The sequence below is a fragment of the Salvelinus namaycush genome, chromosome 28 (genome assembly GCF_016432855.1).
Source record: "Salvelinus namaycush isolate Seneca chromosome 28, SaNama_1.0, whole genome shotgun sequence".
Lineage (NCBI taxonomy): Eukaryota > Metazoa > Chordata > Actinopteri > Salmoniformes > Salmonidae > Salvelinus > Salvelinus namaycush.
This window is the reverse complement of record NC_052334.1, coordinates 24,813,614-24,885,702: the sequence shown is the minus strand read 5'-3', so window position 1 is coordinate 24,885,702 and position 72,089 is coordinate 24,813,614. Positions and strand designations below refer to the sequence as shown.

Here is a 72,089-nt window from a genome sequence, read left to right as displayed (position 1 = left end):
GAAATACCTAAATGTACAAAATGGTCCCGATAAATTGACTGCATTGTTAGCTACTTTTCGCCAAGGGGGGTTTGTTATCTGTCGGGTCTACGGTGTCTTTGTCTCGGCCCCCATCAATTCCCTTATTATTTGACACAATTAGTTGGGTTCTATGTAAATTGTGGTCCTAGCTGATTCCCAGTGTGTGTGCATTTGAGCGACTGTGTTTTGTTCTTTGAGAGGACTTGTTGCAATTATAGGATGTTGCTTTTTTGGCCGGGGGGTTAGGGGGGGCAACGTTTGTCAAGATGAGCCAAGCTCAAGAGGACAGCTGGGGGTCTGGGACTGTTTTAAGAACACACTGGATAATATTGTTTCCCAAGAAATCACAACGCTGCGTCCATCAAATGCTATTTAACTGGCTGCAACTTGCTTTACTAAATGTCTTATCTTATTGTGATTTCTGGAACAGGTATCCAGCGGCAAAATCGAGACAGTGAGAAAAAGAACAGATAAACAACCAAGGACATCTACGGGCCTTACCCAATTTTCAAAATTTTCTCCAACTTTACCCCCCAGTCCAACATTAGCATGATGTCGTATCTGAAGCAACCACCTTACACAGTCAATGGACTGAGCTTAACGACCTCTGGAATGGACCTTCTGCATCCATCCGTAGGCTATCCAGGTGGGTTTCAGCACTTTTTACGCGTGCGCATGGATGCTTTAATAATTTATGTCAACTCTTCATTGGATTAAATAGTCCAATTAGGATCAAATCACGTAGGCTAAAGCTTTAATGCATCTAATTACAAAAACATGCCAATGGATTCTTGCTACTAATGCGTCATTATATTGCTGCAATGGGGGAAGACGTCAACTAACTGTTGCATTCTGTAGTACTGACTTTAAAAATCTTCTTTCATTAAATGTTTGTAACGTGTCATTATTGGTCCTGAACTCGTCTTAGCTCTGGATAGCAAATACATGTGAAACAACGTTTTTATAAGTTATACTTAATATGGAAAATAATTCATTCACAGTTGTCTCAATAACCCTGCTTTATATTCTGATAAAATGTTAATTCTACCCACATGAAATTAAGTTATGCATCTGTTTATTTTCAACAGCGACACCCCGCAAGCAGAGACGAGAAAGGACGACTTTCACACGCGCCCAACTTGACATTTTGGAGGCGCTGTTCGGCAAAACTCGCTATCCTGATATATTCATGCGCGAGGAAGTAGCACTAAAAATCAACCTACCAGAGTCTCGTGTACAGGTGAATGTTGACCAACGCAAAAAATTCTCTATCTATATATCCCTGTGAATAATAAATATCCTCTGTTTGTGGCAACTCAAACGAGGAGACAGATGGTCATAACAAATATTGGCATAGCATTCATAAAGAGAACCTTTGAAAAAGTTAATGGATTAATCAGTCTACTTAAAAAAAAAAAAAATGTTAAGTGTTAACCAGTGCTTTTCAGCATCAGTATAATAATGCATATCCAAAGCCTATGATCAACACAACACATATTTTCAGCATTATTTGATTCACACGTGCATAAAGAAATGTTTGGTTTATACGTCAAATTCCTATTTTCGTCACATTTTGGAAACTGTATATAATAGATGGCTTGCTTTAACCTGTTTGGGTGATTAACTGTGTTTGCTATTTTGTCTATTTTTAGGTTTGGTTTAAGAACCGAAGGGCAAAGTGTCGCCAGCAGCAACAGCAGCAGCAGAACGGGGGCCAGAACAAGGTGCGACCAGCCAAAAAGAAGAGTTCTCCAGCCAGGGAAGCGAGCTCTGAGAGCGGGGCGAGTGGCCAGTTCACACCGCCCTCAAGTACTTCAGTCCCGACCATCTCAACCAGTACCGCGCCGGTATCTATCTGGAGTCCAGCCTCTATCTCTCCGATGGCTGACCCTCTCTCTACCTCCTCTTCCTGCATGCAAAGATCATACCCAATGACCTACACACAGGCCTCGGGATACAGCCAAGGCTATGGCGGATCAACGTCATATTTCGGCGGAATGGACTGTGGTTCTTACCTTACTCCCATGCATCACCAGCTGTCTGGCCCCGGGACGACACTCAGTCCTATGAGCACCAACGCTGTCACAAGCCATCTGAGCCAGTCCCCTGCGTCCCTCTCCACTCAGAGCTACGGAGCCTCGGGGCTAGGCTTCAACTCCACGGCGGACTGCTTGGATTATAAGGACCAAGCGGCATCCTGGAAACTGAACTTCAATGCAGATTGCTTGGATTATAAAGATCAGACTTCATCTTGGAAATTCCAAGTCCTGTGAAAAAAACAATGTGTAAACTATTCAAACAAAGACAATGATAATTCAAACATATAGCTCTGACATCCTTCAATAAGATATATGCTTAAAATACTGAATATTCGTGTCGTCGGTAAGGAACTGCGAGAGAGGGGGCTATCGGTGGCGCCTCGCGTTGTTGGCATGATGTTTGGCCCCAGCCTGTAGAGGAGAATTTAGAATTTATTTTAGCGTTGGCTAAGAGACTTTATTTTCATTAACCTCACAGGTTGTAGCCCTCTCACATGTATGTCTGTCAATGTGTGCCTCTATTCTTACAACACCTGTTGGTTAATTTAAGGAAAACTCGGAGTGGACCCTTAGTAATTTATGGTACATCACAGCCACGGAACAAATCCTTATCCCAGAACAACATTGCTAGAGGAGCGGATCTTTTGGTTAAGAGCTTTGGATGGACAGGTTTAAGCCTTATAACTTGCCGACCTATTGGCAGAGAGACTGATCGGGATGGTGTGTGGACTGCGCGCACCCGAGGCGACATGGATGCACTACTTTATTTAAGAAAAAGTGTTTATAAGGAATCAATATGTAGTTTCTAAGAGACAATCAGTGTGTGTCTTATATAAATGGTACATATGTGTTTTAAAAAATCTGTGCTAGCCTTCGAAACTGTGATCTGTTGTATTGTATGCAATTTGTGAGCTCCCTCGCATCAGCGATGACTCTCTGCTGTGATTTTAATAGCTTTGTAACTTTTTGAACAACAAAAAAATAATGGATAATGATAAAATAATTATTATTGCAAGAGACAACCTGACTGTCCAAACCCATGGTTGAACATCTGAGGTGATACTGGAAAAGAAACTTGATTGCTGAGAGCTCTCTAGATTTGCGCGTTGTTCTCCGTTGATCACACGCTGATTGTGGATACCTAACATGGCTCCAAAGATGGTGTGACCCCACGGCTGAGCAGACATGAATAAAGGTCCTGTGATCTGACCCCCCTCCCCCCATTTATCAATTAACTTAATATGGATTCACTATTGACTGTGTGTGAGTGAGTGTGTGTGTGTGTTGATTATCATATTTATGTATTTTACAAGGTCATCTTTGGACCGATATGGATTAAACGTTGTGTAAGTAGGTTTTATATGTACTGTATGTCCCCTCACCTTGAATCAGGGGCGGAATGGGACCAAAAATCTGCCCTAGCATTTCTAACAGGAGAACTCCAAACAGCCCATTTTTTTTGCCCCCATTATTAGCCAGATAATGATACAAAATGATCCTCATAGAAGGAGTCGTAATTCTATTTATTGGAATAATAGAGAGAGAACACCTGTCTCATGTGGTTTAAGGATATGTTTATTGCAAAACTTACAGGACTTCAGCCATTCAAGCAAAAAGTCTAACAAAATCTTGGTAGGCAAGATAAATGGCAGTAGCCTAGGCCAATGCAATGTTATTTCCTCAGAATAAGATATTTTCTAAATAAATTAATGAACGAATGTCAGTCATATAAAAGACTCACTTAAGAACAGCAATAACAACCTCGATCATATTAATATTCAAATGACATAGAAAAAACCCTGTTGACTAGTTGTGATTACCTTTTGAGAGCAAGAGGGCGGGCTGTTTTATCATTTCCAGAGAGATTTTTCCCCTACTTCAGGTTTTAAGAGGTGTGTTAATTAGGTCTGTAATTACCATTTTAGTAAGCAATCATTAGCCACACTTGGCCGTTCAATATCCTCCAATCCGCCTCAAACGGTAAACAGGCAGCCTGCTGTCTACAATGACCATTGCTATAATAAAGAAAACATACTGTGTAAACCTAGCTGTGTTTCAATCGTAATAAATAATGGATAAATAATACCAGAGTTGGCCTATTTCAAGCCATAAAATGGCTGTTGCTTTTTTCTTTGTCAAGCCCAGTGATACAAAACGTGGATTTGACTTATTCACGTTGAATCCAAAATAAATAGGATACGATGACAGTGAACAGCTCTGCGTCGTGTAATTGCGCTATTACAAAATAAGAGTTTATAATTTCAGAATCAGCCAGGGTAGGCTATAGCACATTTTAATTAGCCTGCTTCTTTGTTCGTTTCCGGTCCCTCGTTTTAGATAGTCTCGGCGACAGGAATGTGCTTCTTGGGAAAATTGTGTTAATCCTGGCCTCAAAGAGAAGCTAATCCCAATATTTTACTAGCGGGTTTCTTTAGGCACAGGGCAACCGCGGTTTAATTCAAGCACCACTGCATGCTTCTACCCAACTCTGCATTCCATAGGCTGGCCTACTGCACCAGTTCGTTTTAAGCAGCCTCTCTACAAACAAACTTTGATTGAGTTCTTTGTTCAACACATGGATTGACTCGATCTCAAAAAAAATAATGAGGTTATAGCTATTCAAATTCATGCAACTTGGTAATACTATGGACATATTTTTAAGAACCTTTAATTGCATATTGCTAAACTGAAGCTGCCCATATTCTGCAAACTGGAATTGTTCAAATCAATTAAAAGGGAACAAAAGACGTCTAATTAGTTAAGTTAATCAAAGATATTGAAGCACAACTCTCTGCAAAGTTCCACTATGACTATGACGTGTAATTGCACAAAGTTTCAAGCTTGCATTCATAGTTGTTTTTGGACCAAATCCGATTTTGTTAAGGGGTGCAATGTTTATGAGAACAATTGGCACCCCGGAGTCATCTGGAGCTCAATGGAGAACTTCTACAAAGCTAAATCTGGAGAAGGCAAAGAAAGGCGGAGGGGGAAGGGTTTTAACGTCGGCTCTGGGTTCTTTCGGAAAGTCTGACTCTAGGCATGCAACGTTATTGTGAGTTGACTGAGAGGCAAAGTCAGGAAAGCAATCGAATCTTTAATGCCTCTGCGGTAATTGTTAGAAGTCGAACATTCAATTAGCATCCTTGACATTGCAAATAATCCTTCTTTCATTCGAGTCCTCACACACTAATTAAAACCCGGGCTTGAAATAATCGAACCATTAAAAAGAATGATAAAGATTTAGATGTTATTCCTTTGCAGAAAAGGGTAGGCGAATGAACATTGTGTGTGTGTAATATGAATTATAATAATGATCAGCTAAAATAGATAGAAAGTTCAGATGTAAGTAAAAAGTTCAGTCGTATTAACATACTAAAAGGCCTACTTGAGTGCAAGTACAAAACTGTACAACAAAAATTACGTACATATACTGTATGTAACAAACAATGAAACAATAATAATAATTAACATTTAAACAATAGCTCCAATTATCTGTTGCATACTTATTCATGAGCTGGCGTCTCCTCGTGCTGTGTCAACAACAACTGGCCTCTGCCCTGCAGACTGTACAATATGTTTCCATAGTGTTTGGTATTGAAGGTCACCTGCATGAAGAACAAATTTAGATATCAACTGACACCTTTTGGTAGGCTATAAGTATTTGATTTGAGCTTTTGACCATAAATGATCAGTGTTCTTAAATGGGAAATCCTAACGATAAGCGCGCGTAATATGGATTTGTGCATAAAGAGATTAGCTCATAAATTCGATTTACTTGCGGGAATTAAGGATTCTGATTGGACCCTAGCGCACAGAGCCATTCACACCACATATTCATGAGGGATTCTAATGGTAATATTTTTTTTAAATCAACTAACAATAAAATCCCTTTGCAATTAGGCCAAACTGATAATGATGAGAGCGTTAACATCAGGTAAATAGCTAAATATCTTCTATTTAGCTAAATAGCTAAATATCTTCTATCAATGCTTAAACATTTTTAGAAGTCAAATGGCCTGCTAAATAACTGTCAGACAGTGTAGCACAGTGGGGTTGGCACATTCATCTGAGGAGCAACTCTACGCGGCCAACTTGACGTAGGCCTACAACTTCACACACATGCACAAAATGGCAACCACTAATTATAACAATAACAACAATAGACCTAACCAGAATAATAATAGTAATGCTACAAATAATAACAATAATAATACCAAGAAGTCGAGTCATCATAATCATAACCATCACAATAGTCACCAAACTGTCGCCTATAAGGGCCCTGTGTTTAGCGCAATCATGTAACATGCCTGAATGCCTACCTGAAAACCTTATTTAAAGCTTTTTATTCAAACTGTCCACTTTTCATTTATGTCAGATGGTCCAGCATCATCCTCCGACAATTTCATTTAATTTTTGGTGTAATTCTCATTTCTGGATAAGGCTTAAAATGAAGGATACAATCTTGCTATGTCACGATTGTGCGAAACCCCCATTGCGTTTGTATTATTAAAATACATTGGTAACTAGCTATTCATATGCGTTCCTCCATATGAAGGATGTTACTTATTTGACTTCCTGATGTGTTTAATCATCGAGATCAAACGAAGACGCAGGACAAATCATTCATCACGTCATGATCTCTTTTGCAGCGTCCTCGAGCCGGACTAAACAATGCACTAATTTTAACGTTTTAAATGTAACCTTTATTTAACTAAGCAAGTCAGTTAAGAACAAATTCTTATTTACAATCACGGCCTACTAATAAGCAGGCCTGATTGATAAGTGCAGTGACATTCTGAGGGACACAATAGGCTCACTCTGAGGGTTATACCTTTTGAATGTGATGTTGTTTTAAGAGTGCACAAGTCACTGTGAGATTAGACATCAGGCACGCATATCCGTCTTGAAGACCCCATTCCTGCAGTCAGACTGAGTTTTAATCAAGCGCATGCGTCGCTGAAGAGCATGTGGGACCGACAGACGCTGCATTGATCCCTCCTAGCTTTTGTCAGTGTTACAACAAGCACTCCTTGTCCTGCCCAGCAATGCACCGCACAACCACGGTCGTGACGGCCCTCTCCAAGCCCTCACTGGAGACGCCCCGATGCAACGCATACCCAAATTAATACCCCAGAGTAACTGATCATGATCTGTGAATATAGGCTACATAGGCCTACGAGGCCATCGTCGACAGACGCTTCAACAGAGAAACAGGTGATGCGCACCGCTTACTAGACAGGATGAACTATCATATTAGTGTCCACATTCTGATTGTGCCCACATTTCTAGTCAGGTGTAGACGATTTACAAGAGGCGTTGTGAACTGATTTTGATCAGATCTTATATGTGTAAACGGGCAAGATCAGGATGAAGGACGCATGTCAGTGTATGATAGGACTATACACCGGGCTACAGATTAGCCTATAGCCTTTAGGTAGTTTATAGTTTGTGCGAAGTCAACTGTTATCAATTTATAACGATTTAGGAATTACTTTACGTGTCGGCCTATGACAACCACGTCCTCTATTTTGCTGATAATGACTGATAATCCTAGTCTTATATTTTTGGGGTAAATTCTTTTCATATATCAGACGTTATAATTTCCTTCTTAAATGGTATATTTCACTGATTTAGGCCAGAATAGGCCTATGGTCTGGAAAGTGGGTGTATAGGGTAATGTGTGCATCATGATAATTCATACCCTGTCACTAATTCCAAAAGGTTGGCGACCACCAGCTTAAAACCATCCTGCAAAAATAGTACGCAAAAGCCTCTATCGTTATCAGTCCCAAAAGCTGAATTTGTTACCCCATTTCCATTGTCCTTTCCTGCAGTCTCGGGTGACGATACAAATCCTCTATGGCTCTGAAAATATATTGTTGTGAAATACTGTAGCCTACATCTAAACAAAACAAACCCATTATTGACTTTGAACAATGAAAAACTGGCAAACTATCCGTAGGCTACACATGCTGCTCTCTCAAATGACTGATTTAAAATAGATGTGTGCAGATTTCGACTTAAGCCATCATTTAGAGATCTACCTTTTGGCAAATGTTTAATGACTTACGGTAAACGGGAAGAACGATAAATGGTGTTAGGGAGAGTCATTGATTACTGTTACATTTTTTTTTCATCACAAAATGCAGTTGCGACCGACTGGTTGGTTTGCTTATGCACAATTAATAACATTGAGCTATAATACAACTACTACTACAGTACAAAAATACATTATAATAATAAATAACAATTCTAATAATAATAATAATTATATCAAACATTAATCCAGCACTATCCCTTTGCTTCTGCATATTCAGGCTCGGCACACATATAGGCCTATATTTTCTGCATTACTTATTTAAGTTTAATCTTGTCAAAGATTCAATTAAAATGGTTTTGTACCCATAATAACAGATTCATATATTTTAAAAATGAAGTGTAAAGGGATTGGAGTAAGCACACTAAAAAGCATGTGATTTTAATTTATTCCAACTGCTCACACAAATCCTTGGATTTACAGAGATCTGAAACTAATAACAGTAACTAGTTGGAGGTGTGATAAACTAGAAGACCACACACTCTTTCCACATACTGTAGCATATTGCTTAAGCTCGGTTAAAAGCTACAATCAACATTTTTGACGAAGCAAACCATGTTTTTGACATGTTTATTTGCTTGATTATCCCAACATGTAACATACATCAACAATCTGATATTCTTTGAATTATCGAAATAGTTTCAGTCATGAAAAGTGCATAGTTCTTCTAACTAACTCATAGCCTATTCGATTCAGGTCAAAAAGTGCAAAATAATAATGCTATCTACTAAACTTCAAAACGGATAATATTTCTACAGCCTCGGTTACATGTACGGGATTACAACAAAAAAACGGTAACTGTAAACATTACTTTACCAGACATTTTTTTTGGTAATCAGATTACAGATACTTTTGAAAAACTATATGATTACTTCGAGGATTAATTTTAAATTCAGAAAATATGTTTGCGACAAAAAAATCGTTGACACTTCTCTGTTATGTCAATGACATTCAAATCAGCATTGAAAAAATGTGCAAGTTTAAGTTTGTTCCACCTGAGCGAGTCTGACCACAAATTAGAGACCACTATGATGACACACCAAATGTGTTTGATAGATTGCGGGAAAAGAGCAGGAAAGGCTTTTGTAGGCTACAGTCCAAGCTATCTCTTCCAATGGTGCGACTGGTGTCGGCATCCAAAGATTATACAATTTGAATAAATGCTTGGTGGTAAGGATGACAGCAGTGGTGTAGTCTATGGCAACACGGATATCACGTATTATTGATATATACGTAGCGCATTGATGTGAATCACACTGCTGCTCTCTCATTTAGCTATTTGCGCCTTACGGATTGTGGTAGTTGTGGATGGCTGTTCACAAATCTAAATGTGTATTTGAACCCAATAATGGTGGAATTCAAGAAGTTTAAAAACCTCTTGAGCCTATGGGGGGTGCTATTTCGACTTTGGAAAAATGTGTTCCCAAATTAAACTGCCTCGTACTCAATTCTTGCTCGTACAATATGCATATTATTATTACTATTGGATAGAAAACACTCTCTAGTTTCTAAAACCGTTTGAATTATTTCTCTGAGTGAAACAGAACTCATTCTGCAGCACTTTTCCTGTCAGGGAGTGAGATTTCAGAAATCGAGGTCCCTGTTCTGAGGTCAGTTTATAAGTCCCCATGTAAGCCATCGGGCTACATGCACTGCATACGTCTTCCTCTAGATGTCAGTAAGCGGGGAGAATTTGAATGGAGTGGATTGCGCAATCTGGGACCTTATATAAGACCCTGGAGCGGAAGTACCGTCCTTTTCAACGTTGCGCCTGGCGCAGTAGGGACATCAGAGTGGCCTCCTGCCAAGCTTTCGTTTTGCCAGTTCTATATCTCCGGTCATGTTTTTATTCGTTATAGTTGTTAAAGACATCATAAGGTAGTTAATTTAAACCGACTTATAGCAATTTATATCAGTTTATTGCGATTTTCTGGCATTTCTTTGTGACGCGCTTTCAAGAGTTGGACACCTTTCCGGCACATGCCGAACGTTAGCGGCTATTTCGACAGGACAAGAGGACAGCTTTCAACCAAAAGACGATTGTTCTGGACAAAGGACACCTTTCCCAAGATTCTGATGAGAGTTCATCGAAAAGTAAGAACTATTTATGCTGATAATTCATTGTTCTGTTGAAAAATGTCAAATGCATAAGACGCCATTTCTTGCAGTGTAGCCTTGCGTTATCGCACCCTGTATTGCGCAGTAACGTTAATTTTAAAAATGTAATTCAGCGATTGCATTAAGAACTAATTTGTCTTTCAATTGCTGTCCAACCTGTATTTTTTTAGTCAAGTTTATGAATAGTTTTCGATAAGAATAGGTGTCTTTCCAAGATGGCGCCGGACAGATTGCTTGAGTATTTGGACACTATTTTCATTGTATAAGCACGATTTGTGCCGCTAAATATGCACATTTTCGAACAAACTCTATATGCATTGTGTAATATGATGTTACAGGACTGTCATCTGAAGAATTCTGAGAAGGTTAGTGAAAATTAATATATTTTGGTGGTGAATACGTTATCGCTATGTTTGGCTGGAATCAATGCTGTTGTGTGGTTTGCTACTGTGCTAAGCTAATATAACGCTATATTGTGTTTTCGCTGTAAAACACTTAGAAAATCTGAAATATTGTCTGGATTCACAAGATCTGTGTCTTTCAATTGCTGTACGCTGTGTATTTTTAAGAAATGTTTTATGATGAGTAATTAGGTAATACACGTTGCTCTCTGTAGTTATTCTAGTCGAGTTGTGATGGTGGCTGCAATGGTAAACTATGATTTATACCTGAAATATGCACATTTTTCTAACAAAACATATGCTATACAATAAATATGTTATCAGACTGTCATCTGATGAATTTGTTTCTTGGTTAGTGGCTATTTATATCTTTATTTGGTCGAATTTGTGATAGCTACTGATGGAGTAAAAAAACTGGTGGAGTAAAAAAAATGGTGTCTTTTGCTAACGTGGTTAGCTAATAGATTTACATATCGTGTCTTCCCTGTAAAACATTTTTAAAATCAGAAATGATGTCTGGATTCACAAGATGTGTATCTTTCATCTGGTGTCTTGGACTTGTGATTGAATGTTATTTAGATGCTAGTATTTACTTGTGACGCTATGCTAGGCTATGCTAGTCAGCTTTTTTACTGGTGGGGGTGCTCCCGGATCCGGGTTTGGGAGGAACTAGAAGTTAAACTGACTGTTTTTGGAACCAGTGGACAGCCAGTGAAAAATGCAGGCTTCCAACAGCTGCATAGTGCGGATCCAAGCCCATGGAATAAAAGTGGGGCTTTTATTGCTCAATCTAATTCATGCTGATAAAAAAAAATATGATTCCATAGGCCTAATGGACACATGCTCAAACTTTGATAGACTTAAAGCGTCAATCTGTAGTTACTACAGTTGAAGTCTGAAGTTTACATACATACATTATTTCAACTTTTATTTCTTTCATCACATTCCCAGTGGGTCAGAAGTTTACATACACTCAATTAGTATTTGTTACCATTGCCTTTAAAAATGGTTTATCTTGGGTCAAACGTTTCGAGTAGCCTTCCACAAGCTTCCCACAATAAGTTAGGTGAATTTTGGCCCATTCCTCCTGACAGCGCTGGTGTAACTGAGTCAGGTTTGTAAGCCTCCTTGCTCGCACACGCTTTTTCAGTTCTGCCCACAAATTTTCTATAGGATTGAGGTTAGGGCTTTGTGATGGCCACTCCAATACATTGACTTTGTTGTCCTTAAGCCATTTTGCCACAACTTTGGAAGTATGCTTGGGGTCATTGTCCATTTGGAAGACCCATTTGCGACCAAGCTTTAACTTCCTGACTGATGTCTTGAGATGTTGCTTCAATATATCCACATAATTTTTCTTCCTCATCATGCCATTTATTTTGTGAAGTGCATCAGTCCCTCCTGCAACAAAGCACCCACACAACATGATGCAGCCACCCCCGTGCTTCACGGTTGGGATGGTGTTCTTCAGCTTGCAAGCCTCCCCCTTTTTGGCCAAACAGTTCTATTTTTGTTTCATCAGACCAGAGGACATTTCTCAGTTAAGAACAAATTATTATTTACAATGATGGCCTACCCCGGCCAAACCCTCCCCTAACCCGAACGACGCTGGGCCAATTGTGCACCGCACTATAAGACTCCCAATTATGACCACTGTACCACTCGGGAGCCCAACAGTACCAGTCAAAAGTTTGGATACACCTACTCATTCAAGTTTTTTGTATTTAAAAAAAACAACTACTTTCTACATTGTAGAATAATAGTGAAGACATCGAAACTATGAAATAACACACATGGAATCATGTAGTAACCAAAAAAGTGTTAAACAAATCAAAATATATTTATATTTGAGATTCTTCAAAGTAGCCACCCTTGCCTTGATAACAGCTTTGCACACTCTTGGCATCCTCTCAACCAGCTTCACCTGGAATGCCTTTCCAACAGTATTGAAGGAGTTCCCACACATGCAGAGCACTTGTTGGCTGCTTTTAATTCACTCTGCGGTCCAACTCATCCCAAACCATCTCCATTGGGTTGAGGTCGGGGGATTGTGGAGGCCAGGTCATCTGATGCAGCACTCCATCACTCTCCTTCTTGGTCAGATAGCCTGGAGGTGAGTTGGGTCATTGTCCTGTTGAAAAACAAATGATAGTCCCACTAAGCGCAAACCAGATGGAATGGCGTATTGCTGCAGAAAATCTTCCTGTCTGGGTTGGCGCCCCCCCTTGGGTTGTGCCGAGGTGGAGATCTTTGTGGGCTATACTCGGCCTTGTCTCAGGATGGTAAGTTGGTGGTTGAAGATATCCCTCTAGTGGTGTGGGGGCTGTGCCTTGGCAAAGTGGGTGGGGTTATATCCTTCGTGTTTGGCCCTGTCCGGGGGTAGCATCGGATGGGGCCACAGTGTCTCCTGACCCTCCTGTCTTAGCCTCTAGTATTTATGCTGCATTAGTTTACGTGTCGGGGGGCTAGGGTCAGTTTGTTATATCTGGAGTACTTCTCCTGTCTTATCCGGTGTCCTGTGTGAATTTAAGTATGCTCTCTCTAATTCTTTCTTTCTCTCTCTCTCTCGGAGGACCTGAGCCCTAGGACCATGCCTCAGGACGACCTGACATGATGACTCCTTGCTGTCCCCAGTCCACCTGGCCGTGCTGCTGCTCCAGTTTCAACTGTTCTGCCTGCGGCTATGGAACCCTGACCTGTTCACCGGACATGCTACCTGTCCCAGACCTGCTGTTTTCAACTCTCTAGAGACCGCAGGAGCGGTAGAGATACTCTCAATGATCGGCTATGAAAAGCCAACTGACATTTACTCCTGAGGTGCTGCACCCTCGACAACTACTGTGATTATTATTATTTGACCATGCTGGTCATTTATGAACATTTGAACATCTTGGCCATGTTCTGTTATAATCTCCACCCGGCATAGCCAGAAGAGGACTGGCCACCCCTCATAGCCTGGTTCCTCTCTAAGTTTCTTCCTAGGTTTTGGCCTTTCTAGGGAGTTTTTCCTAGCCACCGTGTAGAAGCTACACCTGCTTTGTTTGCTGTTTGGGGTTTTAAACTGGGTTTCTGTACAGCACTTTGAGATATCAGCTGATGTACGAAGGGCTATAGAAATACATTTGATAGGATTACAGGATGTCAGCATATGTTATAATAAAACCACATTTTATTGTCAAATTCATACCTTGTGAGTTAATGCCTGCTTAGTTAGCACTAAACACACTTTAACAACTCTTGGATTAACAGAGTATTCCACGATAGGAAACATCTAACGACTCCCCCTTTGTCTCACAAACCATTCATAAAAAATATCTTTAAGAGACAAAATGAAATGCGTTTATGGTGGATTGCGTGTCTCTAATGGTAATGTCCTACACGCGGAGGCTTGATGGGGACTAAAGTGCTTCCAAATGAGTGGAATGCGAAATGATAATCGCTTGATGAACAAATATACCCAGAACAGACAACCCTAATGGTCGTTGATGTGGCCACAAGCCATATAATTTGTGATGGAACACAAAGTGTGGCTGTAGACAGCAGCGGAGTTTTGAAAGGTCATGCGAAATTCAAATTATTCTCGACAAACGCTCTAGTCTCTAAAACTAGAATTCTAGAGTCACATTTCTAAACATTTTGAGTTTAACATCACTTAGGCCTACATAAAAGTGTGTCATAGATAAGGCCTATAAACATTATCCATTAACTCGACAGGGAAACTTGAAGGGGGAAAGGGGAGGCAGACTATAACCATCACCAACGTATGAAGGCGACGTAAACAAAAATAACTACATTCATGATTCGATGTTGGATGACTCTCCTAAACACTCTCACCCAAAGCACGTTCCAGTGAGCTGTAGCTACTTCTCTCTCCCACACTAGCCAAATGAGACACCTCATTATGGCAATTAGGCAGGTGCATGCGATGAGGCCTCTGATCGTTTACAACTTTTGAAAGAACTCTCGCCAACTCTTTCTGGGATCCTGAGTGGCACAGCGGTCTAAGGCACTGTTCGAACCCGGGCTGTATCATAATCGACCGTGATCGGGAGTTCCATAGGGCGGCGCACAATTGGCCCTGCGTCGTCCGGGTTATGGGAGGGTTTGGCCGGGGTAGGCCGTCATTGTAATAATAATTTGTTCTTAACGGACTTGCCTAATTAAATAAAGGTAAAATAAAATAAATAAAAAGCTCTTAATCTCCCACAAACAAGATACTCTTGTGTGAAAGTGTACTAGGAAACAAACATGTATTAGTTGAAACCAACAGATTAGAGTTTACCGAGTCCCCTAGACGGACAGCTGCTACATGTTGGGAGGTTGTAAAACACAGAACTATTGTTCCTTCTTATTTCATTAAGTGATATATACACATCAATTAACTGTTGCGAGTTGTCATCCAGACAGAAGCCTTTTGAAGTCATGGCTCATCTATAGGCCTACAACCAACATGCTTTGAATATCTGTCAAGGGAAGCAAACGCAGAACTTTCTTCACTGAAGTTCGAGAATCACTTCAGGGTTTAGAGACACTGCATTTCTGGTCCCCAATACTTATCCACTTTTCCACTCAAACCAAAGCTTTTTCACATATTCTTTGCCTCAAGATGAAAATCTGAAACACTCCTGAGAGGTTATTGTTATCAATTTGGGCACATAAGGGAAAGGAAAGGAATTGCTGTCCTCCAAGCCCCTCTCTCTTTTATTCAACTCTAGTTCTGTACTTCAAAGATTAGATTAGATTAGACATGCACAGAGGGTACAGTGAAATTCTTATGCTCCGAGCTCCAACAGTACAGCTAAAAAAAGAGAAATGAATGAGACTATAATAAAAAAAAAAAATATACACACATTTACAATTGTAGAAATGATAAATGTCCATTGGGGTGTGGGGGCAGAGTAAATGGTCGCTATTGGCCAGTCTGACAGTTTTTTCCATGATACTCCTATATTGCCCACATCTGAGCGATAATACCTCCTCAAAAGGTTCAGACAGCATCTAATTGTTAGGAGAAAAGGTGACTGAGCCCTCACAGGACCACCTCATTATCTTGATATAAAGGCAGGAGATATCTAATCCCTCATTCAAGATTGCATTGTGTTCTTCGCGGTGTAGGGGGTAAGTTACCCGAAGCACTGTTCCAAGGTCAGTTTCACTGTTTACTTCTCAATTGTTGAGAATAGGGTTGGATTAAGGAGGCTGAATCTCGAACAGTGCGTTTTTGTAACCAGTGCCTTGATCCCCCTCTACCACAGTGACTGGGTAATCTGACATTTGACCTTCATGTCCCTGTGGGATATATGGGGAACACCGCTGCACAAAACTAATTTTTTGGAATTCAAAAAGATATGAAATGTACATAGTGCTACATGTCATTTAGGCTATGTAAAGCATATTAGTCACATGTAGAAGTGTAAGCGCAGTGGGACGAAGGAAACTGGAGGAAACACAGAGAGACCATCTCCATCAAGGTTGTCCCTCACATCCCTCCCTTCAGACCCTGTCCTCACCTCCGAGGGACCTTGACTCATTTAATTACATTTTGTATTATTATTTTACTATGCAGGGTCAGGGGAAGATGCTACAGCTGTCATAACACTGTCAGCTGTCACCCAGACAGGCCCAGTGCTGCTGAGCTAAAACAGGATTAAACAGAATGAGGAGAGCCCAGTCTGCATGCCCTGCTCCACTCTGCTCTGCTCCCAATCATCTTACTGCTCTGCCCTCCTCTCCTCTTACCCTCCTTGACCCATCCAACACTACTACTGGAACCAGACCCCATCTCCTGCTGAGCCTGCCTACTGCACTGCCCACACCACAGCAGACCATAACCAGCCACTGGCATAATGCTTGCAGAGGCTCAGCCAGGTCTAGTTATGGTAGGCTAAACCAGGCCTAGTTATGGTAGGCTAAACCAGGCCTAGTTATGTTTGACTAAACCAGGCCTAGTTATGTTTGACTAAACCAGGCCTAGTTATGTTTGACTAAACCAGGCCTAGTTATGTTTGACTAAACCAGGCATAGATATTCATATAACTAACTGATGGACATATTGTTGATAAAGGCACCTACAAAAATATGACTATATGGATTTTATTACACAGAAAGAACACAATCAATAAGTAATAGGTCAAATAAAAATGTAATAATCATCCAAAAAGCTGAGTCCCATTCCACTTCACATCACTTCATAAATTAAATATGTACTCATCAGCTCATCAAGCTCCTGCCCTATTTGGCTTTTGTTTTCTCAATTAGTTCTCCATTCCAGCCGACCCTATTCCCATTATATAAATATGCCAGTGTTTTGGCTTGGAAGTGTAGCCAACAAACACATTGACATGTCGTGCATAGTATCTGTCTTATGTTGGAGGGGTGATGTTCTCTGGGTCTAGTATGGCAGGCCACTGAGCCCAGACAAGACAACAGGGCATCTCTTACTGAAGGCCAAGCATTTAATATGGCTTAGGGGTAGGGGTCTGATCCAAGTGAAATCTTACTTAAAGCTTATTTGATTTTTTTTTCTCCCCAATGTCTTCTATCCCTCTGATGTCTACCTCTTCTAATCTCCCTACCCCCCTCCACCTGTTTGTCCCTGGTTTGCCTCCCTCTCTCCTGAGACCATATGGGGTGGTAGCTGGGGCTGGTCGGGGTCTGGGCTGAAAAACGTAAGGGAGTTGTTGGGTATAGGGACAGATGCAGCCCTCCCCTCTCATTATTTCCCCCCTCCCCTACTCTCCTACCCACCTGTTTGGGCCACAGACGAGAGCTGAGCGGCCGCACGCGTGCCATATCAGCGGCTTGGAAACCGATTATTATCACACTCCAGACAAAGGGGTATTTAGGGTGGCCGGGGGCAGCCTGCCTGCCCGGGGGAACACAATGCCATGAGGCTGGCAGGCCTGTGGCCACAGGCTCCTGAATCACGTGCCCGCTTGTGTGTGTGTGTGTCAGGGGGCATCTGTTATGTGTGTGTCACCCGAGGTATTATGCCAAGGAGGAGGGGCACGGGGGTTGTTGTTTATTGAATTTTTTAAACAATTGTATTCATTATGATTAAATGAGATCTAGACAGAAATGCATTGTGGGCTCTAGCGTTACCCACTCATAACCGGTCAGTATCCACTGCTGTTGACATACACACTGCTGTCAATTACTGCTGTTTACTAGTGCAGTCACAATATTTTTTCCCCCTTGTATTTTCCTTACTGATTGTTATTCATTAAAGTATAGAGTAGTAGGCAACTATGGTAATCCATTTACTGATACAGCATCAGTATGAGGTGCCATCTATGCTGAAAGACAACCAATCAATGAAGTTAAAAAAATAGGCATTTGGGAACCCTCACACAGTCCTCCAGCACCACCTAGTTGAACCTGTTTACAGTCTGTTCCCCTCAGTCAGTTGCCTGGGGTATTCAGATCGGTTGGAACTGGGCCTCTATACCCTACTGATGGCTGATCCCCCAGAGGTTTTAACCAAACCATGGAGTCTCTGTGTACTTCAGCCATTGGCTGCTGCTGCAGGGCAGTAGGGATAATGCTTTAATCACCCATAGAAAAATACTTGTTGTTTCACAGAAGAATACAACTTATTGAAATGGAAAATTGATTAGCTACTCACTTCAGATTGGGCAGATCCACCAGAGGCTGTGTTGGTCTTTGATTTAATAACTCCTTGGTGAGTGGAGCAAACTAGCTTTGACAGGTTATTGGGGTCATGCCAGAAGCATCTAGGGGTCACTGAGGTCAAGTCTCTCTTGGTTGTGATGATGAGGATCCTAACCTCCAGGTCAACTGAAAAATTAAACAGACAACATGTCAGATACTGAGCCATGGAACATGCCAATTATCAACACAACCTTTAAAAATAAATTGTAACTTGGTTAAGTAGAAACCGTTAGTATAGCTTTGAGCTTAACATGGTGTTTCTTGTCATGGCCAGTCCCAACCACCATAAAGGGGTTACAACGTTTTTTGGGGTTTGGAACTTTAGCTCCATCACCATTCCTCTCTCCTCAAGGGTGGTCCCCGTAGGTTGGTGTGGAGTCGAGGCCTTCCGCCTACTGAAGGGACGTTTCACCTTCGCCCCATTGCTCAAACACCCAGATCCCACGACACCCTCGGTAGTGGAGGTGGACGCTTCAGCGGTGGGTGTGGGGGCAGTTCTGTCTCAACGACAGGGTAATCCACAAATTGTATCCGTGTGTGTATTACTCTAAGAAACTGTCCCCTGCAGAGAGGAATTACGACATAGGTGATCGAGAGCTCCTGGCGGTGAAGTTGGCATTAGAGGAGTGGAGACACTGGCTGGAGGGTGCCAAGGACTGCGTCAACTCCTGTTCCGTATGTGCTCAAACCAAATCCCCTCGGCATGCTCCAGCAGGGAAACTCCTTCCCCTTCCCGTGCCTCAGCGTCCGTGGTCTCATCTGTCCATTGACTTTGTCACTGATCTCCCCTCCTCTGACGGTTACACCACCATTTTGGTGGTTGTGGATAGATTTTCAAAATCCTGTCGTCTCATCCCTCTCTCTCGTCTCCCTACTGCTCTCGAGGTCGCTATTCCAGCAGGTCTTCCGGTATTATGGCCTTCTGGAGGACATCGTCTCCGACCGTGGCCCCCAATTCACATCACGGGTATGGATAGCCTTTATGGAGAAACTCAGGGTCACGGTCAGCCTCACTTCCGGGTATAGGCCCCAGTCTAACGGGCAGGTGGAGAGGATGAACCAGGAGCTGGGGAGGTTCCTGAGGAGTCACTGCCAGGACCGGCAGGGAGATTCCTTCCATGGGTGGAGTTCGCCCAGAATTCGTTACGTCACTCTTCCACCGGGCTGACTCCCTTCCATTGTGTTCTGGGTTCTCAGCCGGCCCTGGCTCCGTGGACCCCGGGCCAGACCGAAGCTCCTGCGGTGGATGAGTGGTACAGCCGCGCAGAAGAGGCGTGGAGTGAGGCTCACGTGAGACTCCAACACGCCGTCCACCGCCAGAATGAGCAGGCAGACCCCTGTGTTCCATCCTGGGAATCGTGTCTGGCTCTCTACCAGGAACCTCCCACTCCGCCTGCCCTGCAAGAAGCTGAGCCCCCGGATTGTGAGGCTGTTCAAGGTTCTCCAGAGGGTCAACGAGATGACGTATAGGTTACAGCTTCCCAGTGACTACCGTATCTCACCTTCTTTTCATGTCTCCCATCTCAGGCCGGTGGTTCCTGGTCCCCTGGCTGATGCTGTCCCCCAAGACACCACTCCGTCCCCCCTGGATGTCGAGGGAGGTCCCGCCTATGCTGTCAGATCCCTACTGGACTCCAGACGTCGTGGGGGTCGGCTCCAGTACCTGGTGGACTGGGAGGGGTACGACTCAGAGGAGCGGTGTTGGGTTCCACTGGAGGACATTCTGGATCCCAACATCATCCGTGATTTCCATCTTCGCCGCCCAGACCGGCCCTCTCCTCGTCCTCGGGGCCGTCCCTCTGGCCGGCGTCGTCCTGCGGCTGAAGCCGCAGGTCCATAAAGGCTCTCCATACCCGTGATGTGAATTGGGGGCCACGGTCGGAGACGATGTCACGTCTACTCCCGCTCCTCCCCTCCGGCGTTCGACGTCGCCGGTTTACTAACCACCGGTCCTGGCAACCATTACGAGCACCTGGCATCAATCATTACACGCCCCTGTGCTTCATCATGAGGCACACCCGGACTCCATTACCTCACTCATTACCTCCCCTTTATCTGGCACTCCCTTAGGTTCATTCCCCAGGCAGTATTGTTTCTGTGTTTCATGTCAAGACGCTACTCCTATGTTGTATCGTTCCATGTTCTTGGTTCTTTATTGTTCCATTCAATCTGCCATAATATAATCTAAAGTAGTCAGTATGGGTGTTTTTTTACAAGGTATATTTGTGGATTCGGAGTGGTTGCAATCCCTGGTATTCTGAGTTATGTTTGGACTTTGTGATAATAATTATGTTGATGATTATGTGTGCTGTTATGTGTGCTGTAGCACCCAGTCTAGACTGTGCTACATCATCTCAGAGGGGGTGCATGTATGTTGTTCTCGTGTTATTGTGGACGACCGACGACAGTCTGTCCTCTCTGACACAGTAACGTATGGCTTGTCCCGTCCTGACCTACAACTACCCCTCTTGTTTGTCAGCAGTTGTTTGACCTACTTTCATAAACAACACCGCCTTTTTGTTTTTCATTTCCATGAAAAAGGAAGAAAAAAATAGGAGGGTCAGCTGAAGCGTTGGGGGGAGGGGGAAGTCGTGATGGAGTTTAACAACAAAAACAAAAGCGACAACAATGGCCACACCTAAAAGAGAGGACAAACAGTACTCACATGAATCAAACAACAAAATGCTATTCTAACGCTGACTTAGTCAATTGTAAAGTATACTAATAGCCAGTGAATACTGAACAAAAGATAACAGGACAATGAAATAAAACAGAGCTCAACAAATTGCTCCAGTATTGGTACAGTATTTCCTTTGAAGAGAACAGTTCATATCAGCAACATCAATGATAGTACATGCTACTAATATGGATGGAAGAAGACCATAACAATAACAGTGAAAAACTGAATGACAAAAATATATATATATATATATATATATTCACACATTGTATATTTAACCCAATAGTTGTTCTTCGTGACCTTACGGACACCAACAGAAGTGTTTTCCACAGGAGACAGCAGGTCCTCAAACTGAATAAGATGTAAAGCTTGGGCCCTTCCTCCCCCTTCTCTCCCTGGACAGTAAGGATGCTACAGTTTACTAATGAGAGCAGGCCATAGAGTCCTTAATTAGTGGCACACTGACACAGAGCAGACCAGCAAGGAGGGGCACACTGACACAGAGCAGACCAGCAAGGAGGGGCACACTGACACAGAGCAGACCAGCAAGGAGGGGCACACTGACACAGAGCAGACCAGCAAGGAGGGGCACACTGACACAGCGCAGGCCAGCAAGGAGGGGCACACTGACACAGCGCAGGCCAGCAAGGAGGGGCACACTGACACAGAGCAGACCAGCAAGGAGGGGCACACTGACACAGAGCAGACCAGCAAGGAGGGGCACACGGACACAGCGCAGGCCAGCAAGGAGGGGCACACTGACACAGCGCAGGCCAGCAAGGAGGGGCACACTGACACAGCGCAGGCCAGCAAGGGGGGGGCACACTGACACAGCGCAGGCCAGCAAGGGGGGGGCACACTGACACAGCGCAGGCCAGCAAGGGGTGGGGAGGTGGGACACACTGACACAGTGCAGGCCAGCTAGGGGGGAGGGGGCACAAAGATACAGTGCAGGCCAGCTGGGGGGGGGGGGGGGGGGGGGGGGGGGGGCACACTGGAGAGAAGGGAGAAGGAGAGGCAGAAGAAGTAAACAAGAAGACTACTGTTCCACCTCCCTTACCTATTTTATACCCTAACACTCCATCAAATCGATCTAGTACACCCCCAATACTCAACCAAATAGGAGTCCATCATACTTACTTGGATACACTAAATTCATTCCCTTTTTCTTTATCTCTGTCAAATATTTGTATAATGACAGGGGGAACTCCTTCAAAGTAAATTGATTATCCTATAAACATGGTGTGACATTGATATTGTGTCAAGGTTAGGACTCTGCCCACCCTGACTGAATGAAACACTTTGGCACACTTAAACAAGCAGAGGCATCATATTTGACTTGAATTATCAGCGGTCCCATAGGGGTTCAGATGGACCGGTCCCCAGAGTCAGACGTGTGTGGACTATTAACAGGGGATCATCAGTGACCAGTAGGTCAGGGGGCAGGGCTGGTAGAGGGGTGGGGAGGTAGTTCCTGAGGGGCTGGGGGAGTTGGGGACATTCCTCCAGCAGGTCTTTAATATGATCTGTCTGGACAGCCTCCCAACAGGTGCTCTGTGGACAGCCAGGCACACTTCTAGCACACAACCACCACAGCCCTGGTGAGTGTGTGTTTGTGTTGTAGGGGTGGGACTGGGATGGGGGTCCCAGATGGGTTAATGAGGAGTTTAGCATCAGGATTACAATGCAACAGTGCCGGCTTTGGATTGAGTGGCGATTAGCCCAAGCTCACACTGTCTACACCCACTCCCCCTCCTCTCCAAGTTCAACAACACCCCCCCCCCCTCCCCGGGGATGGGTGTGGCCAGGCCACTGGTCACTGAGAGTCCAGGCACACAGTCAGTCAACCACCCATCCTCTACAACAGGAAAAACAACACTTGTATCTCTCCATCACGTTCCTCCATCAGAGACACTCAGGGCTGGGGGACTAATCTGTTTGTGAAACGTGTGTCCTGCCTCTGACCGCCTGCCCCTCCAGCCCCATCCAACGGCGCCTGGCCGCCATAGGCCAAGCCCCAGCCAGCCAGGCAGGCAGGGAGAGAGAGGGAGATTGAAATGTTAAGGGCAGGGACGACAGCTCCACTAATTACATTTCCCAGGTTAATCCCTGCCAATCCCTTCATCACACTTTCCGGCCAGTCCCTGCAAGGAGAGAGGGAGAGAGGGAGGCCAGGGGAACACAAACAAAATGGAAACCAAAAGGAGGGGGAAAAGCAGAGTGAAATAAGGAAACAATAGATGGGAGGATGAGTGTGGTTGGAACAATTGAAACAGCGCAGGCCTATTGTATTGCACGCATGTTTCATGAAAAGCCTTTTTATAAACAAGAACTTAAACAAAACATGTAAAACAGAACACAGAAACAAACATTTGCCACTATTGACAGATATGTTAATGTGACCAAACTGTTAACCTGCGCATGCTAAATATCCTGAACAATAGCCATCACCCCTCATTGCATCCTATGTAATGAAATGCACAGAGCTATACATTCAATACAGACATAATCTAAAGGATGTCCTTTATACATCCCAAAAAAGATACTCTCCCAGCGAAGTAAATAATTCATTTTACCAACCACTGCCTTTGGTCCAACACATTTTACTGTATATTATAGCTATGTGGAATAACTGTTATAATTGTTATTCCTAACCTGCCATCTCTGTCTGACCTGGTCCCAGCCAGGAGTGTGAGGCCCTGCACCCTGCCCACTGAGATGGGCCTTGGCCCTCTCATTCTCCCAGTTGAGAACAAGTTCTCATTTACAACTGCGACCTGGCCAAGATAAAGCAAAGCAGTGCAACACAAACAACAACACAGAGTTACACATGGAATAAACAAGCGTACAGTCAATAACACAATAGAAAAAAAGAAAGTCTATATACAGTGTGTGCAAATGGCATGAGGAGGTAAGGCAATAGATAGGCCATAGTAGCAAAGTAATTACAATTTAGCAGATTAACACTGGAGTGATAGATGAGCAGATGATGATGAGCAGATGATGGTGTGTAAAATAGTGATACTGGTGTGCAAAAGAGCAGCAAAGTAAATAAAAACAATATGGGGATGAGGTAGGTAGATTGGGTGGGCTATTTACAGATGGACTATGTACAGCTGCAGCGATCGGTTAGCTGCTCAGATAGCTGATGTTTAAAGTTAGTGAGGGAAATGTAAGTCTCCAGCTTCAGCGATTTTTGCAATTCGTTCCAGTCACTGGCAGCAGAGAACTTGAAGGAAAGGCGGAGGTGTTTTTTTTTTTTTTTTTTTTTTTGGGGTGTTGGAGGTGTTGGCTTTGGGGATGACCAGTGAGATATACCTGCTGGAGCGCGTGCTACGGGTGGGTGTTGTTATCATGACCAGTGAGCTGAGATAAGGCGGAGCTTTACCTAGCATAGACTTATAGATGACCTGGAGCCAGTGCGTCTGACGACGAATATGTAGCGAGGGCCAGCCGACTAGAGCATACAGGTCGCAGTGGTGGGTGGTATAAGGCGCTTTGGTAACAAAACGGATGGCACTGTGATAGACTGCATCCAATTTGCTGAGTAGAGTATTGGAAGCTATTTTGTAGATGACATCGCCGAAGTCGAGGATCGGTAGGATAGTCAGTTTTACTAGGGTAAGTTTGGTGGCGTGAGTGAAGGAGGCTTTATTGCGAAATAGAAAGCCGATTCTAGATTTGATTTTGGATTGGAGATGTTTGATATGAGTCTGGAAGGAGAGTTTACAGTCTAGCCAGACACCTAGGTATTTGTAGTTGTCCACGTATTCTAGGTCAGAACCGTCCAGAGTAGTGATGCTAGTCGGGCGGGCGGGTGTGCGCAGCGAACGGTTGAAAAGCATGCATTTGGTTTTACTAGCGTTTAAGAGCAGCTGGAGGCCACAGAAGGAGTGTTGTATGGCATTGAAGCTCGTTTGGAGGTTTGTTAGCACAGTGTCCAAAGAAGGGCCAGATGTATACAGAATGGTGTCGTCTGCGTAGAGGTGGATCAGGGAATCACCCGCAGCAAGAGCGACATCATTGATATATACAGAGAAAAGAGTCAGCCCGAGAATTGAACCCTGTGACTGCCAGAGGTCCGAACAACAGGCCCTCCGATTTGACACACTGAACTCTGTCTGCGAAGTAGTTGGTGAACCAGGCGAGGCAGTCATTTGAGAAACCAAGGCTATTGAGTCTGCCGATAAGAATACGGTGATTGACAGAGTCGAAAGCCTTGGCCAGGTCGATGAAGACGGCTGCACAGTACTGTCTTTTATCGATGGCGGTTATGATATCATTTAGTACCTTGAGCGTGGCTGAGGTGCACCCGTGACCAGCTCGGAAACCGGATTGCACAGCGGAGAAGGTACGGTGGGATTCGAAATGGTCAGTGATCTGTTTATTAACGTGGCTTTCAAAGACTTTAGAAAGGCAGGGCAGGATGGATATAGGTCTGTAACAGTTTGGGTCTAGAGTGTCACCCAATTTGAAGAGGGGGATAACCGCGGCAGCTTTCCAATCTTTAGGGATCTCGGACGAAACGAAAGAGAGGTTGAACAGACTGGTAATAGGGGTTGCAACAATGGCGGCGGATAATTTTAGAAAGAGAGGGTCCAGATTGTCTAGCCCAGCTGATTTGTACGGGTCCAGGTTTTGCAGCTCTTTCAGAACATCTGCGATCTGGATTTGGGTGAAGGAGAAGCTGGGGAGGCTCGGGCAAGTAGCTGCGAGGGGTGCGGAACTGTTGGCCGGGGTTTGGGTAGCTAGGAGGAAAGCTTGGCCAGCCGTAGATAAATGCTTATTGAAATTTTCGATTATCATGGATTTATCGGTGGTGACCGTGTCGCCTAGCCTCAGTGCAGTGGGCAGCTGGGAGGAGGTGCTCTTGTTCTCCATGGACTTTACAGTGTCCCAAAACTTTTTGGAGTTAGAGCTAAAGGATGCAAATATCTGTTTGAAAAAGCTAGCCTTTGCTTTCCTGACTGACTGTGTGTATTGGTTCCTGACTTCCCTGAACAGTTGCATATCGCGGGGACTATTCGATGCTATTGCAGTCCGCCACAGGATGTTTTTGTGCTGGTCAAGGGCAGTCAGGTCTGGAGTGAACCAAGGGCTATATCTGTTCTTAGTTCTAAATTTTTTGAAAGGGGCATGCTTATTTAAGATGGTAAGGAAATTACTTTTAAAGAACGACCAGACATCCTCGACTGATGGGATGAGGTCAATATCCTTCCAGGATACCTGGGCCAGGTCGATTAGAAAGGCCTGCTCGCAGAAGTGTTTTAGGGAGCTTTTGACAGTGATGAGTGGTGGTTTGACCGCGGACCCATAGCGGATGCAGGCAATGAGGCAGTGATCGCTGAGCTCCTGATTGAAAACAGCAGAGGTGTATTTGGAGGGCAAGTTGGTCAGGATAATATCTATGAGGATGCCCATGTTTACGGATTTAGGGTTGTACCTGGTGGTTTCCTTGATAATTTGAGTGAGATTGAGGGCATCTAGCTTAGATTGTTTGACTGCTGGTGTGTTAAGCATATCCCAGTTTAGGTCACCTAACAGAACAAACTCTGAAGATAGATGGGGGGGGGGCAATCAATTCACATATGGTGTCCAGGGCACAGCTGGGAGCTGAGGGGGTCTATAACAGGCGGCAACAGTGAGAGACTTATTTCTGGATAGATACATTTTTTAAATTAGAAGCTCGAACTGTTTGGGAATAGACCTGGCAAGTATGACAGAACTTTGCATGCTATCTCTGCAGTAGATTGCAACTTCTCCCCCTTTGGCAGTTCTATCTTGATGGAAAATGTTGTAGTTGGGTATGGAAATCTCCGCATTTTTGGTGGCCTTCCTAAGCCAGGATTCAGACACGGCAAGGACATCAGGGTTGGCGGAGTGTGCTAAAGCAGTGAGCAAAACAAACTTAGGGAGGAGGCTTCTGATGTTAACATGCATGAAACCAAGGCTTTTTCGATTACAGAAGTCAACAAATGAGAGTGCCTGGGGACATGCAGGGCCTGGGTTAGCCTCCACATCACCCGATGAACAGAGGAGGAGTAGGATGAGGGTACGGCTAAAGGCTAGCAAAACTGGTCGTCTAGTGCGTTGGGGACAGAGAATAAAAGGAGCAGATTTCTGGGCGTGGTAGAATAGATTTAGGGCATAATGTGCAGACAGGGGTATGGTGGGGTGCGGGTACAGTGGAGGTAAGCCCAGGCACTGAGTGATGATAGGAGAGGTTGCATCTCTGGACATGCTGGTTATACTGGGTAAGGTGGGACTAGGGGCTCCGCAGTAAACTAAAACAATGATAATTATCCTAAACAACAGTATACAAGGCATATTGACATTTGAGAGAGACATAAAGCGAGGCATAAAGCAATCACAGGTGTTGATTGGGAGAGCTAGCTAAGTCAACAACAGGTAAGACAACAACAGCTAATCAGCTAAGTCAACAACAGGTAAAATGGCGATGAATGGGCAGAGAGGGTCGGTTAACTACATACAGGGCCTGAGTTCGGGGCTAGGGCCGACAGATAAACAAAGTGGAGTACCGTGATAAATGAGCAGTCCAGCAGGCATCAGCTATGTAGCCAAGTGATCATAGGGTCCAGTGAACAGCAATAGATGAAACAGGGAAGCCTGTAGGTAGTCGTTACTACGCTAGCACGCAGGAGACACAGTGTTTAAAGTTAGCAGTCCGTGGTAAGTAGAAGCGTCTGCTCCGTCGTCCGGAAAAGGCCGGTTGAAGGCACAGCTGATGGAATTACGTCTGCGGACCAGTCGTGGTGGTACGGCGGGGCGCCGCGTCGACGAAGGGACCGAGCCAGATGGCGAAAGAGGTGTTGTAGTTGTGGAAATCTCGTTTGCTAGCCGGGGCTGACCCTATGCCTCCCAACACAGAGGGGAATAGACATACTGAGGAAGGTGTTTTTGGTAACCCCATCACCTCTTATAAGAGGTGTAAAATTAGCATTTTGTTTCAAATATGATAAAATAAAATGCTTTTGTCGCATACACATGTTTAGCAGATGTTATTGCGGGTGTAACGAAATGCTTGTGTTCCTAGCTCCAACAGTGCAGTAATATCTGACAATTCAAACAATACACACAAGACAAAAAATAAACTAATGGAATTAAGAAATATTGAAATATTAGGATGAGCAATGTCGCAGTCCAGAATTAATATATATATGATGGGATGGGATGTATAGACATTATGGACAGTATGTGTATAGAATAAGTAAACTCAGCAAAAAAAGAAACGTCCCTTTTTCAGAATCCTGTCTTTCAAAGATAATTCGTAAAAATCCAAATAACTTCACAGATCTTCATTGTAAAGTGTTTACACACTGTTTCCCATGCTTGGTCAATGAACCATAAACAATTAATGAACACGCAACTGTGGAACTGTCGTTAAGACACTAACAGCTTACAGATGGTAGGCAATTAAGGTAACAGTTATGAAAACTTAGGACACTAAAGAGGCCTTTCTACTGACTCTGAAAAACACCAAAAGAAAGATGCCCAGGATCCCTGCTCATCTGCGTGAATGTGCCTTAGGCATGCTGCAAGGAATCATGAGGACTGCAGATGTGGCCATGGCATTCAATTGCAATGTCCGTACTGTGAGACGCCTAAGACAGCGCTACAGGGAGACAGGACGGACAGCTGATCGTCCTCGCAGTGGCAAACCATGTGTAACAACACCTGCACAGGATCGGTACAGGATGGCAACAACAACTGCCCGAGTTACACCAGGAACACACAGTCCCTCCATCAGTGCTCAGACTGTCCGCAATAGGCTGAGAGAGGCTGGACTGAGGGCTTGTAGGCCTGTTGTAAGGCAGGTCCTCACCAGACAACACCGGCAACAACGTCACCTATGGGCCCAAACCCACCGTTGCTGGACCAGACAGGACTGGCAAAAAGTGCTCTTCACTGGCGAGTAGCGGTTTTGTCTCACCAGGGGTGATGGTCGGATTTGCGTTTATCGTCGAAGGAATGAGCGTTACACCGAGGCCTGTACTCTGGAGCGGGATCGATTTGGAGGTGGAGGGTCCGTCATGGTCTGGGGCGGTGTGTCACAGCATCATCGGACTGAGCTTGTTGTCATTGCAGGCAATCTCAACGCTGTGCGTTACAGGGAAGACATCCTCCTCCCTCATGTGGTACCCTTCCTGCAGGATCATCCTGACATGACCCTCCAGCATGACAATGCCACCAGCCATACTGCTCATTCTGTGTGTGATTTCCTGCAAGACAGGAATGTCAGTGGTCTGCCATGGCCAAGGAAGAGCCCTGATCTCAATCCCATTGAGCAAGTCTGGGACCTGTTGGATCGGAGGGTGAGGGCTAGGCCCATTCCCCCCAGAAATGTCCGGGAACTTGCAGATGCCTTGGTGGAAGAGTGGGGTAACATCTCACAGCAAGAACTGGCAAATTTGGTGCAGTCCATGAGGAGGAGATGCACTGCAGTATTTAATGCAGCTGGCGGCCACACCAGATACTGACTGTTACTTTTGATTTTGACCCTCCCTTTGTTCAGGGACACATTATTCAATTTCTGTTAGTCACATGTCTGTGGAACTTGTTTAGTTTATGTCTCAGTTGTTGAATCTTGTTATGTTCATACACATATTTACACATGTTAAGTTTGCTGAAAATAAATGCAGTTGACAGTGAGAGGACGTTTCCTTTTTTGCTGAGTTTAGTATATCTGAAGAATACGTAGGATAGAACAGTACATGTACAGCAATAGTTGAATAGGATGGCCTTCACTAGAATACAGTATATACACATATGAAATGGGTAAAACAGTATGTAAACATTATTAAGAAGTGACCAGTGTTCCATGTCTATATACATTACCGTTCATAAGTTTGGGGTCACTTAGAAATGTCCTTGTTTTTGAAAGAAAAGCACATTTTTTGTCCATTAAAATAACATCAACTTGATCAGAAATACAGTGTAGACATTGTTAATGTTGTAAATGACTATTGTAGCTGGAAACATCTGATTTTTATTGGAATATCTACATAGGCGTACAGAGGCCCATTATCAGCAACCATCACTCCTGTGTTCCAATGGCACGTTGTGTTAGCTAATCCACTATTTTCCCAGAAACCCTAGACCGACTCCATTTTGCATACCGCCCTAACAGATTCACAGATGATGCTATCTCTTTTGTACTCAACACTGCCCTTTCACACCTGGACATAAGGAACACATATGTGAGAATGCTAATCATTGACTACAGCTCAGCGTTCAACACCATAGTGCCCTCAAAGCTCATCACTATGCTAAGGACCCTGGGACTAAACACCTCCCTCTGCAACTGGATCCTGGACTTCCTGACGGGCCGCCCCCAGGTGGTAACGGAAGGGAACAACCCATCCGCCACGCTGATCCTCAAAACAGGGGCCCCTCATGGGTGAGTGCTCAGTCCCCTCTCGTACTCCCTGTTTACTCATGACTGCATGGCCAGGCACGACTCCAACACCATCATCAAGTTTGCCGATGACACAACATTGGTACATCTGATCACCAACAACGATGAGACAGCCTATAGGGAGGAGGTCAGAGACCTGGCTGTGTGGTGCCAGGACAACAACCTCTCCCTCAACGTGATCAAGACAAAGGAGAGGATTGTGGACTACAGGAAAAGGAGGACCGAGCACGCCCCCATTCTCATCGACGGGGCTGTAGTGGAACAGGTTGAGAGCTTCAAGTTCCTTGGTGTCCACATCACCAACAAACTATCATGGTCCAAACACACTAAGGCAGTTGTGAAGAGGGCACGACAAAGCCTATTCCCCCTCAGGAGAATTTGGCATGGGTCCTCAGATCCTCAAAAGGTTATACAGCTGCACCCTCGAGAGCATCCTGACTGGTTGCATCAATGCCTGGTATGGCAACTGCTCGGCCTCCGACCGCAAGGTACTACAGAGGGTAGTGCGTATGGCCCAGCACATCACTGGGGCCAAGCTTCCTGCCATCCAGGACCTCTTTACCAAGCGGTGTCAGAGGAAGGCTCTAAAAATTATCAAAGACTCCAGCCACCCTAGTCATAGACTGTTCTCTCTGCTACCGCACGGTAAGCAGTACCGGAGCTCCAAGTCGAGGTCCAAATGGCTTCTTAACAGCTTCTACCCCCAAGCCATTAGACTCCTGAACAGCTAATCAAAGGGCTACCCAGACTCCTCTTTTACGCTGCTGCTACTCTCTGTTTATAATCTATGCATAGTCACTCTAACTCTACCTACATGTACATATTACCTCAATTACCTCGACTAAAAGGTGTCCCTGCACATTGACTCTGTATTGGTACCTCCTTTATATAGCCTCGCTTGTTATTTTACTTCTGCTGTTTAATTAATGGTTACTGTAATTTTCTGTTTTCTACATTTTTTTTTTTTAAACTTCTTAAAGCATTGTTGGTTAAGGACTTGTAAGTAAGCATTTCACTGTAAGGTCTACTCGGCGCATGTGACAAATAACATTTGATTTGATTTGTTAAGGACCGAACTATCAAGTGTCAGTCAATCAGAGCAATAATCTCCAGTCCCAGAGCAGAGGGCCTGACCTCTGTGGTTACTTACTGTAGACCACCCTCTGACGACCAGGAGCTGGGCTGTCAGAACAGCCAGTCTACAGACAGACCACCCCGCTCTGGCCTCTTCATGTCAGCATGTCTACGGGATGTCCTGCACTATGAGGCAATAACACTTGTCTAACACCCATGTCTTACTCCTGTGACCAATAGCGTGGCAGCAGGGCGATGGAATGAGTACTCAGTAAGTCTATCACTTTCACCACACCCATCAAGATGCACAAAATCCTATTCTCAGTATATTGTACTAAAGATGACATTCACATGTTGTACTGTTTAACCCTCCTGCTGTGTTCCAGTCGAATTGGACCAATTTACACATTTTCTCTCTGAAAAATGTAGTTAATTTAATCTGATTGTCATAAGGTTCCATGACTTTGTCCACACAGGGCATCTGAACACACAAAACACATTTTGATGATTTTCATTACATTTTGGGTGTTTTATTTAACTTGTGTACATCTGTGGTGTTCCCGGTCAAAAATGACCAGTCATTAGAAATTAATGGGTGACACACACACACACACACACACACACACACACACACACACACACACACACACACACACACACACACACACACACACACACACACACACACACACACACACACACACACACACACACACACACACACACACACACACACACACACACACACACACACACAACTCCCCTTCTTGGCTTCCATGGCAACTTCTAGTTTTCTGTGGATGTGATGGGTTAGAGAAAAGGTGGTGTTTTATACAGTGTGGGTGTGATGTGGTGTTTTATACAGTGTGGGTGTGTTGTGGTGTTTTATACAGTGTGGGTGTGATGTGGTGTTTTATACAGTGTGGGTGTGATGTGGTGTTTTATACAGTGTGGGTGTGATGTGGTGTTTTATACAGTGTGGGTGTGTTGTGGTGTTTTATACAGTGTGGGTGTGTTGTGGTGTTTTATACAGCGTGGGTGTGATGTGGTGTTTTATACAGCGCGGGTGTGATGTGGTGTTTTATACAGCGCGGGTGTGATGTGGTGTTTTATACAGCGCGGGTGTGATGTGGTGTTTTATACAGCGCGGGTGTGATGTGGTGTTTTATACAGCGCGGGTGTGATGTGGTGTTTTATACAGCGCGGGTGTGATGTGGTGTTTTATACAGCGCGGGTGTGATGTGGTGTTTTATACAGCGCGGGTGTGATGTGGTGTTTTATACAGCGCGGGTGTGATGTGGTGTTTTATACAGCGCGGGTGTGATGTGGTGTTTTATACAGCGTGGGTGTGATGTGGTGTTTTATACAGCGTGGGTGTGATGTGGTGTTTTATACAGTGTGGGTGTGATGTGGTGTTTTATACAGTGTGGGTGTGATGTGGTGTTTTATACAGTGTGGGTGTGATGTGGTGTTTTATACAGTGTGGGTGTGATGTGGTGTTTTATACAGTGTGGGTGTGTTGTGGTGTTTTATACAGTGTGGGTGTGTTGTGGTGTTTTATACAGTGTGGGTGTGATGTGGTGTTTTATACAGTGTGGGTGTGTTGTGGTGTTTTATACAGTGTGGGTGTGATGTGGTGTTTTATACAGTGTGGGTGTGTTGTGGTGTTTTATACAGTGTGGGTGTGATGTGGTGTTTTATACAGTGTGGGTGTGATGTGGTGTTTTATACAGTGTGGGTGTGCTGTGGTGTTTTATACAGTGTGGGTGTGATGTGGTGTTTTATACAGTGTGGGTGTGATGTGGTGTTTTATACAGTGTGGGTGTGATGTGGTGTTTTATACAGTGTGGGTGTGATGTGGTGTTTTATACAGTGTGGGTGTGATGTGGTGTTTTATACAGTGTGGGTGTGATGTGGTGTTTTATACAGTGTGGGTGTGATGTGGTGTTTTATACAGTGTGGGTGTGATGTGGTGTTTTATACAGTGTGGGTGTGATGTGGTGTTTTATACAGTGTGGGTGTGATGTGGTGTTTTATACAGTGTGATGTGGTGTTTTATACAGTGTGGGTGTAATGTGGTGTTTTATACAGTGTGGGTGTGATGTGGTGTTTTATACAGTGTGGGTGTGATGTGGTGTTTTATACAGTGTGGGTGTGATGTGGTGTTTTATACAGTGTGGGTGTGATGTGGTGTTTTATACAGTGTGGGTGTGATGTGGTGTTTTATACAGTGTGGGTGTGATGTGGTGTTTTATACAGTGTGGGTGTGCTGCGTCACAGCCAGCATGCGCCTGCGTTGTGGCTTCGCTCAGAGGTGTAATGCCTGATTAGGGGATTACAGGAAAGTACTTCTTTGCAGTTCTGTGAGAAACAATTATTAACATGTTGCTGTCTCTAATCCTGGATAAACACAGCTTTTCAAGAACAACAGCCAGACTCTCTTTCTTCCCTTTTTGAAAATCTGCATCTAAACCCTGTAGCCACTTGAACTCCAAAGCCTAACTAATACCAGTTAAGGAGACAGGGCAGTGGCATGGAGCACTGTCATTACCTAGGTGCTGCTGATTCACTGCTCACAGCTCCTGGAGGAGAACATGGCTGACCAGCAGGGGATAGTATTTAGGGAGAAATCCACATTTAGCTTGGGGAGAGAAAGGCATTGTGTGGTGCATTGCTTGTTGAAAAGGCATTAGACTGAACATGTTCACAGCCTGTAATCTTTTATTTGTCTGTACACTTCTTTCATGTAATTTGCTTTCTAGTAATTCAGAGAATATTTTGTAAGTGATGCTGCTGGAGAGGCTGTGGATAACTGATCCAGGTAGGGAAATACTACAATGTAGATATTTTAGAGCTGTCTGCTTGTCAGGGATGACTAATAATATTAGTTAATAATTAATATTTCCTATTGTACCTTAATATTACTTCCAATTAGTCTGATTTAACACCAGTTTAATAATACATTATTTTTTTTGCTACTTTCAAGCAGGTGCAGAGGGCACTCGACATACACACCTTAGCCAGAATGTTCAAACAACACACTCACGCACACAAACTTAACAGATTTCCTTCCAAAGTTATTTGCAAGTACAGTAGGAGTATTGTAAGCTAGCAGTGTAGGACAGTTCCAGGGCTTAAGGAAACAGTTATTGGGGGAAAATACATATTTGAAATATGATTTAATCATTTATTATTAACATTACCTGCATGTGTTGAGGAGAACCATACCCTCTGAGCTCCCGAAGGGGTTCCATCTCCCTATTGTCCGGTCCACAGAGCCCAGTGCAGGCCAGGGGGAGCAGGGCTCAGCCTGGCCCTGAGGTCTAAGGTTGGTGGTGGTAGTGGGTGGGATTGATGTGGTGCTGGTGCCCATCTGGCAGGGCAGGGTTTAGCCCTAATCCCAGAGCTCCTCGGCAGGGGAGCCCCAGGCTGCTGATCAGAACCCCCCATTGGTCCCTATTCATTCCTCTCCTACTCCTCAGCACACACATAGCCTGCTGTAGAAACCAGAGAAAAGCAAGAAGTCTTCAACTGCTGGACATTGACAAGAACACATAAGAGACATTACAATTGATATTGTACACTGTGGGAAATGTTCATATTTTAATTGACACAGGAAACTTCATCTTAGCCTACACACATCATACACTGAGTGTGCAAAACATTAGGAACACCTTCCTAATATTGAGTTGCACCCCCTTTTGCCCTCAGAACAGCCTCAATTCATCGGGGCTTGGATTCTACAAGGTGTCAAAAGCATTCCATAGGGATGCTGGCCCATGTTCACTCCAATGCTTCCCACAGTTGTGTCAAGTTTGCTGCATGTCTTTTGGGCGTTGAACCATTCTTGATACACAAGGGAAACTGTTGAGTGTGAAAAACCCGGTAGCGTTTTAGTTCTTGACACACAAACTGCTGCGCTTGGCACCTACTACCATACCCCATTCAAAGGCACTTAAATCTTTTTGTCTTGCCCATTTACCCTCTGAATGGCACACACACACACACACACGTCTCAATTGTCTCAAGGCTTAAAAATCCTTCTTTAACCTGTCTCCTCCCCTTCATCTACACTAATTGAAGTGGATTTAACAAGTGACATCAATAAGGGATCATAGCTTTCGCCTGGATTCACCTGGTCGGTCTATGTCATGGAAAGAACAGGTGTTCTTAAAGTTTTGTACACACAGGGTATATCCAGTAGACTAAACCAGTCCTGTCTGTCTGGGATTAACAGCTGTACACAGACGTAATGTGATAAACAAAAATAAAATATGATCCCAACAAACGCCGACAGGAAGAGGAGAGACATACACATCGTCACAAGCAGAGGACACAGACTGATATTTGAGAGGCAAGTTGTCGTAACACATTTGTCACATACACAGTAAAGACTGAGTAAATATATACACACCTAATTACAAAAACAGACGGAGAGGCAAATACACAAAGACACCCAGAAGCAGTCACAAAGCCATACACACCTAACCAGATATAATCCCCTAGACACTGGCACACACACACACACACACACACACACACACACACACACACACACACACACACACACACACACACACACACACACACACACACCATCATGTTTATCACTCCAAAACCAGCCCACCGACACCCATCACTCTAATTCCATTTGTCTGTTTAGATTCGTTTTGCTTTAATCCTCCCTTGTTTGTGCACATCTGCAAGCACTGCAGCAGCATTGAGAGAGAGAGGAAGAGAGAGAGAGAGAAACAGAGTGAGTGAGTGAGAAAGAAAGAACTGAGAGCACAGGGAGTATTTTCACTCCTGCACCTCTGGTCCCGGTACCGAGGGCTCCACCACTAGGGGTAGACAGGCATGTCTGCTAGCCCAGAGAGGAGCACCCTTTCCCAGCCACGGAGCCGCCGTCAGCCCCGCAGGCCTCGTTAATCACTGTACACAGTCAAACACCCAGTCACGCAGTCTCAAACACCAACACAACATTACAGGCTTTTTACACAGTATTACGCCACATCTTATTACCCCATTCAAGTCCCTCTATTAGCTCAATTGCATAGTGGAATTTCCATTTGTAAATTGGGTGATTTTAGATTAGCTTGTCTGTATGTCAGCTGTGAAATGCACCAATGAGACAGTGAATGATGTGACCAATCACGTGAATAAATGCTTACGCATGCTGGTGCTGTGCATGAATGAGTGGTGGTGTCGAGCAAAACATATACAAAATAAACTTTACCAGGCAAAAGACGTGTGTTTAGGAACAATGTGAGCTGATTTCTAATAGGGTCACGTTGTTTTACTCTTTTCATATTTAATTACTATGAGTTGTAAATGATACACACCTGTAGTGATGTACTCCTGACATGAAACATGTTTTAACAGGTAATTCAGGTCTAAACAGAGATTGTTTTATACTTTTACTGTATCCTCACCTACTACCAACTGCCTTATGCAGGAACATAGTCAGCCGACAGAAACCAAGGGTGTGAATCACTCTTCATCCCCAGGCCTCTCATTCAGATACGGAGTGAGACTGAAGAGAGAGAGAGATAGAGAAAGAGAGGCACCCCAAGCGAGCTGAGACGCGGCAAATTATGAAAAAGCCTCTGTGTCCTAAATGGAGGCCGAGCTCTTTAATGTCGCACAAAATTAGAACCTGGGGGAGGAAGTGTGGCCTGCTTCTCGTTCTGGCCAACCCCCCTCCCTCAGCCCCTCTCAAAGCAAACAGAGATATTATCTCATGGCCAGTGGCGCTCTGTTGTATAGGGGAAACGGGGAGACCCCTGAGAGGGTCCAGGGGCGTCCATAAAGGTGCTTAATTTGTCAGTTTACTCCTCAATTATTTAAATAGGTCTAAGAAGGGAGCGGAGAAAGGGGCTTTTTCTGCCTTTCCGTAGTAATGCGGAGAGAGACCTTTCTCCACAGTAGCCATTTTCAATTATGCTCTGCACTGCTGTCTTTGATATACGAAAGTGCAGTGGTGCTGTATCAAATAAACAAATGTATGTACACAAGATAACAATGGGAACTTAGGATAAAATTCAGTTAGCCAAGTATAACTCCAAGAGGTTATTTCATATTTACTATACCGTAATACTAAAATACATATTGAAAAAACACAGACACAAAGCTGTCAGTCGAGATGTAGGGCGGAGGTGTACTATGGAGACAGCGTTAAAACTGTCTCCATAGTGCATGTGGTCCTTCATGCACCTGTGTGCCTGGGTAAAGCCCTTATCCCTCAACTACCTCTCCAACCTGGACAGAGGAACATGGCTCCTTTCCTATCAGCCAGGCACCACCAGCCCTCCATGTCCTGCTAAAGGAGCAACACAGCCAGGCAGGGCCAGGCATCTCCCAGGCTAGGGCCAGGCAACCCATTGGAGGTATGTAGGGGCTGGGGACAGATATTAGCAAGGGTTCAAGATAGATCCTGAAAACGTAGATGGCCAAATCCCCCAACCCCCTGATCCCTAATCCCTCCCATATCTGTCCCTATTGTTGAGGGCTTTATTAAAGAGACGATGAGGATGCTGTGGATGTGTGGTAGGGGGTCGTGAGGTGACCGTCACCCCCAGGCGTCTGGTGGAGGCAGGTAACACGCCCTTCCTCACACTGTCTACATGCTTTGTTGTAGGTCCCTGTTGTGAAGGATACTCATCTGTTCAACAACAAGCACTTTCAATAAGCTCAGCAGCAGCAACAAAACAAGGTCCTATGACAGCACTATAAACCTAGTATTCCTACACAAAGACCTGGACAAAGTTCTCATCAACACAATGACTTAGTCCATTTAAAAACAGACAGGGACACTTACAGGCGGAGAATACACATTTAGACTTTCTGCACAACAGGAGACAAACAAACCAACATAAAGACATATAGAGTAAAGACAATGAAGAGAGCTGCTAGCACCTGTACAAACAGACTCTCTATAAACCCACAAACACACGGTACCTGCAGGGTCTTAAACAATGGCTGTCACACACTGAGACACACACGCATTAAAGGCAATAACAAACTCAACCTGCAAGCATGCCAATTCACACGTTACAACATGTCAACAAAGTCATTCTCCAAGAGGAAAATAACCTATAGCGCATAACACAAAGGAACGCTTTGGTCCCATACATGTTCTATTAGACTTTTGGCTTGTTGCGCATATACACTAGAAAACAACCATTGGAAACCCCTTGGATATCCCAGCCAGTCTGCCGGTGCTGAGGCACTCTGGAGCCCCAGCACTACTATGGGGACACTCCACACTGTCATCTATATTTTGTCTTTTTTTAACCTTTATTTAACTAGGCAAGTCAGTTAAGAAGAAATTCTTATTTACAATGACGGCCTACCCCGACCAAACCTGGAATCCCAATCACGGCCGGATGTGATACAGCCTGGATTCGAACCATGGACTGCAGTGCCTTAGACCGCTGTGCCACTCGAGAGCCCATCTATAAGACCTACGGTGCAAAACCAACCATCACCAGCCGCTGCATTAGACAAACCTACAAGTATGGATGGATAACAAGAACAATCCTGTGCTAAAAATATGTCAAGTTCAGTCGCAGCCATTGGCCATGATCACAGAAATGGGTGGCGTAGAGTAAACTCCCTTGAAACAGGTTTCCCTGCTTAGGAAACTGATCTGCAGGGAAGTTTTTCCAGAGTGTAAGATGATGCAAAATCTGTGGCCAGCTCAGTACATTATGCCTATTCCACCCCCTACCCCAACCTTCTCCATCCAGCCAGAGAGGAGTAGGGCCAGCCTCTAAAGCTGTCTTTTCATCCCCTACTCCCGTTCGGTCTATCTGAGATGCACAGCAAGCGGAGGTGTCGCTTTTCCGCTGGCATTTCGGACAGTATCTACTTATAGATGGAGAAAAAGAGAAAAGAAAAACAGAAGGGGTATTATCAGGGAGGGATGAGAGCAGCAAAGGCATTTTGTCTTTTATTTCGCTCCTAAGCCCTGGGCTTTGCTCCCAATCCGATTGGTCGATACGGCCAGGGATGTAAATGAAATGCAAAGAGGAATAAGGCTGGCTTCCCATCTCCAGTGTGTGTCTCCATGTCCCCCCCCCCCCCCTCCCTCTCTTTTCTGCTCTGTCGCTATTCTCTTTCTCCGGCTGTTTATAGTGTTGTCTCTCTGTCTCCCATTCACAGGCTTGCCTCTCTCTCACCCTCTCTCTGTCTCTTTCCCCCTCCATCCCTTCCCTCTCCCTCTCTCCCTGGCTGGGCTCACAGCTCTTATCTCCTCAGACGCCCCACATTCCAGCGTTGCCGTGGCTGCCTGCCTGCATCCGTGGTCACGGCGATTCCATGGGTTCTTACAATCCTTCGGCAGCTTGCTGATTTGGGGTGGGCAACTGACTCTCAGAGACAGGGGGCGGGAGGGAGACAGTGGGAGAGAGGGACGTAAGAGAGGGATGAGAGAGAGCGAGGGAGACAGGAGAGGGAGACAGAGGGAGATTCACACAGAAGAGAGGACACGAGAAAAGACAAATTATAAAGTAAGGTGACAGAGCGAAAAACACAAAATATATGAAACAGCTGTACATTGTACATTGTACTATAGATTCATATATTTTTTTGCATCTCCTTTTAATACTAATTTGTCATATTTGTATACATCAGTAAATACTTACACCAGAAATAAAATGTCTCATAGAAAGAATAAACACAGTAGAAAAAAAAGTAAAGCTCTGAGAACATTTTAAGTGGAAAAATGAATCTTTATTAGAGTATTTTAATCTGTGGACAGCAGAAAAAAATAGCATGTTCACAGTCAGAATGTGTAAGGTGAGCGAGGTAGAAGGTCTCTGAGAACAGAGGAACGAGTCCCTGCTGAGGACCCTTGCATGTCTGTGTGCAACGTCGCTGAGTGTCTGTGTTAGCGTAGTTGTGACTCTCAATGTCTGCGCGACGGAATGTCTCTGTGGAGATGAAAGCGCTCCACTGTTCAGTGTGTGTGTGTGTGTGTGGTGTGTTTCTGTCCTCGTGTCTGTGTATCACAGGAGGAGCACACACACACCTCTAAATGCGTCCCTGGCTCATTTAAATCCGTGAGGGATTATAGCTCTGCTGTCAAAAGGAGAAAAAAAGCTCCTTGAATCCATTTGTTTTTTAAAGGACCATCTCAGCCGGATGGATAGTCGGTGGGCAGCGGTGGTGATTTGGAGCCGGGGTCATGCTAAGAGTCCAGAGGACAGCGTGGCACGGCACAAGTCTGTCCTAGATTAAGAGCCTGCTCTAATCCTCAATTTCTGCGCACAAATTGGGTTTCCCTCAATCTCAGCCTGACCGTCCTAATGGGAGAACTAAAGAACTAAAGCAGGAGGCCACATAATCACAACGTTAAAATCCACGAGAGAGGCAGAGAAAGAGATATAGAGAGAGACAGGGAAATAGTAAATAAAAGAGTGTGTGTGTGGGAGAGATGAACAGCTTGATTGGGTTCAGACAAGGTTGCAAAAGTCATGTAACGTCCCCAGTGGAAAACATTCCCGCAGTATGAGGTGCAGTCAGGGTCCTGTTTGTCTGGACAACACCACCACGGGGGCCTGGGAGTCCGTGGGCTCCTTGTCCAGGTACAGGCTGAAGTGCTGGATGCTGCAGGAGCCTCTCGCTGGCCAGGGCCAGGTTCTTATCCCGGTTGGGAGGGTAGCCCGTGCGTCTCTCCACAATTTCCTTACACAGCTGTCAATCACAAAGAACACAACTTGTATACAATGACCATAACAAGCACCACTGTACAAATCTTGACCATATACTGTACTTCTAAGCTATGTGATTATGGTTAATGCTCATACTCCTAGTTGTTTGCTATGGGAGGACTGACTCTCTGTGTAGGAGAGCTCAAACAGGCGAGTTTTCTCCTCTCCCTGGATCCTCTCAGCCAGGTCAAACAGAAAGAAAGCCGTCTTCATCCTGAAACAAAGAGAACATATCAAAGGCTCAGAGCTAAGTTCTGGATGGATGAACCGTGGAGATTTATCCGCAGAGATGCACTAGAAGAATAGAGTGATTTATGTAGATGCTAGCTACACAACAGCATTTCATGTAGAATAGATGGTGCTCTACCACACCAGAGTGGGTTACGTAGATGTTTTAGCTAGCAGACTAGGGTGACCTGTCAGAGAGTATCTATCTGTAAACTATACATATATACAGTGACTGCAAGAGAAAAGAGAGTCAGTGTCTTCAATGTTTACTTTACCTGGCCTGCCACATCTTCTCGTTAGACCCCCTCACCCAGGACCCTGGGTGGTAAATGGAACAAGACACAAACACAGCTCTTTATCTCAACCCCTCCGGGGCTTTTCTTATGCATCATTCCTTCCACACAATCATATTCATTCTGTATCATTATGGATGTTAATACACATTGTTCAAAGTGTGCCGGTTTAGGTTTTCACAAGCCCAATGTGGATATACAGTACAGTACTGTAGAGCAACAGTACCAGCACATTAGACATGGAAGGAACCACATATCCTTTTTCATGTTGTTGCGTATAAACACTTGACCTCTTCTTCAAAATAATATTTTAGGAGGGTTCCGAGCTAATATTTGGCTTGTGGGCATCGACGGACATGCTTGTAGTGAGGGCAGAGGAAATAATGTCACAGTATTCAGCCATGATTATCGCAGTGAATGAGGGGCTGCTGGCAACAGCAACAGAAAATGGAGCTTTGCCTAATTCCACTTTTGACACACTTATTGACAAAACGCAATAAGAAACTAATTATGTTTCATCTTTAGCCTCATTTCAAATGGCTGGAGGCCTAATGTCTTGCTTTGGTATAACGCAAAAAGAGCTGCTGGATCAGAGCACGGAGAACAGAGGAAACCTTGCTGTAGGAACATCCGTTAAGTCTCTGCCAGTATTGTGAAAGACCACAGAGAAGAAATAGTCAACACCAAAGAGTATCACTGAACAGAAGATTCTTACTCTGCTATAGAAATGTATGATCACAGGATTCCTAACTAACAGGCCTAGCATGTTCGTCATGCTATGGCATACAGTATGACCATTTCCATGGCAGCTAGCAGAACACCATAGACTCCCCATGAACTGTAGGCTTCTCCTGCTGAGCAGGACCCCCACCCCTCCAGAGGGCCCTCTGGGCTGTACGTGTAGTATACTGTGTACCTGTTGTGTGGCTCGGTCCAGATGTGGAGGGTGTGGCGGGTCCACTCCTCCGGGTGGAAGGGCTCCTGGGCAGGCACCAGGTGGTCACACACACCCAGGAGCCAGTGAGAAAAGCTCCTCTCCCAGCTGGGGTCCCGGTCAGGCAGCCCGATGCAGGCCAGCACAGCCCCCCTGCAGACACACAAACAACCAGGCAGGCACCGTGACCATGCTGCTGAGGTGGACAGAGCAGAACCACAGTGTCGGAGCCCCTAAAGGGAACTACCCTCAGCTATCTATCTCCCCTCAAACACTACTCACACTCACCCCAGGTGACTTCTGATAGAACTGAATAGGCATACATGGGAAGCACATGTGCATCCACCTCATACCCAACAAGCACGCACACACACACACACCATTCAGCTCTCTCCCATTCCTACTGATCCACTCTCCTCTCCAGTGCTGTGCCCAGAGGGTTGATCCCACTGGTCAGTGTTGCCCCGCTGTTGGCCAAGCAAGCACTGCCCCCTGGTGGGCTGGGGATTTACAGGAGTCCTGTCCAACACATTTGTTCTCTGTATCCTTCGGGTACTATAGTCAGATGGATAAAACATAAATACACTGTATATATCTGTTCAGTCTTTCTCTGCAGTCTTTCACAGACATGGATGAAGTAGTGAGACTCCTCACGGGGCAGTAGCCTGGTGTTATAGTCCTTAATGCTGTAGGTTTTATGTTTCATCTCCTCCATGCACTCCTCCTTATTGTTTCAACCACTCAGTGCTCTCCAACAATCTCACCATTCCTCATGTAACAGTATAGCTTCCGTCCCTCTCCCTGCCCCTACCTGGGCTCGAACCAGGGACCCTCTGCACACATAGACAACAGTCACCCTTGAAGCATCGTTACACATCGCTCCACAAAAGCCGCGGCCCTTGCAGAGCAAGGGGAAAAACTACTTCAAGGTCTCAGAGCGAGTGACGTCACCAATTGAAATGCTATTAGCGCACAACCCGCTAACTAACTAGCCATTTCACATCGGGTACACTCACTTTCTACCCAGTCCATTGTTGTCCTCTTCATTCACTCTCTCCATTTCTCACCCGTCCATTCAGTCAGTCCATACATTCTCAATAAAGAAAGACACTGTATGTATCTCTATGGTATTCTCTCCCTCCCTTCTCTCCCAGTGACTCACTGTGTGTTGTGAGAGAGGAACTGCTCCAGACTGAAGGTGTCTTTCTCCTCAGTGTGGACCGGGTCCCACCAGCGCCCTGGGAAGTGAACCCCAGGGTGATGCTGGCCCAGCTTGGCCACGTACCAGCTGTATGTCATCATCTGGAGGAGCAGAGAGGTCAACAAACAGGAGCCTTACTAGGACCTTCTACTGTCTATCATGTATGGCCTGTTTACAATGCTGTTATCATAACGCTGAATGAATGGAAGTCCAGACCTGGACTTACAACCAATGCAAATTACATTAAGTGGCAAAGTAGTAACCTCCTGGTCAACGAGGCGTACGTCAGGCCAGAGACCCTGGCAGTAGCGCAGGGAGTTCCCTGGGAGGTCTCCCCGGGTCAGGATGATAGAGTCTGGAGGGACAGAGACCAGAAGCTCCCGCTCAAACTGCTCCACCACACTGTTACTGCTCTGATCACACTCCCTGGGAGGGATGCAACACAAACCTCTACAAGTCAACAGGAGTTATATATTCTCTTACAACTGTGTGTCTGTGTACATTTTTTTTGAGTGGAGTTATGTTTGTCCATCTCCACTACTGAGGATGGTCTCCGTGTGTGTGTGTGTGTGTACTGTATGTATGCTTTCAAGTGCCTGTGTGGTAAGTTGTCAGTGCACCCACCCCAGCTCTGTCTATCTAATCGTGGGTAGACAGGTGCGATGGGTCTAACAGCGTATGCCCTCCCCCTGATCAAAGCAGCTGTGTGATTCTCCCTCAGTCTGCCTGGCAGAGCGCAGCACCACACTGGTGTAATCTGCTACCTCTCACGGCTAACATCTCACACTCAGCACTCACAGTGGAATCTATGTGCTAACCGTGCCTCTCTTTAGCCCCTACCATGGGATGAGGAGAGACGGGAGAATAAAATACCTGGCATGTGGAGTGCAGGGCCCCAGTTTGAAGTACAGAGAAAATTATTGGGTTAGCTCAGGTGAAACAAGTGCAGAGATTTTTGTCAGTAAAATTCTCAAGATGTTTTGTGTGTGACCCAAGGGTATCAAACTCAGAATGCAGCCCGAGGGGCAAACTGTCTCCATCGAGGTCCAGAGGACAGCACTTAAAATGGATTATATTTCCTTGCTGTCTAAATCTGCAAAATAATTGTCCTCTATCCATCGCTTTAAAATTGTTCGATGCTCCCTGACTGTCAAGCTTCCGTTTGATGACTGTTAGTGAGCTGGACAGAGTGAGGAGACTATAAATGTAGGTCATTATCATTTCTACACAGTTTTGATTTAGTTTAAGTCATTTCAATGTCGCCTGAGATCGTTATTTCCCACAAAAATAAATATTATTGCGTTTGACACGAGCTTTAGCTACAAGAGAACATTTATTTTCCAGTTTGTCGGTCATCCTGAAATCAGTTGGTGCAGGTAAAGACACTACAGTGTTATAACACCACACACAGGATGGTGCCATCAAGCCAAAGTCAGTTGATTTCACTGGATATGATGTTTACCGATGGTTGGAGCGCACCATGTGTACCAGGAGACCTATAGTGAAGAGCCAGCCTCCGGCCCTCCACAGACCCCCATGGCCTAGCCTCCTCTCCAGGCCTGTGTGTGTCCAACTCAGGCCCAGCCCAGCCAGCACACACACCACAGCATCACTCTGAAGCCAGAACCGCTCCACCTGCAGAGAGACTAAACACAACACAGCCTTTACCTGGGGCAGAGGAGACTGTGGCAGCCCAACTCAGGCCCATCCAGTCATCTCCCTGCCCTAACTAAGCCCCATCGCTCACCACTACCAGCAGTAGGGGTCTGCTGGTGTCCAGGTTGGCTATCCAGGTGAAGAACAGGGAGTAGAGTAGCAGCATGGCCGTCAGAAGCCAGGGAACAACACCCTGCATCCTGAAGGGAACAGACAGGCATTTATCACCGTAAGACCACTGACCTTACACATAGTTACTGTATATAGACAGAAATACCATATACAGTGCCTTGCGTAATTATTGGGACAGTAACACATTTTTGTTTTGTTTTACCTCTGTACTCCAGAACTTTGGATTTGAAATGATACAATGACTGAGATTAATGTGCAGACTGTCAGCTTTCATTTTAGGGTAATTTCATCCATATCGGGTGAAACGTACAGTGGGGCAAAAAAGTATTTAGTCAGCCACCAATTGTGCAAGTTCTCCCACTTAAAAAGATGAGAGAGGCCTGTAATTTTCATCATAGGTACATTTCAACTATGACAGACAAAATGAGAAAAAGAAATCCAGAAAATCACATTGTAGGATTTTTAATGAATTTATTTGCAAATTATGGTGGAAAATAAGTATTTGGTCAATAACAAAAGTCTCTCAATACTTTGTTATATACCCTTTGTTGGCAATGACAGAGGTCAAACGTTTTCTGTAAGTCTTCACAAGGTTTTCACACACTGTTGCTGGTATTTTGGCCCATTCCTCCATGCAGATCTCCTCTAGAGCAGTGATGTTTTGGGGCTGTTGCTGGGCAACACGGACTTTCAACTCCATCCAAAGATTTTCTATGGGGTTGAGATCTGGAGACTGGCTAGGCCACTGCAGGACCTTGAAATGCTTCTCCTAATGCAATCTCCTAATAAGTACATGAAAATACAGTACATGCAGTGCAATTCCCTCCCAAATGTATCTAGGTACAGGAGAGATAACGTCACTCCGCCCGTAGACAGACACACTATCACAGCTAACATGTTCTGTAGCCCACAGCATGATTGCTTTCCTAATGCTGGGTCTGGATGACAGAATGTGTCACTGTGTGACGGAGCCTACCACTCTGCCGCACATCACCATTACAGCACAGAGGACAGTTGTAAATGGTTTTATAAAATAACGACAAAACACTATCCCCTAGTGGTAATCTAAACACATATGTAAATTGAAAACATAAAGTGGAAATAAAAGTATGTATTTATTTGTGCTGTATTTCAGAAAACTTTGCTGACATTTACATGGAATTTCAATGGAATGACCCACGTATGTTTGCGAGTGTGTTTGCTCACGTTCATGCTTGTGTGTCTGTGTGTGTGTAAAGCCAAGTGTGTCTGGGTGCCCCCCAGGGAAGGCAGGGGGAGGCAGGGGGTTGGCAGTGCCCTGGGGACTGCCTGGCTCTGCTCTGCCTTATCAGTGGCACCCAACCGACCCCGGCATAGGCACTACTGTAATGAATTACTGCATCAGAGAGCACTGCTACATACAGATACATGCATTCACATGCACATCATTACAACTAGTAGACAAACACATCAAAATCTCCCTTTCTTCTTTTAATTGTACAGTGCCATGGCAGCATGACAGGTCGAATAGTTTATTTTCATGTTAAAAGCACTTCGCAATGGTTTTATTTCTCATGAAGGAATGAAGTGAGTGTATATGGACTTGGATTGCGCCTGTCAGAGAGGGATTTCTGTCTGTCTGGTGTGTTACCTTACCTGTCCCAGGAGGAGGAACAGGCTCAGTCCATCCAGGACCAGCACAGGGAGGGACAGGTCAGCCATACAGTGGGTCAGCTGAGCCCTGACACACACACACACCAAAAACCTCTGACTAGCAGACACCAATGTCTCTATGACCGCATCCCTCTAACCTTCATCAAACTGAAGGACCCCAATTATTGAATAACCTCCCACTTCCCTTTCTTGTGACTGGAAGACACAAATAACTGACCCCTCTCCAATCAAACAGACTAACTCTAATGACTGTATGCACCTTTCCATCCGATTGACAGACACCAACGAATGTGTCCTCCACCCAACCCCTGTCAGAGAGCCTGTCAGTCACAGACACTTCCCCAGAGCAGAGATAGCTCCCTGCCTCTTCTTTAATACCCATCTCTTTTTGACAGCATATTGAGTCTCCATATCATTGAGTGTAGGCCGATGTGTGTGTGTGTTATGTGCATATGTGTGTAAGACTGTGTCAGCTTCTCTAGGGAGGTTTACGTCCCCAATGTGACATGCTTGTCATGTTTGCCTCTCTCCCTCGTCTTGAAGGTATGTTTGTCCATCAACCAGCGGGGGTGATGGAAGTGGGTGGGGCCGGGCTGAGGGGGTTGGTGGTGGGGGGTCTTAAGAAGCGTCAGCCGTAGAAAAATACCAGAAGTTGGATGACAGGGGGGATAGAGGGGGTTGTTGGAGGAAAACACAATCTCTCCAGCTATATTGCAGTGTCTGTCATCACAGCTTGTCATGCTTAAACACCAGAGCTGAGTGATCATTTCAAACTGCTGGAGAAACAGAACACAGAGATGTGGTCCTCTAAGCAGGTTCAGTTCTGCTTTGATGGTAGAGAGGGGAGCGGGAAGAACAAAAGCTGGGGAGAGAGAAGAAAGAGAGGGACAGACGGGCTCCAGTACTGGCGATGGATGGGTTCCCTCCTTCAGAACAGAACTGATGGGTTTTTGTGTGATGTTTAAACCTGTCTGTCTAGAGCCAAAAGCATTAGAAAACAACTCTTTCCCTTCTACAGATCACATTATCTAATAAATAACCTTCAATATTCAACATTTAATGTAATATACCAGCAAACTATTTCGATATAGCAATGACTTCATCTGTAAAATAAAGTGAATAATACTCACTTTAGCATCATGGTGAGCATCATGGTGAGGAAAGAAACACATCAACACTCACTACCATACCTCCCACACTAGAGTTTGTGGTAAAGCTCCAATATACTGTAATGTATGTTAGTACGGTATATGTAAATGTATATAAGTGTGTACTAGGCTAAAGGTGCCGTAACCAGTCCTCTGTAGGTGAGTGAGGAGGCCTGAGAGGGAAGTCTGGCCTCCCCAGCTCCAGCGAGCTGTGTCCAGGTAGGAGACAGGCAGGAAACACAGTCCCAGAGACATCAGCCCACAGACAGATAGCTCCTGACACAATCACACAATAACATCTATTCAGCATCCTTTCAGATGGGCCAGTTCTTCTACCTGGTTGTGTTACGTCTCTATGGCCACTCAGATGGAAAAGAGCGGTGTGTCGTTAAACTTACTCTGTGAGAGCAGAGGTGGAGCAGGACCCTGGGAATGATGACCACCACGTACAACACCAGAGTGTGCTGGTTACACAGGCCCAGGCCACAGCACAGCGCACCCCAAAGCGCAACCTGACAACAAGACGAGACTTAAAACCTGTTGAGGACAGAGGGTGCTATTTTCACTTTGGGGGAAAATCGTGCCCAATTTAAACGGCCTCGTACTCTATTCTTGCTCGTATATGCATATTATTATTACCATTGGATAGAAAACACTCTCTAGTTTCTAAAACCGTTTGAATTTTGTCTGTGAGTAAAACAGAACTCATTTGGCAGCACACTTTCTGACCAGGAAGTGGAAAGTCTGAAAATGATGCTCTGTTCAAGGGCCTGCCTATAAATGGGCATGATACGTATGAGTATACATGCACGTCATACACCTTCCCCTAGATGTCAAGAGGAAGTGAGAGAAGAAATGAAGTGTTTATCTTGGTCTGAGGTGGAATAAATCCTCTTGGCACAACGAGTCATCCATTTCCTGTTTTCTGGAAAGTGCGAAGATGGACCTGGAATTGCCTTCTGAAAAGCTGTCGTTATAGGCGACTATTATCTCCGGCTTTGATTTTATTTGATACATGTCACAATATCATCGTAAAGTATGTTTTTTCAATATAGTTTTATTAGATTATTGAATTTTTTTCGGGACGTTAGGCGTGTTGCGTTGTCTGTGTTTGTTGACGATGGAGAGCTTCGCGCCACTTGGCCAGTGTGCTTGCTAATTCAAGAGGGAAAAACGATGTTCTAAATCCAAACAACGACTGTTCTGGACAAAGGACCCCTTGTCCAACATTCTGATGGAAGATCACCAAAAGTAGGACCCATTTTGTCATGCTATTTCATATATCTGTCGAACTGTGTACTAGTAGTTTTGCGCCCAGGTTTTGGCCACTCTCTCGCTATAACATAAGCCTTATGTCGTAATGAAGATATTTTTAGAATTCTAACACTGCGATTGCATTAAGAACTAGTGTATCTATCATTTCCTATACAACATGTATTTTTTTGTAATGTTTATGAATAGCTATTTGGTCAGAATAGGTGAGAGTCTAATAGAAATATCCGCACATTCTGGGAAAAATAAGCTACGTTAGCATAATGGATAACCACTGATTTCAGCTCTAAATATGCACATTTTCGAACAAAACATAAGTGTATGTATAACCTGATGTTATAGGACTGTCATCTGAGGAAGGTTTATGAAGGTTAGTGAAAATTAATATCTTTTGCTGATTTATTCGCTAACGCTAACGTGCCTATTGCTATCGCTAACGTGCCTTGAATGAATGCGGTAGTGTGTTAGGCTATTGTAGTAAGCTAATATAATGCTATATTGTGTTTTCGCTGTAAAACACTTAAAAAATCTGAAATATTGGCTGGATTCACAAGATGCTTGTCTTTCATTTGCTGTACACGATGCATTTTTCTGAAATGTTTTATGATGAGTATTTAGGTATTCCACGTTGGTCTCTATAATTACTCTGGCTGCTTCGGTGCTATTTTTGACGGTAGCTGTGATGGTAGCTGCAATGTAAAACTGATTTATACCTCAAATATGCACATTTTTCGAACAAAACATAGATTTATTGAATAACATGTTATAAGACTGTCATCTGATGAAGTTGTTTGTTGGTTAGTTTGGTTGGTTCTTGATTAGTTAGGTTGGCTTTGTGCATGCTACCTGTGCTGTGAAAAATGTCTGTCCTTTTTTGTATTTGGTGGTGAGCTAACATAAATATACGTGCTGTTTTCGCTGTAAAACATTTTAAAAATCGGACATGTTGGCTGGATTCACAAGATGTGTACCTTTCATTTGCTGTATTGGACTTGTTAATGTGTGAAAGTTAAATATTTCTAAAAAATATATTTTGAATTTCGCGCTCTGCCTTTTCAGTGGAATGTGGGAGGAGTTCCGCTGGCGGAACGCCTGAGCAGTAAAGGTTAAAAGAGTATTTAGATGGTTCCTCACCCTGAAAGTATCTATGGGCCAGTATTAACTGTAACCCAGGGTTCAGTTCTCTTTAAACAGCCACTACAAACTTCAGTTAACTTTGGCCACCACAAGCTAACAATTAATGGAAGTGATGTGAGCATGTTTTAAAAAAAAATGTTTATGGCCAATTCACCTTTAAGTAACAGCAAACCAAATATGGAGTTGATTTGATTTCAGGTGATTTGGACATAATTTTTGTAAAAACATGCTCACATGCCCTCATCACATCCATTGATTGTTAGCTTGTGGTGGCTAAGGTTAGCAGATGTTTGTAGTGGCTGTTTAAAGAAAAGTGAAACCTGGATTAGTTTCTCTTGGCCCATAGACTACTTTCAGGGTAAGGCACCATCTAACATCAAGTTGTAAAATCGTGAACAACTCCTTAAATGTATCAATATATGGCATTTGTCATTGAAAAATAAACAGTCTGTAAATTCACATACCATATTTCTATAAATTGTACCATATAGTTTCCTCAGGCACACAGTTGTGATATCACAATGGAACGGTCTATGTGGTTTCAGGTGGCTGATATGCATGTCTTGTCCTGTGTGAGGGTGGATGGTATAGAAGGATGGTGTAGTTACCTTACTCCTCTGGGGGGCACTATTTGCACAGTGGAAGCTGGCAGTCAGGGAGAAGAGCCCAACGAAGAGGTTGAGGGAGAAGACCTCGGCCACCACCGACCACTGCCAGCTGGGCCTGGACACAGCAAACACCCTCCAGCCAGCACTGCACCTGGCCCCGGGTCTGCCAGTCTGGAAGAGTGGCAGAGGGTATGGGTAAGGTATGGGTAAGCGTATGGTTCGTGGCTATCCAAAGTTAGAAAACTCATATTGATGATAGACGGATATGGTTGACCACGACTGCAAAACAAAATCATTGACATATTTTTGAAAATGTCCAAGTACCTGTCATTGAAACAATTCTATTTTCGTAGCCATAGGTACTATCTAAAGCTCTGACCATTCCCATACCACATCCTTCAGGCCTCTCTCTCCAGAAGCAAATTCATCCACCAGCCTGACATAGATAACCACTATGGGAGATATGCTCCTTTACTTCAAAAGTGCCCCCCCCCCCCTTCTTCCTCTCCTGCCTCCATCTCTTTAGTGGTAACTGAAGCAAACTTGGGATAAATCTGTCATATGCAAGACCCACCACTTACTAAAAAGAGACACAGAGGGAGAGGGACGACAAATGATGAGGAGGAGAAGAGGAAGACTACTCAAATAGTACAGAGATGTGTGAGTGGGGGGTCAGAGTACGTGAGGATGAAATGAAGAAAACAGAAAAAAGTTGAGGAGGAGAGAGGGGGAAAAAAGAGGAAGAAAAAAAAGCCGCCCAGTCCCTGGCACGCTGGCTCTGAAATATGAGCGGGCTCCACAATTAAGGAAGTCAGGCAGTATGGCCATTTCCGCCATTGTGTAGAGTGGCTTAGAGTCCTCATCAGCCTATCAGCTAACTGACAGGCAGAGAGCTGCTCTATTCAGCACGGCAGATACAAGCTGCAGGCCAAACGGCTGCCAGGTCCCTTATGACCCCACAATCCCTTGCCGGTGACAGCTTCAAGCTCCATAGCAAATTAGGCGCTCTCACATTACAATCGCAGAAGACAGATTCCATTACCGGTATCTGAAATTGAGTAGAGAGCAGGCCCGTTATCAGACCTGACTCATAAGTACCGCCATTAATCACAAGGCATGATACCATTTATACATTTCCAGCTCTCTGCCTGCCGCTGTGATAGTCAGCCACAAAAGGCCTGATGAGACTTAGGCTAGGGGAACAATGGAGCTTTCTGAGGAAAGCGCCGTAAATCAGAAAAAAAAGGAGAGGGAGGAGAGTAAAAAAAAGTATTGCTTGCTGACGACTTTTTTCCTTCATTTTTTCCCTCTCCTTTCTGCCAGTCTTTTTGCTCTGTGTTCTATGTGATGCAGGATTGGAGTGTGGGGTGTCTAGTGGTGGGAGTGGGAGTGGGGGGGTCAGTCTCAGTAAGAGATAGCAGCGTCTTTCTCACTGCATTGCTCCAGGAATTAGCTGCAACTTGAATGGCAGGAGAAGGGGGTGGGGGGCAGATGGGGACTTTTCTTGAGGTCCAGGGACGCCCCTCGCCCTCAATTCTACCCCCCTGCGCGACAATTAACACCCAGCCCATACGCTTAGCAGGGGTGCGGGTTTTGGGGTAAAGCAGGGTGCTAAGCAGTAGTGGGGGTCCTTGGAAGTAATGTGGATATTACACCAGGCTCGCTATGGCTTCTACGGACATGCCTGTCTAGACACAGACACACACACACACACACTCCTGTCCTCTCTTTCTGAGAGGCTGACATATCTCTCTCAGGGCCTGTCAGTCTGTTAAAACCCAGTGATGTGTGTACACTCAGGTTTAAATGACCTGTCTGTCTGCAGAGGACCACCTGGGTCCCAGTCAGCCTCTCCGTGGCTCATTCTCTGGGCTGGGGATGGGGCTAGCTGCTCCCATGGTAGGGAGATGAATTGGGAGAGAATATGACACCATTGTGACCATGTTTCCTGTTATCAAAGCTCAATGTGGTGCAGGGTGCTGCTGTTCTGTAATGTTGTGGCTCAGTGACAATAGCTGTAATGTTGAGACATGGCAGGAGAATAATATATGGGTATTTTACCCTGAACTGATCCAGCTTGCCAGAATGTCTCAGTCTCATCACTGGGGTAATTAACTGGATGACAAAGGAATTCTAAACAGAAATTCTGTAAATAAATTGTATTTCATGAATTGGGAGATCTTAGCTCTGCTAAAAAAACATACAAAACACTTAAATAATGGAAATTAATTTCATTAAAAGATTTCTTTAAATCCTGGGAATTTGAACCATAATCATCAAGCTCTTATTGAAGTAAAATAAATCTACCAAAATCATATAATAATTCACTTTGTAAAATAAAATATCCTAAAAGAGAGTATATAAGTCAGTAACCAGAACAAGAAAAAATACCTTCAAGGAAACATAAATACCCATAAATACTCCTAACCACAAACCCTGTAGACATTGTCCTCAAACCAACACAGATATACAGTGCATTCGGTAAGTATTCAGACCCCTTCACCTTTTCCACATTTTGTTACGTTACAGCCTTAATCTAAAATGTATTAAATATTTTTCCCCTCATCAATCTACACACAATTTCCCAAAATGACAAAGCAAAAACAGGTTTAGAATTTTTTGCAAAAAAAATTAAAAATAAACTAAATATCACACTTACATACAGTACCAGTCAAAAGTTTGGACACACCTACTCATTCTAGAGTTTTTCTTTATTTTTACTATTTTCTACATTGTAGAATAATAGTGAAGACATCAAAACTATGAAATAACACATATGGAATCATGTAGTAACCAAAAAAGTGTTAAACAAATCAAAATATATTTTATATTTGAGATTCTTCAAAGTAGCCACCCTTTGCCTTGATGACAGCTTTGCACACTCTTGGCATTCTTTCAACCAGCTTCTTAAGGAAAGCTTTTCCAACTGTCTTAAAGGAGTTCGCACATATGCTGAGCACTTGTTGGATGCTTTTCCTTCACTCTGCAGTCCAACTCATCTCAAACCATCTCAGTTGGGTTGAGGTAGGGTGATTGTGGAGGCCAGGTCATCTGATGCAGCACTCCATCACTCTCCTTCTTGGTCAAATAGCCCTTACACAGCCTGGAGGTGTGTTCGGTCATTGTCTGTTGAAAAACAAATAGTCCCAGGAACCCCAACTCAGATGGGATGGCGTATCGCTGCAGAATGCTGTGGTAGCCATGCTGGTTAAGTGTGCCTTGAATTCTAAATAAATCAATCATCGACAGTGTCACCAGCAAAGCAAGCCACCACACCATCACACCTCCTCCTCCATGCTTCAAGGTGGGAACCACACATGCGGAGGTCATCCGTTCACTTACGCTGCATCTCACAAAGCAAATCTGGACTCATCAGACCAAAGGACAGATTTCCACCTGTCTAATGTCCATTTCTCATATTTCTTGGCCCAGCAAGTCTCTTCTTATTGGTGTCCTTTAGTAGTGGTTTCTTTATAGAAATTCGACCATGAAGGCCTGATTCACGCAGTCTCCTCTGAACAGTTAATGTTGAGATGTGTCGTTTACTTGAACTCTGTGAAGCATTTATTTGGGCTGCAATCTGAGGTGCAGTTAACTCTAATGAACGTATACTCTGCAGCAGAGGTAACTCTGGGTCTTCCTTTCCTGTGGCGGTCCTCAAGAGAGCCAGTTTCATCATAGCGCTTGATGGATTTTGTGACTGCACTTGAAGAAACGTTCAAAGTTCTTGAAATTGTACTTATTGACTGACTGTCATGTCTTAAAGTAATGATGGACTGTCGTTTCTCTTTGCTTATTTGAGCTGTTATTAACATAATATGGACATGGTCTTTTACCAAATAGGTCTAACTTCTGTATACCACCCCTACCTTGTCACAACACAACTGATTGTCTCAAAACACATTAAGGAAAGAAAATCCCCAAATAAACCTTTTTATTTTATTTTTATGTAACCTTTATTTAACAAGGCTTTTAGCAAGGCACACCTGATAATTGAAATGCATTCCAGGTGACTACATCATGAAGCTGGTTGAGACAATGCCAAGAGTGGGCAAAGCTGTCATCAAGGCAAAGGGTGGCTACTTTGAAGAATCTCAAATATATAATATATTTGATTAACACTTTTTTGGTTACTACATGATTGCATGCGTTATTTCATAGTTGTGATGTCTTCACTATTTTTCTACAATGTATAAAATAGTAAAAATAAAGAAAAACCCTTGAATAAGAGTTAAATCTTGGTTTTATCAGACCAGAGAGTCTTGTTTCTCATGGTCTGAGTCCTTTAGGTGCCTTTTGGCAAACTCCAAGTGGGCTGTCATGTGCCTTTTACTGAGGAGAGCCTTCCATCTGGCCACTCTACCATAAAGGCCTAATTGGTGGAGTACTGCAGAGATGGTTGTCCTTCTGGAAGGTTCTCCTATATCCACAGAGGAACTCTGGAGCTCTGTCAGAGTGACCATCAGGTTCTTGGTCACCACCCTGATCAAGGCACTTCTCCATTTGCTCAGTTTGGCCAGGCGGCCAGCTCTAGGAAGAGTCTTGGTGGTTCCAAACTTCTTCCATTAAAGAATGATGGAGGCCACTGTGTTCTTGGACCTTCAATGCTGCAGAAATATTTTGGTACCCTTCCCCAGATTTGTGCCTCGACACAATCCTGTCTCGGAGCTCTACGGACAAGTCCTTCGACCTCATGGCTTGGTTTTTGCTCTGACATGCACTGTCAACTGTGGGACCATATGTAGACAGATGTGTGCCTTTCCAAATCATGTCCAATCAATTTAATTTACCACAGGTGGATTCCAATCAAGTTGTAGAAACATCTCAAGGATGATCAATGGAAACAGGATGCACCTGAGCCCAATTTCGAATCTCATAGCAAAAAGTCTGAATACTTATGTAAATAAGGTATTTCTGTTTTTGATGTTTAATACAATTGCAAAAATGTCTAAAAACCTGTTTTCACTTCGTCGTTATGGGGTATTGTGTGTAGATTGATGAGAAAAAAAACGAAATTATAATAATTTTTATCAATTATAGAATAAGGTAAAAAAAAATTGGAAAAAGTAAATGGGTCTGAATACTTTGGGTCTGCACTGTAGTTACCAGTGTCTTCCACAAGGACAGACAGTAGGACACTAATAGCTTGCCACTGTCACTTTGAAGAGACAAAGCAGAAAATGTCTCAGTTCCTAAACATGGGCCAGAGGCTTGCCAGCACTACACTGCAGCCGAGCACCAAATGTGTGCCTGGGCTGGCCACAATAATACCACACAAAGCGCCACCACCAGCGAAGCAGCCGTCTGTAGTGAATTTGTAGTGAATGAGGCAGCACAAAGGGCCAGACCAGGGGATGGACTGTCACACAACACCCCAAGGACCACAGAATGCCACAGCTGTGCCATCGCAGATCGGCCCACCACTGTTCCCTCACCCAGAGAGTGGCGCTTTGAGAGAGACATGGCTGGAAAAGAATCACACATTCCTGAAGAGACTAGGATGAAGCCCATGAAGTGGTGTCCCGGCCTGGTCTGGTGTGACAGAGGGTTCCAGCTGGCCTTGGCTCAGTAACACTGACACCCCAGGGCTTAGCTGTGGCCAGGACAGGACAGTGGGCTGAACACTGAGGATCTTTAGATAATATGACAGTGTTTGTGGCTTAGTGCTCTGTTGTATCACATTTGGAAAACAGACACGCAACCCGGTTTTTGGGCCAAGCTAGGAAAAATAGGGGTAACAAAACTATATCATATAAAGCATACAGTACATTACACATGTATAATAGATCATGAACATGATTGTATGGCTGCTACATACAGGACCAGTCAAATTTTCGGACACACCTACTCATTCCAGGGTTTTTCTTTATTTTTATTATTTTCTACATTGTAGAATAATAGTGAAGACATCAAAACTATGAAATAACACATGTAATCATGTAGTAACCAAAAACGTGTTAAAATGAATCAACATATATTTTAGATCCTTCAAAGTAGCCTTGGCATTCTCTCAACCAGCTTCATGAGGAATGCTTTTCCAACAGTCTTGAAGGAGTTCCCACATATGCTGAGCACTTGTTGGCTGACTTTCCTTGACTCTGCGGTCCAACTCATCCCAAACCATCTCAATTGGGTTGAGGTCAGGTGATTGTGGAGGCCAGGTCATCTGATGCAGCACCATCACTCTCTTTCTTGGTCAAATATTCCTTACACAGCCTGGAGGCGTGTTGGGTCATTATCCTGTTGAAAAACAAATAATAGTCCCACTAAGCGCAAACCAGATGGGATGGCGTATTGCTGCAGAATGCTGTGGTAGCCATGTTGGTTAAGTGTGCCTTGAATTCTAAATAAATCACTGACAGTGTCACCAGCAAAGCACCCCCAAACTGCCTCCGTGCTTCACGGTGGGAACTACACATGCGGAGATCATCCGTTCACCTACTCTGCGTCTCACAAAGACACGGTGGTTGGAAGCAAAAATCTCACATTTGGACTCATCAGACCAAAGGACGGATTTCCACTGGTCTAATTTTCTTGGCCCAAGCAAGTCTCTTCTTATTGGTGTCCTTTAGTGGTGGTTTCTTTGCAGCAATTTGACCGAGAAGGCCTGATTCACACAGTCTCATCTGAACAGTTGATGTTGAGATGTCTGTTACTTGAACTCTGTAGCATTTATTTGGGCTGCAATCTAAGGCTGGTAACTATAATGAACGTATCCTCTGCAGCAGAGGTAACTCTGGATCTTTCTTTCCTGTGGCAGTCCTCATGAGAGCCAGTTTGGTTGAAGACATGGATGTCGATTAAGGCAGCCCCCCACACCTCTCTGATTCAGAGGGGTTGGGTTAAATGCAGAAGACACATTTCAGTTGAAGGCATTCAGTTGTACAACTGACTAGGTATCACCCCCTTTCCCTTTCATCAAAGTGCTTGATGGTTTTTGTGACTGCACTTGAAGAAACGTTCAAAGTTCTTGACATTGTCCGGATCGACTGACCTTCATGTCTTAAAGTAATGATGGGCTGTAATTTCTCTTTGCTTGTTTGAGCTGTTATTGCCATAATATGGACTTGCCTTTTACCAAATAGGGCTATCTTCTGTATACCACCCCTACTTTGTCACAACACAACTGATTGGATCAAACGCATTGAGGAAAGAAATTCCACAAATTAATTTAACAAGGCACACCTGTTAATTGAAATGCATTCCAGGTGACTACATCATGAAGCTGGTTGAGAGAATGCCAAGAGTGTGCAAAGCTGTTATCAAGGCAAAGGGTGGCTACTTTGAAGAATCTGAAATATAAAATATATTTTGATTTATTTAACATTTGTTTGGTTACTACATGATTCCATTGGTGTTAATTCATAGTGTTGATGTCTTCACTGCTTTTCTACAATGTAGAAAAAAGTAAAAATAAAGAAAAACCCTAGACTGAGTAGGTGTCCAAACTTTTGACTGGTACTGTATATAATTATTAAAACATATTAAATGTATTCATAATGCCTAGTTTGTGCCTTCCAACAGCTAGTAAACTAACCTTCCTCAATGTGCACCCATTTCTGTTTAAACTCTCCAATCAGGCAGAGGCAGCAACAGCAGCAAAGAGAGGAGAGATGAGAAGAGGAGAGAGGTAAAATGGACCTGAGAGCGGAATGAGGCTCAGACACTCCTCCTCCAGGAGAGTGCCCGCCCGAACGCGCGTGCAAAATTAATCACCACAATCCTGCTCAAACAATGCAGCCTATGATATGACAATTTGTCCCATAATGCCATCTTAATCTCCAGACCAACACACAAAAATTACATAAAACAGAAAAAAACAAATTACAGAAATCCTATGTTTATGCGATTCATAGAAAGCCATTTTTATACAGCTGCTGCTGCTATTTTAACAAAGTCATTAGGCAGCCACCACTGATAAATACATGTTGCTCTACAGATTCCATGAACTAATTCTGGAAGAATTGTAATTGCCAAGTCTGATCCATCTTCTAGCCTGGTGCCTTATTAAGACTGCCTGTGGTGGGTGAGGGATGTAATATTGACGTCCGAGGCCGACACAATCTCAGGCCCACGGGCGAGGGGAATATTAAAACTGGTACTTTGTTATGCTGTCTATCTACCCCACTCTACCCCCCTCCTACCCCATCCCACTGCCAGTAATGAGGAAATAACATCTTCATTAAACATCTGTTTAACTGCATTACAGAATGAGTCCCGGGGGGAACCATTGGTCATGCTGAGGATGGGGGTGAGAGGAGCAGGAGGCCTCATGTCTTAGGAGACAGTAGGATATCATACAGACAGGGCAAAGGTCCAAACATAGCTTTTAAATAGGTTATCAAACAATACAACTACCCTCTTCAACCTATGGTTGAGAGAAGCTATGGCTCTGAACACTGAGCGCCTTGAACACTGAGCGCCTGACCACAACAGATGTGAAAGGTAGGGTCTGCCTGGCCACTGGCAGGGGGGGTAGCGGATGGGGATAGAGGGGGATGTTCAGCTGTTAACCTCTATAAAACTCCGGACAAAAACACACATAAGCACCCAAAAAGACACACACAGACTGATCCAGTGATGACCCCGCCACACACGTCCCTCCAGCAGCCTCAGCCCCGTGGAAAAACAACCCATCTGAGGGAGCAGCAACGGGGAAGGGGGTGCACCATCAGAACCATGTGGTGGAGGCCCTTTTAAGGGGCCTGGGCCACAGCACTGGGCACTAGGCAGGATCTGGCACACCGCCCGCCCCTGCCGGTCCACTGAGTTATCAGCTGGTCCACAGAGGCCTGCTCTTGGCAGTTGAGTGTCTCGCAGGTGTACCTTTGGGACAAGGGAGGGGTATGGGGCCCATTTGGTGAGCCTCAGGAATCCTGTTGTTTTATAATCTTACTATTACACAACGTGTCAAAAGTGCTGATTGTTGGATGTTAGTGGTTGTAACAGACAATGTTGTTGTTGTTTTAGCGCTCCTCTGGTTGTGTCTGTGTGCTCTCTCTCTCTCTGAAGTGAGAGAGATTCCTCTCAGGTAGCACAGTTTCAGAGGAGCTTTAGCAGATAAACTGTGAAATGAGGGAGCACCAAATACTGAGCTCTCTGGATTATCATCTAAGACTGATAGGGCCACATATTATTCCTATGAAATTTCAAGTGCAATCGATACTAATTATTATCATTATGGCCACCATCTTCAAATGCCTATCAAGTCCTGGTGTGAAAACATAAAGAGATGTGCAATTTGGCCATCAAACCATGTGATCAAGCCATGTGCTGTAATTGACAAATCAAAGGGAAGCTAAGTGCTACATTTTAAACTTATGCAACTGGCAGTTTAGGGAGAAATGGCTTCCAAGCCTATCAACTTACATTCCACCACATTAAACACGGCAATCTGTCCAACTAATTTAAATTGATACATCAAAGGCTTGCTATGTTGGCAATATTCCAGACAAATTTCAAGGTCTTGCAATTTACTGTTCATGAGAAACTAACATTTCAAGTCTAATTTTTTTTTTTAAAGTGCATAACATGTAATAACTTGAATGCAATAGGTCTGCAGACAATTGATACTAAGTCCCTATGCATTTAAAACGGACTATTCCTCTGGTGCACCCACTTCCATAACCACTCTCAAAATTCTGCTGGGGTACAAACAAAACTTATGGAAATTGATACAAACCAGGGGAAATGCCAATAACTGCCATTTTCTATGTATTACTACAATTCCACTTATAGAGCTTAACCTAAATGTCCCTGAGAGGGCTAGGCAGGTAGGAAGTGCAGACTGGTCAGGTTTGGCATATAGTCTGAAGGACCGGTCTGGCCGGAGGGACCCCCACAGGGGCGTAGCATGCCATCTCTGCCACCCTAACAGGCACGGGTGAAGCACCCAAGGTCCCCAGACAACCATTCCGGAAACCATCTACCCCCTTGCCCCCTCAAACCCTACCAGTACCACACCAAGTTGCCAGCTGAACTCCAGCCACAGGCTAAACCCAAACCAAGCCCCAAACAGATAATGACTAAAACCTTTTATGCCTATTTTTCAAATTGAAAAGCTAGATTATACATACTTAAGAGCTTACAGGGTGCGGGTTGGTGCTCTGGCTGAAGTCCTCAGTGCCCATCAGCCCAGTGGGGGGGGGGGGGGTCTACATAATGACTTTTCACTTAGTCTAACTATAATCCAAAATTGGATCTAAATCCTTAGAGATTACAAACAGGGCTGCACTTTGCATGCGCTGTGGTCCAAATATCTTCAGACAGCATGCATAGCTGCTGGCTCCAGAAATCACAGTATGGAAGTGGCTAGCCAGAGCTTAGTGAAATGGTGCTATTGATCGTTTATGAAACAAATTCCAAAATGGAGTTGAGTCCATATCAGAGAGACAGAGACTCAGAGAAAGAGATCCACAGAGCCCAAACCACAACAGAACAGCTCCAGAGCAGTGAGTAAGAGTGGAAAGGAAAGGGAGAGGCAGGGCAGGGGCTAAGGCTGCAGTCAGTCAGTCCGGGCTGAGGGCAAGTCCACATGGGGAGAGCACTTCCTCCTCAGCCACTGTCCTGCTCCAGCCTCCAGCAGGGCTAACCCTGTACCCTGACCCCTCCAGCACACCTGCCACCTAGCCCACCACCGGCCAAGCACACAGATAATGGACCCAGCCCACTGCAGCCCACATGGGAGCAGTGACACTCCCAGCCCTGTATCACCTGCTTTCTCTGGCCCAAAACAGCTTGCTGATAGGTACTGTATCTGTGCTAAAACAGTTTAACATATGCCACAACTAATTTGTTGGAACAGTAAATCAAACACAGAGTATGGTATATATTTAAAATAGCACTGCATGCATAAATGGGCCTTGTAAAATGTAAAACTATGTCAAAGGGAAAACATTCTAACAGTAAACTGCCACCAATGGTGCACAGTGCACACAAGTAGGAAACTACCTCAATCAGAAAACGGTTATGCAAGGTATGCCAGCCCGACGGTGTGAGATAAACGCACACAAAGAGAGAGAGTGGAAAAGATTCCTTTCAGGATGGGGTCAGCAGGCAGGCTGAGCTGTAGGAGGACCACCACAGGCGGGGTGGCATGGGAATGTGCAGAGACACAGTAACATAACACATTCTGAGCTCATGATTGAGGGAGGGAGGGACAGCGAGGGAGGAGTGGTGATAGCGAGGGAGGAGTGGTGATCCTGTCCGTCTTAGACCCAGGAGGGCAGAAGGGGAGAGATTAGAAATCGTGCCATGTCAGGATTGGGAGCATGCTGGGCGATAAGAGGGGGGTCAGGCACTTGGAGGGGGCGTGACACACAAACACACAGTGACAATGGGAGGGCAATGGGTAAACAGGCTGGGTATGTTTGTGGGTGAGGAGTGTGGTGAGACTCTGTTCTGAATACAGAACAGGGGATCAGAAACACTACTAGCTGAAAGAGACTACACACAAATATCACCAACCCTTTCTCTAAGCAGCAAGATGCAAACGTCAGTTGGATTACAGAATTATGCTATGAAGAACTGCTCTTTGGGAGTTGAAATGTTGTGATAAAATCCCATTTGTTGGCTCATTTAGTAATTGTCCAGGTTAGTTATTAGGCCAACCTAAACATACATTATCTATTAAAAACAAGGTTTGTTTTTTATTTCCATGTTTTTTACACCGGAGGGTGATTTTCTTTTAAAGGAACATTATAAAACATTTCCAAATGCAAAGCCTGATTTTTAAGCAACCAAAAGGCTGTCATTAGCAGTGCTATTGTAACCTGTAATGCGGCATCTGACAAAAGGTCTGGACCTTAATGGCACAGGTGGTGTACTTCCATAACTGCAAGGGTTGCTGGTTTAAACCCTGGTCTGCTGGCTGTTGCCCTCTAATATCTCAAATAAAAGTTGAACTAACGATTAAAGTATGTGTAGAATTTACCATTTATAGTCAAAAGTAATTGTCTGCAGTTTTCAGAAGGTGATCGCTCAAGTAAAAAGAAAGAAAACTGTTTTAAGTCATTCACTTTTGAAAGTCATATAACTCAGCCATAGAGACTAAACAAATATATCTCCATTTACACTAGAGGTGTGTCTTTCTTGTGCCTTTTACAGCTTGTTTCTAGCCTACAGCGTTGCAGAGTTATGCATCCTATACATGTATATAATCAAAGCCCCCTCCCCTAGAGCTGTGCACGGCAGAGTTGTTGACAAAGATCCAACACGTGGCAGAGTTGCTAGTTTGGCACATATTTGGATAACAATTTCAAGACGACAAGTGAAGGAGCGTACTGGAATTTATTATGGATGCTAGAAACTGGTGAGTTTTTCTGATGCTAAAAAGCATGCATTTGCACACTGCAGTAGTGTACAACTAAGGCACTGTTTACATGTGGAGTTAGCTAGCAATTCTCAGTTTGAGTTGTGTCCTTTCTGACAGTGAAATGTGTCAGGCAGACTAGCTAGCTATGTTTTGTGGGAAAATGTAGCACTGGAATTTGGACGTGAGCTAACTAGCTAACATTAGCTAGCTTCTGTGTTGAGGTCAGCTGTTGTTGTCTGGCTCTAGCTAGCTAGCTAATGGCTGAAGGAATTTGTGTAAAAACCTTAAATAACCAAATATAGCTAGCTACCTTTCTTTACCTTTCTAGCTAATTAGCTTTCAGCTGACTGGTGTTAGGCTCTGTAGAGCCTAGCTGCTGCACTCACTAACATTAGCTAGATAGCTACCTAGCTAATCAAATGATCTGTTTGCATTTATTGATAAACCTCAGCTTAAAAACCACCATATAGCTAGCTATCTACAGTAGCCTAGGTTTGTTCTCATACACTTCTTATGATTGGCAGCCTGGTGAAGCAGCACCTGGGAGTTTCCGAGCAACCAAGTTGCTTGACCTGGTGTTAGAACTCTAAGCTTTGGCTGAAAAAGATATGAGCTTTGTCAGAAATGCTACAAGGTAGCACATAGCTGGTTTTCTATTGGCAGGTGAGAGCGATAAATGATACATTTAAATCAAAACTGTTGCCCCTACAAGCTTATTCAGTCTGAAAGGTGGCAAGTCTAATGGTCTCTTTATGGATGCTGTAGTCTCCTTATCCGAGGCCTAGATATTGCGCTAAGATGGGGCAAGAAATTGCCTTATTCCTAATGCTAACGACCCTGTTAAAAATCCGGTATGTGGTTCTCGGTAACGGCCTGACAGCTCATGACGAGAGGGACTTTGTGTACCTCCAAACAAGGTGATTTGAGAATTTTTATCGACATTGGCGTCATAATGGCTTAGATATGATGATAGGAGATTTGAATGTAACATTGACCTTCAAGCCTACTATTTTCGCGGCGGTCCATTAACAGACGTGTCACTGCAGAATACCAGAGTTACAGCACTATTGGATACAGCAGACTAATCATATTGACTATAATGAGTAGATGAGAAGGGCCAGAAGTTTTCACTGACTAGGTGGCCTGACCAGGAGAACGCCTGACCTTGGCGTTAAATTGTAGTCCTACCTGCAGACAGTGAAGCAGAGGGCCCTGCTGGCCCCGGCAGGCTGCTCAGGAGAGGAGAGGCAGGGCAGCAGGGACAGAGCCAGGAGCGCCAGCAGGGTGAAGACTGGGTAGTGGGTAGCCCGGGGGGTGAGCCACCTGCCCCGACCAACACAGAGAGAGGACACGTCAGGAACCAGGGGAGGGATTATGAAGAGAGAGACCAGAGAAAGCCAGCTATCAGTCCCAGACTGAGAACATCGAGGTAGATGTTTTTCCCGGTCAATTCAGGAAATACTCTTGGCCCTGGATATCAGGCTAAAGAGTTTGAGGAGTGCAAAATGAAGTGTGGTGGAAGAATACAGTGAGGGAAGGAGAGGGGGCATGGGGCTGAGGCAGGATGAAAGGGAGAGAGGGTAGAAGGGTAATGAAAGCCTGTCATTTTAATGAGCCCCACTGCGACCAGCGCTGTACGTGAGCTGCACCTTTGTCTGCAGTGAGTGTGTGACCCTGGGGAGCGGTGGTAGAGGTGAAGGGATGGATGGAGTGGCAGGCCTGGCCTAGAGATCCATAGTGTTACTGTGTGACCTGACCGCTGATTGACTCCACAATGAGAGGGCCTCCCAACCCTCTTTCTTCTCTCTCTCTCTCTACACAACCCATTCCTCCTCCTCTTCCTCCCCTCATCACTTCCCAAGGACAAGGCACCTCTCTGGAGTCCGTGCTGCAGCACGTGGTGCTCGCCAGCCCTGGACCCAAACTACCTCGGTGCCGCAGCCACTCCCGCCCTGGGGATCCCAGAAATCACTGCAATTAGCCGCTAAGTCTTCTCCAGGCCGATAAGGGCTCAGTCATTACACACAGACTCATTCCCTGGCACTGATAAAGCTGGGCCAGCCAGGGAGCAGGGCCAGCCCTTCAAATGGAGCCGCCACTGAGAGGTGAGAGTGTGATTACCCCACCAATCATCACGGACACTGCCAAGGTCAATGACCCCTGGCCAGGTCCACAACAACCAGCCAGGTCTGAGGAGAGACTGGAGGAGCTTTTAAAGCTAGGGATGTAAATGAATGGTCAAAGGGAAAGAGACAAGGAGAGGATGAGTGGGTGGTAAAAAGGAAGAGTGAAAGGGGAGGAGCCCAAGAGCGAACAATGAGAGAGAGGAAAGTGGACAGACAGCAAAGAAAGAAAGAAAATAAGGGAAGACATTCAAAAATCCCAGTTTGGTAAACAGATGGTTGTGTCAGACAGGCAGGCAGGTGAACATGAGGTGGAGGTAGGAAAGAGGGGACGTTGGGACAGATTTAGACGGACAGGCTCATAGTTAAAGAATGAAAGGACAGCGGAGGGGCACCAAGGCCACGGGAAGCTGTGGGCAGAGAGAGCTCCAGAGCCCTGGGGATTGGAGGGAAGGGCCGGCGGCCCTGGGCCCAGGGAGGTCCTCCGAACCCTGGGGAGGCCTGACAGGCAGACGGGAAGGCCACACGGACTGCGGCACTAACGACAGGATTACTGGCATAGTGACACTGACACAGCCTCCCTAAAAGGATCACAGCGGCGTAATAAACTTTATTAAATAATACAACTTATTATAACTGTTAACCCGATTTAGTTCATTCTTCGCGGCTTACACACACATACACAAAAAGAGGGGTGGATATAATAAGCCTTATACCCTACATAAGGCAAAGCCTACAAAAGCCATCGCCTTACCATTGACTTTAATTGGATTTAAAAAAACGGGATGCAAATTATAGCATTCTCCACTTCTAACTTGGTAAAATAAGTGTATTGAAAAGATTGGGCGAAAAATGTGGACTTAAAGTAAATTAATCTGCTTTCTGCCCATGCTTAATTAAACTCCCTTAATGCTTATAAGAGTTAATGAGTGAATTGATTAAACAATACGGCTAATTCTTACCCCCAGCTCACAAGCAGCGGTGATCAGCTCTCCTGTGGAAGTGAATAGGGGAGGAAATGAATGTAAACCCAATCATTATTATTAAGAGATGAGTCTCCTCCAAAGTTTTTCCCAAATCAAATACTTGCACTGGGGTTTTGCATTAATTTGCCTGGATCAAAACCTGCAAATCTTCCCAGTGTGACATTTCCTAAGCGGCACGCTCATTCTCTTCATCTCTTGCTTCTCCCCTGACTCCCCCCCTCACACACACACACCACTACTCCCATCTCCGCCACACACACTTACACGCACCATAACACTCCCTCCCCAATGCTCTGCCACAAAGGCATACACGTAGGCTGATCTGAGAGTATTGCTCCCAGTTCTCCCCATGCACCAGGTCCCTTCTCTTCCTCTCTTTCTATTCCTTTCTCTCTGTTCCCACACTCCCAGCCTCTCCTTTGGTCCAGAGAGGACACAGAAACAGAGACAGTATTGGTGACAATGAAAGCATGATGAGGTAAGCTTAAGGACACAAAAGCTGGTTGCAAAGTTTCTAACTGTCTCTACCTCTGTGTGGGGTGCAGCGTAAACTGCATACAACCCACGACGCTATTTAAGGCTGCCTCAGATCATTTTGGGCACAAACCCATGTGCCAGAATACACCCAAAGCGCATTCAATTAAACCGATTTTTCACCAATGTTTGCATCTCCCACTCATGAAAATTGAAATTCTGTTCAGATGAAATTGATAAATGTGTGGGTCTTACATAGCACCCTCTGCTGGTGCAATATATATATATATATATATAACACACACACACATAAATACATAGAGTGCATTCGGAAAGCATTCAGACCTCTGGAAAAAAAGTATAATAATATCAATCTACACACAATATCCCATAATGACAATGCAAAAACAGGTTTTTAAATTTAAAAAAAAACATTTATTACAAATAAAAAACAGATACTTTATTTACATAAGTAATCAGACCCTTTGCTACGACACTCGAAACTGAGCCCAGGTGCATCCTGTTTCCATTGATCATATTTGAGATGTTTCTACAACTTGATTGAGTCGATCTGTGGTAAATGCAATTGATTGGACATGATTTGGAAAGGCACACACCTGTTTATATAAGGTCCCACAGTTGACAGTGCATGTCAGAGAAAAAACCAAGCCATGAGATCAAAGGAATTGTCCGTAGAGCTCTGAGACAGGATTATGTCGAAGGCACAGATCTGGGGAAGGGTACAAAAACATTTCTGCAGCATTGAAGGTCCCCAAGAACAGTGGCCTCAAAAAGTTTGGAACTACCAAGACTCTTCCTAGAGCTGGCCGCCTGGCCAAACTGAGCAATCGGGGGAGAAAGGCCTTGGTCAGGGAGGTGACCAACCCGATGGTCATTCTGACAGAGCTCCAGAGTTCCTCTATGGAGCTGGGAAAACCTTCCAGAAGGACAACCATCTCTGCAGCATTCCACCAATCAGGCCTTTATGGTAGAGTGGCCAGACAGAAGCCACTCCTTGGTAAAAGGCACGACAGCCCACTTGGAGTTCGCCAAAAGGCACCTAAAGGACTCTCAGATCATGAGAAACAAGATTCTCTGACGAAACCAAGATTGAACTCTTTGGCCTGAATGCCAAGTGCCACGTCTGGAGGAAACCTGGCACCATCCCAACGATGAAGCATGGTGGTGGCAGCATCATGCTGTGGGAATGTTTTTCAACGGCAGTGACTGGGAGACTAGTCAGGTTCGAGGGAAAGATGAACGGAGCAAAGTACAAAGAGATCCTTGATGAAAACCTGCTCCAGAGAACTCAGGACCTCAGACTGGGGCGAAGGTTTACCTTCCAACAGGACAACGACCCTAAGCACACAGCCAAGACAACGAAGGAGTGGCTTCTCTGAATGTTCTTGAGAGCCCAGCCAGAGGCTGGACTTGAACCTGATCAAGCATCTCTGGAGAGACCTGAAAATAGCTGTGCAGCGAGGCTCCCCATCCAACCTGATAGAGCTTGAAAGGATCTGCAGAGATCCTGCAGAATGGGAGAAATAGCACAAAAACAGGTGTGCCAAGCTTTTAGTGTCATACCCAAGAAGACTCGAGGCTGTAATCGCTGCCAAAGGTGCTTCAACAAAGTACTGAGTAAAGGGTCTGAATACTTATGTAAATGTGATATTTCCAGGTTTAATTTTTTTATACATTTGCTCAAATGTCTAAAAACCTGTTTTTGCCTTGTCATTATGGGGTATTGTGTTTAGATTGATGAGGGGGGGAAACTATTTAATCAATTTTAGAATAAGGCTGTAACGTAACAAAATGTAGAAAAAGTCAAGGGGTCTGAATACTTTCCGAATGCACTGTATCTATACATATTATGTTTTTTTATTTTTTGAGGGGGGCTAAAGTCAAAATTTTCTATATTTAAAAATGAGAATTGTCATTTTTGCATTACAGTTTTGCATGAAATAACTTGAACAATGCATTACTGTGGATAAGATTCTTTCCAAATATTGTAGAAAATGTCTATATGTAATTGTATTGATGGTATTGAATGTGGTCAATTTGCAATAAAAATCGGTGGGCTATATAGTTGTAAATAGTTAGTTATTCCAGTTCTATGCTATATTTACCAGAAATTATTGAATTGCAAGAACTGGGGTTTTGATGCAATACCAAAATTACAGAACATTGCAGGATAATTTAATTTGCATTTAACCTCTGTGATACACTGCATCATCACATTTGAGTTTCTGGAGCATGAAGCACCCTCAGTCTTATCAGTTTAATAGGCCATGAAACCACAACCCTATTCAACTGCACAGCTCAAATATTTCCATTGGTCCATTTCACCTGGCATGAGAACTTCCTGCCATAATTTCTCATCACTCTCTCATCCTCCATCAATTTCACACAAAACGACATATTCCATATTGTGCACTTTTACACACCAACATCAAATTCTAACAAATATAAGGGCAGAACATCAGAGTGGCAGATGCAGAGAGTCACTGCTACGGCCCCATTACTAAAATGGGAAAATATATCAGTCGACAGGGTAGCAGCATGGATGCCAAGAGTCTTTGTGATAGCAGAGCATGGGCACCCACACCAGTCTTCCCATAATCCCGGTCATTTCCACACTCCACATTCCTAGACAACAGCGTTCCTGCGGGGCTGCGCTCAAGCCTCTCTGGGGCGCATCACACCTAAAGAGATTAGGACACGGAGACCTGGAGAATTGGGAAGGGTGTTCAGCTGGCACTATCAGAGCGGGCATCCTGCACCATCCCTAAATGCTGTGGAGAAGGGGCTGGACGTTTTTTCTAAGGCCCCAGCTGCTCGGCAGCAGCACGACCAGCAGGGCTACTCAGGGTTTTTCTCCTGCCCCCCCCCCCCATATCTGGCCCAGGTTTTTCAAAATGGTTCCATCTTGCAAAATGCAGTTTCAATGTACTTCCTCTTTGCAAAATGTATGCCAGGACTACACAAACCTACTGAGCAAAGCATTCATGTCCCCAAGTCCACTTTCACTGTCTCTGAACCTACAGGTTTGTTCTTTCTAAGCACAGTCTGTAGCCTACTTGTACAGTCTGTAGCCTACTTGTACAGTCTGCAGCCTACTTGTACAGTCTGCCGCCTACTTACACTGGGCATGAAATCATAATCAAAAGAGGATTTAGTATTGACATTTGTTACCATGCATCAAGAGTACCTGCAATTATCCCTGCAACAACATATAAACTACAGCCTACCTACACTAAACAACCATTGATTTATCTCTGTAACAACAGTGCATATAATTAGGCATTTTAGTAGCTACTGTACATCGAGTTTAAATGTTAAACTTGGTAAAGTAAGACAACACAAAACCATTTTTCTTACAGAGAGAAATGTTTGGATCTTGTTCTTATTGAGAGTTTTTTGAAGGAATTGCAGTTTCTCTAAGGAAATAGACCCTTACGATGTTATTAACAATGCAAATGGTGGAAGAGAGGAGGCTTTTGACACTAAAGCCTGACAAAAATACTGTGGTAGAATAATAGATGTCACAGTCCCCCATCCATGATCATCTATGCGTCAGTAATCCTGACACTGAAGTAATTCCCTGTCTCAGCCAGCAGGCAAGCAGAGAGACACCTCTGCTTGCTGAATACATTACTGAACAACTTTAGACGCAGCTCCTTGTCGCTTCATTGTCATAATTAGAATGAAAAATATACTTTATCACCAAATTAATATGCACTGCCAACCTTCACTTTATGCCAAAATAATCCCCTCTGATAGGAACGTTTTTAAAGTAAGCACCTAAAGAGACAGAGGGAGCCCAAGAAACCACAAATAGCAGATTTGGTAGAAGTAGTAAATTGCATTGAATTTGACTTGCACATTTGATCAAGTAGGCCTATAAAACTGCATAGATGTTTACAGTATGTTTCCATGGACGCATGAAAAACATTCAGCACCATGGACAGTATAGCATCAAAGGACTTGATCGCCAATTCAGCACCACGACCACTGAACAGCACTGCACGCAGGCAGCTCATATCAAGAGAAGACTCAACGCACTGGGATGTCACCACCAAAAAGCTGTACACTGAATATAATAGAAAACTTTCTGGATGTATCAGAGTAGCCTATATAGATACGTGGAGAACATTTGAATGCAAAGAGTAGGGAACTCAACTCACATTAGCTACAATACTTCTGCAGGCACACTGCAAAAGTTGATGCAGTTATTCGCTCACACACCATGAATACCTATTATCCCTTTAACGTCCATGGAGTTATCCTTAACCATGGCAGTACTAACGTACCTGTAGAATTTGTCAGATCACGAGTAGATGATAGGTCACCACCAGTCACTGATAAGGAAGGCAAAAACGGATCATCAAGAAGGACAATAACCACCCGAGCCACTACCTGTTCACCCCACTTCCATCCAGAGGGCGAGGTCAGTGCATGTGCATCAGAGCTGGGACAGAGAGATCTAAAAAGCAGCGTCTATCTCAAGGCCATCAGATTGTTAAACAGCCACCACTAGCACAGAGGCAGCTGCCTACCTACAGACTTGATATCATTGGCCACTTTAATAAATGGAACACTAGTCACTTTAATAATGCCACTAAGAATGTTTACATATCTCAAATTACTCATCTCATATGTATATACTGTATCCTTCACTATC

At 44.4% G+C, this 72,089-nt stretch overlaps 2 protein-coding genes across 3 annotated transcripts; one reads left to right on the top strand and one right to left on the bottom strand.

Moving 5' to 3' along the window:
* Positions 1–570: 570 nt before the first annotated feature.
* otx2b (orthodenticle homeobox 2b) lies at positions 571–2,294 on the top strand. 2 transcript variants are annotated; one of them, XM_038967769.1, is made up of 3 exons: positions 571–667; positions 1,110–1,261; positions 1,674–2,294. In XM_038967769.1, the coding sequence occupies exons 1-3, from the start codon at positions 571–573 to the stop codon at positions 2,292–2,294; spliced, it is 870 nt and encodes a 289-aa protein (XP_038823697.1). The 2 variants fall into 2 exon arrangements, with proteins under 2 accessions (XP_038823697.1, XP_038823696.1); XM_038967768.1 differs by having other exon boundaries at positions 571–690; positions 1,085–1,261.
* A 20,080-nt stretch (positions 2,295–22,374) lies between these two features.
* tmem260 (transmembrane protein 260) lies at positions 22,375–58,512 on the bottom strand. The gene is made up of 14 exons (XM_038967319.1): positions 58,507–58,512; positions 51,513–51,683; positions 48,894–49,007; positions 48,622–48,771; positions 47,840–47,940; positions 47,325–47,414; positions 45,654–45,762; positions 45,369–45,541; positions 44,170–44,332; positions 43,868–44,007; positions 42,688–42,858; positions 41,347–41,464; positions 41,129–41,233; positions 22,375–22,581 (listed from the first exon to the last, which is right to left on the bottom strand). Exons 1-14 carry the CDS (start codon positions 58,510–58,512, stop codon positions 22,375–22,377), a joined length of 1,818 nt encoding a protein of 605 aa, XP_038823247.1.
* Positions 58,513–72,089: the final 13,577 nt, after the last annotated feature.

Bases quoted from the DNA above. Each gene is read 5' to 3' on its own strand.
- otx2b (XM_038967768.1), top strand. From the start codon at position 571: ATGATGTCGTATCTGAAGCAACCACCTTACACAGTCAATGGACTGAGC. The intron at 691-1,084 runs GTGCGCATGGAT...CATGAAATTAAG, and splicing joins GGTTTCAGCACTTTTTACGC to TTATGCATCTGTTTATTTTC. The intron at 1,262-1,673 runs GTGAATGTTGAC...GTCTATTTTTAG, and splicing joins TACCAGAGTCTCGTGTACAG to GTTTGGTTTAAGAACCGAAG.
- tmem260 (XM_038967319.1), bottom strand. The intron at 44,008-44,169 runs GTTACTACTTTG...CTGCTCCTCCAG, and splicing joins TACGCCTCGTTGACCAGGAG to ATGATGACATACAGCTGGTA. The intron at 41,234-41,346 runs GTATGAGCATTA...TGTGATTGACAG, and splicing joins CCCATAGCAAACAACTAGGA to CTGTGTAAGGAAATTGTGGA.